Genomic DNA, 72,089 nt, shown 5'->3' with positions numbered 1-72,089 from the left:
CCAGTCCTTCTAAGTCACAGGGGTCTCCAACCCACCGGTCCTTCCTCCGTTTTTACTGTGGTCCTTCTCCTGTCCTTACCAGGCTTAAACTATCATGTCGCGATTACTCCCTTCAGAACCCCTGAAATCCCTTGGCCCTCTTTGTCACACTTGCTTAGCAAAACCACAGCCTTGGCAAAACCCAGCTCTTTGTACCAGAACAGGTGAATATGTTTGGTGAAAAGCAACTGTGCTGGCTGACCTCATTTTGAGTTCATGGTCATTAACCCTTAAGTGGGCCCTTAATGCTGCCTCAGTCCATTTACTGCCCTGTTCTCCTGGAGAACAAGTTCATACTTTCTTCCTCCCCTTCGTCTCAGCTGATGACTTTGCTTCCTATTTCTCTTAAGAAATTTGAGAACCAGATGAAAACTTCCACAACCCCATCTACCACGCTACCAGCACCTCCACCCACATGCACTGTCACTTTGCCTTTTGCCATAGGACCCCCTGTGAGCCCACCTAGAGCCAATCCCCCCAACCTACTCAAGCACACCCCTTTAGCAACTCTTCCTCCTTTCTTCCATCATCAATATTCACTCAACCAGATCATTTGAACAACTGGATAATCAGCACACAAACTGGCTATTATTTCTCCCTTAGTCACCCCTACTCCCCACCCCCCGCACCGCCCACCGAGAGGGCTATCTGGTCAGACAAGCTTCCCGGTTGGTTCACTGCTGGTTCTGACAATAGCCTCAAGGTCCTATACAACCTGTTCTGAGTTACTGCTCCCCTTCTCAGACACACTAGCTTCTTTTGCTCTTTGCTCCTAAACATGCCTGGCGTACTCCTGCCCTCTGGCCTTTGTACTGGCTGTTCCCTTTGCCTAGAACATTCTGTCTCTACATAAGGCTTGCTCCCTCGCCAACTTCAAATCTTTGCTCAAGCGTCACCTTGTCAATGAGGCCTGCACTGTCTATCCTCGTCTACCCTGTAGAAAACTGCAACCCATCCCCCACCCCATACCACCAGACTCTGCCTTTGGAATGCTTACCCTGCACTACTGTTCTCCTGAGCACATGGGACTTCTAACACAGAGAATGCTTAGTTTATTATATTTGTGGGTTTTGCCTGCCTCCCATCCCCCCACCCTTGCTAGACTATAAGCATCATAGACAAGGATCTTTATTCTGTTCGCCGATGTACCCCGAACACGTAGAGCAACACCTGGCACATAGAAGGCTATGTGCTGAATGCATATTTTACTTAAACTTCACAGTAACCTTATCAGTTGGGTTTCACGTTATCCTTGTTTTATATATGAAGAAACGAGGCAGAGAGGGGTTTAAAAATGAGCTCATGGTCGTAACACAGAAAAAAAGGGGGAGCTGGGAACCCAGTCTTTGACTCTCTAGTCTGCTTGCTCAGTGGCCATATCATGTTGAATTATACCATTAAAAAACAAAACAAAACAAAACAATAAATACCATTCAGCGCCAAAGTGTCTTATTCTGTGCCCTCAGGACACACGGCACTTTGGCGGTTTTGATCTAAGATTGCATGCTACGCAATTTACTTCCTTACTCCAGAAGGCGACAGGCCGAAAAGCCAACCAAAGGAATTGGCTTTTATTCATTCATCCACTCATTTATCCAATGTTTGTAAAATTGAGTGCCAATGGACTGAGGCTACACCGGGGACTATTCATTTGGATGTAGTCACTCAGCCAAACTTCTCCCTTACATCACCAGGAAGGGGGAAGTACCTCATCATTTCCGGATCTAAATCAACAGATTAACAATGATCTTTTCTTTGACTTCATCAGATCGAATGGCACTCTCCTCAGCCGAGGAAGAGCCTCACGTCTGGCCCCTGTGCTGGGGCCTCCAACCCCAGTGGAGTGAAGAAGTGAGTCCCAGGGGCCAGGCCCAGTGCGTCTGTTGAGCTGTGCCTGACGGCTTGCTTGCTCTGAAGAGTCTGGCGCTGGAATTTGGAAGGAATGTGTGTAGTGCTCAATACGAAGCTCAGTTTGGCCTCAGGGACCATTTTAATTAAATTAATTATCTCTAGAAGAAACACTTAGAGTTGTTTAAGCCTAAACAATAGGCACTTGTTCTAATTTCTAATAGGAGTCGCATTGTGCAGAGTTCCCTTGGTGAGCTGAGGACAATACCGCCACCAGATATTTAGGGAAGGCCCTCCCCTCCTGCTCCCTCTCCCTCCTCTTTGCACTCTCCTCACACCGGGTGGGGGGTTTTTCAGAGCAGAGGGATGAGGGACCTGGGAGAGATGAGAGGCAAATGTCCAGAATCCGCACAAAAGCTCCCTGTTGCCCCAGTGACTCCTCACTCACTCACTCACTTCCTGCCTTTCGGTGGTGGAGCCGCAGCCGCACGCTCTGGACGGAGGGCATTTCCAGGAGAAGGGGCCCCACCCTTCGTGGCCCTCGCCGTTGCCCTACAAAAATAGGTGACACCACTTGTCCATTAGGTTCCCCCTTCCCCATTTCCTCCCAGTGCTTCCTCATTTTCAAGAACTCTAGGTTGATTTTTTAAAAAATAATTTGATCTGGCTTATTTGTTCCATTCTATCTGTTCTTCTTTAAATTGCAGTGCAAGGAAGTAAAGGAAATCAACACGTCCCCTGCCTGCCAGCCATGCACTACAACCTTGTCACTGGAAAGAGGAGAGTGGCAGCAAGGGGTGTCCCCTGACCCTCAACTTCATTCTTCAGAGTCTGTATTATCTGTCAGGGAGCATCCCTTCTTTGTGGGAAAGTCTTGGGGCTGCCAATATATTTCATCACAAGCTAAGGAGAGAATGTTTAAAGCCTTTCTGTGCTGTGAAAAGCCCTCCTCTCAGAGCCTTCCCCAGTCTGATTTGCCCTCAGCAGAGCCGGAATCGGCCTGTATTCTGGGGTGGTTCTCCCAGGCCCCGTGGGTGTGCTGCACAGCAGAGGGCCCTAGAGGCAGTCACTGTTGCAGACTGATTGACCCCAGGAGTATTAGCTAGCACAGAGGCTGGGCTTGCTGGAACGAGTGCAAAGTAAGGATGAGGGCTCCTCAGGCTAGCTTCACGGAACAATAGGGTGCCACTGGTGCTGGGAGAGAAGGCTAAGGCCCAGGCCACAGGCTAGTCAGGTCCCGTCCGGCTCTGACTATCTCGAGTTTTGAGTTAGCACGTAGGACTTGATTTTCAGTATAAATGGTAACTCCACTATTCTTCAACTAAAGTGATAAGTAATAATGACACTCATGATTATTTTAAATTTACTTTTGGTATAGTTAATTCATCAATAATGTGCAAGTAATAGAGAAAAGGAAAACATGTTTATCTTCCAATTGTTTTAAGAAAAATGTTTTGTTGTAATTAAAATCTCATGACTAGTTGTTAATGTCTCTTTCTTCTTTCTCCTTCCTTCCTTCCTTCCCTTCCTCCCTCTCTCCCTCCCTTCTTCCTTCCTTCCTCTCTCTCTCTCTCTCTCTTTCTTTCTTGGAATGACCTCATTCCCAACCTATTTGCCAGAAAACTGTTTCATTGTTTTGAACACATAATAAAATTCCAATTTTTTCAACATTTGTTTATAGATAACGATTAAATGGGTAACTCAAGTGCAAATGACTATTTTTTTTAAAGTTTCCCTAATCTGCTTGGGTATCATTTTGTTTTGTACCCTAACAATATTGATGAGAACACCATCCCCTTTCACCAAGGAAGCAGCAGAGACCTACGAAAAATTAACAGCAAACTGAGCATGGTAACAGATTAGACAGAGCAGCCCCTAACTCAGGGACTGCTAATCTTTCATCTAGACCATGAGTGACCTGTTTCCTAAGATTAACTATTTTAGGATACAGAAGAGTTTCTACTTTTCAAAACAAATTTTGAGTAAGGGAAAAAAGGTGAGGTAAATGATCTAGTAAGCATACTCTGCTTTCCACTTTTAAATGCTCAGTAAAGTTACTCGGCACACATACACACACTCTTACATTATGAGGTAACTTTGGATTAACTAAGACTGAGTTTCATTGTCGCACTCACGTGGGGAAAAAGCAATTCTGAGAAAGATTGTTCTGTGCTTGGAAAAAAGAGTATTGCCCCCTTGGTCCCATCTTCTAAACTCAGCTTTGGACAAACACAAAAAGGGGAGACATGTTTATGCCGCTGTTCTTTCCCGTGTTTTCCTCCTAAGACAGCTGGTGTGTGGTCTAAAATCGTGACCTATCAGATATTAACACTTTCAAAGCACACTCGGGCCTCTGTCTCAGTTCTCTTCACATCACATAATACTGTACTACTTTCACAAGCCACGTTAGAAAAGTATACTGTTTATTTAAATCAAGGGTCAACCCAAATACTCGAGGGTACAGATTTTTATGACAGTGTTCCTATTTTTTGTTTTGGCGTATATTGATAATTCACTGATGAGCTCCCTCACTGATGTTTATTCAAAATACTGTCATTCTTCTTTTCATTCTGAAGGGGCTTTGGAGACTGTAAATGTTTAACAGTGGCTAGTGCAGGGGGAAGGAGCGGGAAGCTTCTTAGAGTAAGGAATGAGGTAAAACATAAAGCGTGGGCACAGAGGGCATTGGGAAAAGCGAGGCACATTTTCCTAGGGTCGAAGTTGTGGGGTGAGCCAGGGCTATATTAAAGTAAACGTGACTACAAAATTTATCTGCTCAACAGATATGTATTGAGCACTTGTCATAGGTCAGGCAATGGTCACGGGGCTGGGAATACAGGGTTGGGGATTGAAATGGCCAGACAAGGTCCCCAGTTTCATGGGATGGATATTCTAATAGAAGACATGTCAAATGACAAACAGATGAATAAGTGCAGGCAGTAAAAAGTATAATCAAGAAAGTGAAGTCAGGTACCAACTGGTAGAAGGGTTCAGATTGGGTGATTGGGGAAGGTGTCACTGGTAAAGGGACATTTGTGCCGAGACCTGAATGGCAAGGGGAGTCAGTCGTTCTAGCAGAGGCGACAATGAGTGAAAGGCCCCAAAGGAGGACTGAACTTTACCCTTCTCACCAGAAAAGTCCACACAGTCCCCCTGGAGTGGTGGGCACTGGGGGCTGGGGGGCGGGAAACGATGTCCAAAGGAGGCAAGGGCCAGAGTAGTGGGAAGTTGGAAGAACAGCCAAGAGGCGGCAGCGGTGATTCAGGTAGGAACCCACAGAAGGTAACGGGAGCTCAGCCCCAGTGAGAGCAGTGATGTGGACAGAAACTCACGTACTGAGGATGTACTTCTGAGGTGGAGTTCGGGGAGGAGGGGAAAAGACAACTCTTAGTTTTTCATCTTGAATATCTGAGGGAAAGGAGGTGCCCTATACCGAGGTGAGAGAGAATGAGGAAAGAACAGTTTTCACAGGGAGCAAACCAAGAGGCCCGCTTTGGCCATTTAAAGTGTGAAATGCCTATTTGCTATTCAAGTAGAGAGGTGTTAAGTTTGCACCTGGGTATCAAAATGTATAGCTCAGTAAAGAGGTGAGGGCTGACAATATGGACTTGCACATTGATAGTATCCGAACCACGGATTAGACGGAAATGGGGAGGAAAAGAGAAGAGCTGAGTCCAGACCCGAGCCCTGGAACGCTGTAACATTTAAGAGTTAAGGGGAACGAGGGGCGAGAAACTGGAAGAGCATGCCGTCAGAGAAGCCAAGAAAAGACAGGTGTGAAGAAGATGGGATGGTCCACTGACTGAACGCTCCAGGTAACACAGAACAGTGACTGCTGACTTGGCAAAGTGAGGGTGTCTGGCAACCTAGACAAGAGCAGTTTAGGGGGAACGGATAACCAAAACCTAGCAAGGGTCGATAGGGGTGAGCTGGAATGTGAAGAAGAGTGTGAGCAGCTTTCTGGGAGGTGTGAGACGTAGCAGAAGGGCATGTGAAGTCCAGGAGGGTTTTATTTGTTTAAAGATGGAAGGAAAAAGAGAATGTTTGTCTGCTAGTGGAAAGATCCAGTTGTAAGAGAAGGTGCTGGAGATTTGAAGTGAGAAGTAAAGGTGTGACAAAGTAATTTTGGAGAGTGAAAGAACAAACCTATTTGTGAAGTATGTACAGGGTGGGGCAAAAGTAGGTTTACGGTTGTTTGGATGGAAAGGAATACAATAAATAAAAAAAATAATAAGCTGGCTTGCATACTCACAACTGTAAACCTACTTTTGCCCCACGCTGTATAGTAAGATCTTTGGGTAGTACCTATTCGACATGTGCAGTAATAAACTAAAAATGAAGTTAGCCCTGGTTGTAGGTTCTTCCCAGCCCCACTCAGCCGTTAGCACTCTGCAAGCACAGAGCAAGGGGTAGCTGTGTTTAAAACACTTTGAAGCTCCCAGCTATGACTGAGGGAGAGTAGATGGAGCTGAAGAAATGACAAAATAGCAAGTGCTAATTACAGGCTGTGATAAGTTGCATTCCCACTGCCATACAAGATGAGTTGTTATTGAATGTTTGATGAATGACACAGATCTGGAAACGAGTTTTATCATTTCCTAGAAGAGCAAGTTACTTAACTTCAGCCTAAGTCAAGGCTTCCTTTGCAGGACAGGGATACTACCCTTTATGCCCAGGATTTCATTACAACCTTTGTAACAGGCCAAAGAGAGCACTTGGCATTCAGTAACTACTTGCTATGCGTTAGTTTCAGTTCCACTTTCCAAGCACAATTTATTTTCTCTTCCACCTTCAGTTATTCAAGAGCCATCTCTTCATGAGACCTGGTTTTCATGGTATAGCAGCAAGGCATACAGATATTACACAAATAACTTCAATAAGATGAACATTTAAGTTCAGTCATGATAAATACTATAAAGGTTTATCGGTGTTATACTCACCTAAAATGAAGACGTTGGAATAACTAGGTTTTTAAACTTTTAAATGTTTTTGGAAGTGTTAAAAGAATCTGTTGTTACAAGTTTAATATTCTAATTTACCCGTTTTGAGAATGAAGATACTAAAGTCTAAAAGATAAGGAAAATCTCCCATAGAAAAGGAGTGAGAAGATGCTGGCCAGTTAGGTTAGAACAACATTAATCTCAAAAACAGACCAAACTGTCCAATGCCCTAGGGTTAGAATGCACTTAGAATTGGGTTCAGTATTACAATTCCTTGGGAGACACGTTTTAAGTTTTAACATCATGCCAGGCATTGGGCTAAGTAACGAGGAGAAAGGCAGCCCCTGGCGTCCCTGAGCTGGCTTGTCACTACCAGCTCTAGGCCTTGGTGTTCTCCTGTTGAACGTAAAACTGAGATCTCATGGAACAACAGTATCAGGCAATGTCACTCTGAGGCCCTGATGAAATGAGACAGACGAGAACTCTTCATGACTTTGTCTAAGCACAGACACAAACAGTCACGCTGCGAAGTACTAACTGCCAAACACCCCCCTCCCCCACCCAATACCAGTTACTGCTGCCTTCTTTAGCCATTACAGCTTTAAATTGCCTCACTCTTCCCACCTTCTAACAAGCTCCATTAATACCCAACCATAAAGTTACTTCCTGAGAGAATCTAAATCCAGAGCAGACTCTTGCTTCCTTGAAATCTTCCAAGTACCTGATGTGAGCCTAAACCTTCAGTAAGGCCTTTTGCTGATGTAAACACCCCCAGCCATTCCCCCTTGTGTACGCTCTGATTTCAGCAAGCAATAAACTCAATTTTGTTCCACTCCTTCTGTGTTCCTAACAGTCTCCGGTTGTGTGGCCAGAACATACGCATTTCTATTTAACCCACACAGCTATTTCTTGAAACAGATGCTATTGTAACTCTATTTTACAAATGAGGAAACAGGCACAGAGCTGTTAAGTAACATTTCCAAGGTTATACAGGTAGACAACGGCAAAGCCAGATTAGATTCCAGGTCTGACTCCCTTGACAATGTCTCAAATTCAACTATCCAGATTGTTAGAAGGCTAGTCTTACAGTTAAACAAAGGTCAAAACCATTTTTCTACACCTCTATTCCTTCTAGTGTACCTATTATTTGGTCTTATTGCTAAAACAGTGGGTTCTTTAAGGAATTACCTTGTTAGTTTTACAGGTTAAAACAGATTAACATTGGGGTTTGTTTATTTTGGCTTACTTCAAGGTCAGAATAAGCTTTATCAATAGCATATATGATCAGGTCCACTCACTTCTAAAAATACTTTAGCCCTGACTCAGCGGTTTGGGTGTCCCCCTGCAAACCGAAAGGCAGCAGGTTTGATTCCCAGTTGGGGCACGTGCTTGGGTTGTGGGCCAGGTCCCGTGTTGGGGGCTGTGAGAGGCAACCAACTGATGTTTCTCTCACACATCTATATTTCTCTCCCTCTTCTTCTCCCTCCTCCCCTTGCTCTAAAACTAAATAAAAGCTTTAAAAATAAAATCAAAAAAATAAAAATTCTTTAATAGCATCAGGTTAAAATTTCAGTATGATACACATGTCCCTTTCCCCTTTCCTGGCTTTCTATTTTGATGCTTCCTCATAATTCATTCACTTAACAGATACTTACTATGTACCAGATAATCTTTCCCTATCATCAGTCATGAAGAACCCATTTTTGAATGCAATATATTTATAAACTGTTTGCCTTTGCATGTCCATTGCTTCAACTGATCCTTCAAAATTAACTCTTCGTTGACCTTCCCAGTCAATACAAATTTCACTGCTCCTGTGCCGCCTCACCACAGCACAGAATCCCCGATTACTGGCAATTACCAGACCGTGTTACATGCTTATTCCTCCAGTCTCAGCGCTTCAGGAGAGAGGTTACTTCCCTTGATATCCTTTGCACTTCGTACAATGCCTGGGAATGAACCAACCCTAACACACATTCCACGCACCCTTCCTTCACCAAGCCAATTTAAAGTCTGGCTCTATTAAGCAGAACAATTCAAACACCTCCATTTCATCAGTATTGTATTTCTAGCTGTCCCCGGGCACTCAGATCTACATCAGCCACTTGGTAAAGTCGGCATTAGTCATGACGGTGGGCAACTGGTTTTCAGACCAGTTTCCTAAACTCTGTTGTGGGCTGGAAGACAGTTTATTAACTGGATATTTTTCCTCACCCAGGAATGGAAGTTCAACAGGTCTTTGGGCTACAGCTGGCGTTTCTTGGAAGTAAACTATGACATATTTTTTGAGAAAGTCTTCATTTGCTATTCCAGGCTACTGTTTACCTGATTTGGGGACACAGGAACAATAAATCTTCTTGATAACTAGTAGGAAAATAAATACTACTAACAAAAATAAAAAAACTCATGATGGAATGATTACTTTGTGAAAGCAAGCTAAAGAGGTTGGAAACTAGCAACTACTCTTGTGTACCTTCTAGATTTTGAGTTGACATAAAAAAATCAATGAAAGTATTCTTCAAAGCTAAAAATGTACTTACATAGTCATACAACTAGTGTGAGATAATTTAAGAGGCAACTTCTCTTATCTACTTAAATGTAATAGACAATCTTTTGAATAAAAAAGTATATTAACAGGGCAGTTTTTAAAAGATTTAAAAATTTGAGCTGGATTCCTTTTTGGTTCAGGAAAAGGGATTATCTGATCACCTATTTTAAATCTGTTAAGAATGAAATTGGGGTCAAAGAAAACATATGCTTGAAGTGGCATTAAAATAATAATTTTTTAGAATGTTTTCCCCTTTTACTTTTGAGAAAGCTATCTTTGAAAGGCAATTGTGAGTAAACAGATTTACTATTCTATCTTAAATTATATTTGACATTCTCTTTGTTTTTATGGGATGTGTTGTTAAAATTTCAACAATTATATCTAGCTGTTTCAAAAAGTTCAAAGCCTTAAACCTTCTCTTGTTGAAGAAAATAACCACTTTGTCAAAACACCCATAAAAATAAAACCCAAATTCTGAAATCTAAATGTTATTCCAAGACAGGACTACTACTGGCTCTCTGTCTCTTGCCAACACTTTGAATTATTTAATTCCACACCCTGTGGATTCCTTCTCACCATACTGTGGGAAGCTTGTGCCCTGCTGAGGAGTTAGCAGCCCTGACCTAGGTGTAGCGGTCTGGGCAGATTCAGGGGTGTCAGTGACGGAGCTGTGTGGCTTTGGGGGGGGGCACCCTCCCTCCACTTTCCCGTGAACCTGACTGGTGATTCCTTCTCATGGAGATTCACTCCAAGTTCTTAAATAAGAGATTCTGGTAAAACATCTTTCAGCCAGTAAAAACAATTTCAGACATAGCTTTCTGGAACTGAGTAATTAACACACTTTAAGTTCACAGGATACGACTTTACTCCCAGAAAACATTTTTCACTTATGGTCTAAAGCCATAATGCCACTATTACTGATGCCAGTACCCAAAGCTAGGACCTTCCCTGTCATTTCTCAGGCACCTGCTTGTCAATTACCCTCAACTGGCAGCCTGCTGGACGGCCAGCTCTCTTGATCATGGACTTTCAATTCATTACATTAGTCTGCCACTATTTCTTCCACAACCCTTTCAAGTTCATTGCAACTTCACAGACCTTCCCCAAGTATAACGTGTTTGAAAGAATGGCAAGCTGGAGTTGAATAGTTCCATCCTAATTATGAACGTTGATCATCAAATCTCACATTTTTATATTCTCACTCGGTATCAAGATGGTTAACTTCTGTCCATGTGGATGCAGAACTAGAATGGCAAGTCTGTGAAGAACTGGTTCCCTACACAGTGGAGCGATGGTGCTCAGAGCGGCCTTCGTCACCCCAAAGAATGTATTGTATAAGGAAGCATTACACGAAGTGGATGCACAGGGTCTATAAGGTACAGCAGAGTCCACTGGGGTTGTTACTGTATATTACAGCTAGCTTATCCTTTAAAATGAAAAGGGAAATTAACGGCAAGGAAACAGGATATACAACATATATCACTGTTCGCTTGGAAAAATGCAATGAGAAAACACACACACACACACACACACACACACACTGGTATTTGTAGACCTGCCTTTGTAATTTAAAATGTTAATGAAATGTAAATTTTTTCAATACAAAATCATGAATGTTCACCTCTAAGCTGCATTGTGTCCAACCTTGCTGGAATCCTTTAAAAAAATTTTGTTTGTCCCAAGAGTCCCTTGTTTCTCTTGCATCTCACCACTACCAAAGAAAATGCATTTGACAATCACAATCAGATGGTGTCAGTAAGACATAAAATTTTAATTTAGAAAACAACACACCCTTGCATTTTTTGGTAAGAAAATACAGTTTTTGAGTTCCAAGCTATTCATCAGGAAGAGAATGTGTTTAATCTGATGTGAAGTTGGCTACCCCGCAGTCTAGTCAGGCTGCAGAATGTTTAACTCAGGGTCTGGGAGGCTGCCAGCCATTCTAAATGTTTTCACACAGATCGGCAATAAATAATTTAACGTCTAAGTCACAGCTCTCAGGTTTGGCAACAGAGCTAAAATTTCATCGCTTGCGGAGATAACCATGTATTTTTTTTGAGGAGGGGAGGGTTGTAGCAATTTGCCTTTAGGTACTTTAGGCATAAGTGACAGTTACAAAGAGTCAATTTTGATACTGCTTTCTGATTTCAAACAATTACTTTTAGGGTTTAAAAAAACTGGGAAGTGTGCAAAGGAGAAAATTTTATTTATAGTCATGTATTGCAGGAAATGCCCCCGTTTGTGTAGCAGTGGTCACACGCCTCGAGTTCTGAGTCCTAGCACTGTCACTAATAATCTACTGCATGAGCCTAGAAATGCGACAGGCTCCCTAGGTCCTTATAAAAGGTCAGAATGGAAAGGGAAGATGTCTTATCAAAACTGGAAAATTTTTTCAAAATATACATGCTTTCCTTCTCTCTTTCCAAGGCTAATTGGGGGTAGTGGTGGTGGTGGTACAGCCATGTGTATTTGAAAAAACAAAAAACTCCCCAGCTGATTCTAATGCACATCTTCACTGGACACCTCTGGGGTTTCGTCCAGCTCTGAGATTCCCACTTCTTTGAAGCTGATGTGGACCATGGCTGAAGAGCAACACCCAGTGCTGAGAGGGCTGGAAAGGAAGACTGCACTTTTCCATACATGTGCTTTCTTCTAAGCTCTCTTGCCTGATGCAGCCTAATTGTTGATGGTGTTGACAGTTTCAAAGCATGCCATGCATCTTAAGTTACCTAACTCATCTTTGCTTTCAGCAATATATAGACGAAATATTGGTCAGATAACCAGGGCAGAGGGGTTGATTTCTCACACTTATTTGCATTCTTTTACAAAACCACCTTCTAGCACATAGCACTTAGTATGTTACAAACAGAAGACTGAAAAACTGGCTCTTCATAAATATTGCTGATAAATTTTACTTATCTTTAGAAAATAATTTCATAAGGGTGTTACATGTTTGATGCTCAGAATAAAACTATAACGCTTGTTTTATGTACACGAACTTCCCTTCAGATCAGGCTTTCCAAGTGTAAGAATGTTAAAGTAACTTAAAAGCATGTTTCAATAGATCATTTCTAATTTGGGAAAAAAAAAACCTCTTGATACATCCCATAAAGGTACTTTGTTTCTTGTTACCTTTCACCTATAATTAATTCTTAGCCTATTTCTTCATTCGTACAATCCTTAACTTAAGGATTACACCATAAAAGAATGGTATCACGAATACAGAAACCATTGACAAGCAGAGCTGAAGCACCAGACTGAAAATGAAAATTCATCCCTGTACTTTTCAACTTTAGTCTTTAAGCTGGAGATTACACATTTTAAAAGCTTTTAAAATATTACAGGAAAAAAATAACAGAACTACATGTAACCCAGAATTTGGGGACATGAGACAAAAATGCATTTAGTCTGAAAATTGGCATTTTATCCATGAAGCACAGTTGACAAGCATCTTTTAGGGGAAAATATCTACTGAAAAGATACTGTTGTATAATAATAGGAATTAAGGGTTTCCTTTTTAAGTTTTAAAAATAAATTTCCTATTTTCCAGTGATAGCAGAGTGCCTCTGCAATTTATGCTTCTTGCCCAGATCATTCAATATTAAAGAACTGATAATTTAGACTTTTATTTTGCTGAAGTAAATAAATGTTTTAACAGAAATACCCATTTTTCATTTCCAAATAGTGCAGGGCTGTTCATTTAATACTTGAGATTGCCTCCCTTGTGATCAATTTTTGATTTCCTCTGACTTGTGTAGCAATTTTCTTCAGTTTTATATTATTTTTGACATCTTCAATTTGAAATGTCTAAAATTTCTTCAAGGTCCATCAGTGCGGTATTGGTGCTGATTAAAAAAACAGAACAGAACCAAACCGTGCGCATCAACACCAGCACGTCTGAACAATGTGAACCAGTAAAAGGGGCATCAGGGCGCCACAAAGGCACACCTTAGCTCCTCCAGACACTGCAGCCCAGGCAGATCACTGCGCCGGTTCAAGACAGGTCTAGTTGGCATTCTCCTTCCACTCACAGTCCGAGTCTAGAATATGATCTGAAGTCGGGAGCATATAACTAAAACCTCCAGTTTAATCTAGTTAACATCCTTCCTACCTAGAACAACATAGCAACAAAAATATTTCAATATGCTAGTCCTTACAACCGAAGAACTGGTTGATCCACAGGGCTTCTTTAAGGACAACTAGAGGTATAGAGTGTCACGCTCACGAAAAGACACGGAAAGAGCCTTGGGGTTAGAGAGAATCATCTCTGCCCCTCAGAGAGTGTCTCACTTTTTAATGGCCCTCTATTAGTCAATGAGGTAATCTGTGGCGTGCCAGCCTGGGCTCTAAAAAGTGGGTGGTCTTTGCAGAGGGAGGTGCTCACTCACTCTACCTCTGGCCAGAGCCAGTTCCTGCAGCTGGACCAGAGGCAGCCCACAGACTACACTCGCACATTTCTTCATTTCTCACTTGAGTGCCCTTCTTTAGTTCCCTTTCAACTGCCCACTTTATATCGGCTTCATTACACCACCGCTCCATTTGTAATGTAAATTGGGAAACTCGGGGAAGTTTTTCTTTTGGCCTTGTCTACGGAAGAATACGGAGAGGTATTCAAAACGTATTAACACAAATCAATGGCACCAATAAAAGCAAAATCTCCTTAGCAACATAATCTTGATTGCAAAAGGAGAACTGAGAGCATTTAGCAGAACAGTGGCCCACATGGAATACGCATTTGTCTGGAAGAATCCAGCACAAAGCCTAAAAGAGAGATTTTGAAAAAATCCAAAATTAACTCACAGGGAACAGTTACTCTTTTTTTCAAAAGTACACAATTGGCTACATTAAATCTATCGTGTGCTTTTGGCTCAGCAACATTGTATCACACCGCTTTGCAAACTGAAATTACAACACCCTGCATGCTTCACATGAGTTACAGGGTGTTTTTTGTTTGTTTTGTTTTTTGAGTTTTTTCTTCCCTTCCTTGATTTCTTTAGTAAAGCAAACAAAAAAGTCTCAAGAAATATTCATTTCACATACAATGCAAAGAAAATTGAATGGCTATCTAACAATATCTAAGACTGTAGGTACAAAAGGTTAGGCTATCTTGTGGGCTTTCAGTGACAGATTCTAAGTAACTACTGCAAGCAGAAATGACACTTTTGCTTAGGTCTCCATTTGTGAAAAGGGAAACTTAATACACTGCTGAGAACTCTCACATTTGTCTTGGATGAAAAGAAAAGGCAAAAAAAAGATAGAAATTCAGAAAATAAGGAATTAATTATTTTAAAACTACAATATTGAGATGACTAAAGGAAACAATCCACAAACACGAAATTTCCTTCTTAGTTCTTAAATGTTTAAAATAGAATCAATTTCATTTTGCATTTTAACTAAAACAATGCAGGTGATGAAGGTAAAAGCATCTTTACCACCTGCTGAAAAAAAGATGCCTTAGTAAACTGAGTTACAATTCCTTCATCTGATGTGTATGTGTATATAATGCACACACATTTTGTCTCTATGTATATAAACTATTTCTTAAAGGTCTGCTCTAAAATCTGAGTCAATCAAGTAAAATGAAAAAATAGTGTGTATGACAGTCAGTTGATACAATATAACAGACAAAACTTTACTTAAATACGGCTAAATATGTGTATTTACAGGGTGGTAATCAGAATTATTTCTGCCAGGTCTCCTTGGAAGCTTAAACCAATGTTAAACCTAAGTAGAATAATCGAGAATCCTATATAAAAGCTGTATTGGCTTTTAAAATCTAGGGGCAACTTAAAAAAGACCTTAGGAGAAAAATGTTAATTACATAAGTTGTATTTTCCCAACTATAATGCAAGTTTATGAACACATTATATAAAATTTTCTTTAAGTTCATTGCACATAGTTCCTAAACTCACATTCATAATGTCAATTATTTTATTCCCAGATATTTGTACAGGTCATGTCTACAGAAGGAATGTGTGTATTCATTCATATGATCATTTCAACAGACATTAGTTTGGTCCGTTTCATTTTAAGTGATTCGATCTCTAAGTTCCTGCCTAGTTTCCAACTTCACCTAAATTGACTTAAACTTTTATTTAAAGACCAAATGCTGTGAATTAGCCTGTATTTTAGTTCTGAGCATGAAATCATGTGCTGAAGTCATGTGGTCCAACAGACTCACTTAAAAACAACAAAAACTCAACTAGAAGCATATGAACAAAGTTCAAATTAGGTCTCTTTGTTTACTAGAAAAATTCTGTCAGTGAAGACAATTTTATAAGACTAAATACACAACAATCAACATAGGGCCCAAAACCAAGCCACCTTAAATATAACCCATCTACATATTTCTTCACAATTATAAAGGTCAACAAATTTTCATTTAACCAAAAAAAATCTTTTTAACATGAAAAGATTTTTATGTTTGGCAATGGCTTTAATTTTTTAGTAATTCAAAAAAATAGTAACACATACCTTTAAATTTCAAGTGCATATTTTACCAAAGTTATTTTCATTTTTTAAGATGTTACTAGACTTAGCTGAATGTAACTAGAATTACCTGGAAGCATAATAGAGACCCTGGTCTTGGGTCCACATAATTGTTCACCAATCAGAAGTTCCTGAAGAATTATACTTGAAAGTTATTCCATGCTCACTAAGGACATAGCAACAAATTCCTATAATCATTTATTTAGTATTTTTAAATTATCACACAAATTATAAAAGATAAATAGGATACTTTATTCTAGATAGTCTCCCACTATCTCTTCAGAAGACATGATAGTAGAGGAAAACTCTATCTAGAACATTTTTCTTTTTTTAAAAAAATAATTGCCATTGTAATACATAAAGGATACAATAAAAGAAAGTATAAAGCTGTGTGCAATTCCTGGCCACTCGCTAACTTTCCAACTTGTAAACCAAACTACAGGTGGGGTAACAAGGCAGGCATTTCTCTCAGCCAGTAGGTTTCTGCATGTTGCCTTCCAATCCTGTCTACCTTGCTTCCGCTGCCAGTTTCACAACGCTAAACTCTTCTGAGAGGGCAAAGCATCATTAGTTCCAACAAAAGTAAAAATACATGGGGATTTTAACAGGGTTTTGATAACTTCATTTAAAACAAACTCCTGTTTATGAAGACTGGGTGGCAATGCAATGCGACTCGTAACTTCCTAAAATTAAACAAGCTGCTACTAAAAGAGAAAGAGGAGAATGTGGTCTTTTATTTAGTATAATAGTTTCTTGAGGGAGTAGATTACTCACTCTTTTCTTCAAGAACATTTCAAGTCTGTGTAGTGTCCAAGTCGAAAAGAACTGGAACCAGTTTTACTAAATTAAGAACCAGCAAGAAAGATAATAGGAGATAAAAATCTGCAATCTGCAGGTACATTATGGTCTGATAAAGGGGTAGCCAAAACACTGCCTGTTACTTTGTTCTCCTGAAAGCTGGTTGACATTGTTTCTTAAAAAAGAAAAAGGGAGGTTGGGGGAGGAATAGATGGCTAATCTGCCAAAATTAAGAATGCCTGGTATGGTTAATTAATTGAAATATTTCTGAGATAAAGAGCTAGGAAAGTAATATACTACCTGTTTTTCGTAAAAAGAAAAAAAGAAGTCAACTCTCAAATTCAGACAGAGCACCATGTTTATGAAGTAGAGAAATTTTTTGAAAGGCATGATTTTGCTTAAGTATGTGAGATGAAAATGTATTTTAAAAGGTATTACTAGGGAAAAAACCCTTTTCTCAAGTATTATATTTAATGTCTACCTGATTTTTAAACATGCAAAGCATTACTACAGTACATATAAGGAGTACTCATTCTAATGCTTTCATTTTAAATGCAAAATCTGAATAACTCAAGTTTTTGCTGACACTGTAAGTCAAAAAAGCTACTCAGTCCTTAGTAGTAAATATCTAGCTACTTATTTTTACTTTTACAGAGGATGTAATAAATAACAGCAAAATAAATGATTAGAAAATATGAGGTAGTCGTATATCTTCCTTTTGTGGAAATGAAAATAAAAGCAAAAAGGCCAAGTAACTTGATGACGCTGCACAACACAGAAATGAATTAAAAATCAGCGTTAGCATCCTGAATTTCTGTTTTCAGAACTGTCTAGTAAAGATACAAACCACCTCTGCTGGCTGAGTACCGCGGGAGAAACAAGTACGCCGAAATATGACTAATAATGTAAACAATTTGCAGGTTTCTCTTAAATTACTACCTAAAAATCTTTGTAAAATTATAGAACAGGATAAAATTTAAAGACAAATCTCCTTCAAATCTCAACTAATATGAAAAGGTATGGTTCCTAAAAATAACAAAGTTGGCTACTGTATCTATAAAAAATTAAGAGTAACTTGTCTTTTTAAAGGTTACAAACTATTATGAAATAATTAATAGTTTGGTTTAGGACTGGCCTTCAGTCTATTCTTCCCAGCCTAATACTAGACATAAATCAGCTTTATTCACAAATGGTGGTTTGCAAAACCCCCTATGCAATGATCTAATTACTCCCTCCCTGCGGAGTCTGTACAGATAGGACCTGTTGAAAAAGAAATTTCAATTACACCACTGCACCAAATTGGGAAATTAAGTTAAGAAACTTCATTTTCAAAATGTAAGTACCACCTTAGCAGAATTGAAAGTGTCAGCTCTTCATCACTTATTGTAACTGACTCATTTTAACTGGCCTTCTAAACACCTAGCTAAGAATACAAAAGAATTAACATTCTTACTTGGAGCTTTGGAGAGGGAAGCTACAAAGGCAATTTGGAACGATGTCCCTGAGTGAAGACTCTGGACATCAAGAGAACAGCAAAAGGACTCACAGTGCTTCAGTAAGACAGGACAAGCACGGGGAGCCCAGGGCTGGATGCTGGAAGTCAGCTACAGACAGTTTTAAACACATTGTACTTTTGATTTACTACTGACCAACAGTTGAGCCAAAGCAAATATTTACAGTGAAAATCAGGCATGCAGCTAAATGTTATAATTGTGAAGCAGGACACCATAAAATTTGAAACAGTCTATACACAATGTCATGTAAAACCAGAACAGGGGAACTCATGCAACCTGTGGGTCCAACTGTGCATGTTCCTATTTAATATTTTCATAAGCATAACTGGCATGAAATGTCAAAATTTTATACAGTTGGCCTAACATAAAGAAGCAACCAGAAGATCTGTACAATTAACTCTGGAAACACAACCATGGAGAAAGTTGTGGTTTTTCTCGATTTAAAATTATTCAATTACAAACCTACTTTTTATAGTAAGAAAATGAAATCATTGTTTACTATTATTCCAGGTTTGCACACTTCTTGATTTTAGGTCTAAATTACATGTTTATTTTAAATGAATAAAACTGAGTCATTAAAGAGTCTTAATAAAGCATCTAATGACTACTTCATATAGGTAGGTGACCCTCTTGTGCGTGCGGGTCATAAATTAATATAGAATAGAGTTTTTAAAGTACATTATTTGATTTTAAAAAATGTTTCCAAACAGGAATGGTGGACTGATTGTAAAATGCCAATAATGTATAAACAAAGATCCTGAGTTATTCATTTAGCCTATACAAAATCTATACATTAGATTTGCTGCCAGTAACACCTTTCCTTGGTCAGTTTTAAAGTACCTATGGTTCATGTTTCACAAACTTTAAGTCAGAAAGCAGGAACAGGAGAACAACCATCGTTTTAAATATTTCTAATTTCCAGTAACTTGGGCCCTTAGATTCATGACTCAAGAAAGGCTAAGCCAGCGGGGCTACACTGGGAGCGACAAATGGCAACTCAAGCACAGAAGTCTAACTGCGCGTCACATGCCTGCTTGCAATGCCCGTGGGAAGCGCTGATGGTCCCTTTCTGTTTGTACATTAGAGATATAAGAGCGCACATTTCCAGGGAATCTTTAAGCAACTGACACACCTCTCAACAGAATTAGAAAAGCTTTTTAAAATCCTATACTTAATACTGTCAACTATGAAATTATTTTACTGTTAAAATATTCTTAAGGAAATTATTAAAAATTGTAATTTACAGGAAACTAGTAACAGGAGAAAAAAATTATGTCTAAAAAGGAACGGTTTATAAAAAGCTAATCAGTATGATGCTCTACAAATTTATAAAACTTTAGATACGGACCACTGTGTTGCAGAGTCTACACAGTCACACTTTCCTGCTCTTTCTGAACACTGAGGCAGACTTAGCACTGTCCATACAACTTTCCACACGGGAGCAGAGGAGTACTAGATTTCGGGGAGTGTCACCTTTTAATCGCACCACTTCCTGGCGGCCGGCCACAGCCTAGCAGTGTCTGGATTCTGTGTACTCTGAGCTCTTCAGAGGAAGAGTGTTTTACAAATTCAAGCTGTTAGGTGCTTTAGGGGACAATGAAAACAAATAACTCATCAAAAAATCTAGTTTTTAAGATAGTTCCTAATGTCCAATATGGGATATAGGATATAAAATACTGGCATTCAACTATTCAAATTTATACAGAATTACAATACTTTGGAGAAGTACAAAGAAACACTTTTTTAAAAATACAGGTATATAAATTAATGAAACTGGTATTTAAAAGATTTAATACAAGGGAAAAGGTATTGTATATAGTGGTACCAATTCTTAATACAAATTATTAAGCATAGTTTATATAATTTCAAAAGTTATTCACATTATTGCTTGATACCACAGCTGTATGGAACAAGTTCTTGACACATTAAAATTTGTATAATTTCAGGTTTATAAAAACAAAAATTTACACATAAGCCTTACAGGAAGTTTTAAAATGCACGGACAAATGTACAACCAAAAGGAGAAAGAAAATATGTATTTTTGTATGTATTTAAAAGAAACAAGCTGATCTGGTTCGACTTTAAATGTCACACTCTCAATCAAAACACTACACAAAACTGGACCAAAAGCAAACTAGTAGATAGAAGCAGTACTGAATATGTCTGCCATTTCTTACCAATAATCTGTTCTAAATACAAACGGGGTATTAAATACCAGCTTACTTTGAATTCTAGAATTTTTGCTTTCTTTCAAAAACTTTTTAGAGAAGTTTTCTACAACTGTATTAGATTGGGACAAACATTTTCCTTAGAAATTTTTTTAAAGGAGTATTTCCATACTTTTGTATATAAGATTTGACAAACAATAAAAAATAACCCAAATAAGGCCATTATCATCATCTTGATAGAAAATATACAGATCGTAATGCTACTGTATTTTATGATCCTGGGCTCTGGTAACATTAGATGCGCGCATACCATTCACTGAGTCGTCTGTTCTAACAAAAGTAATTTAATCCTGCCTTGCTGCTTTTGAAGACAGAAATCCTTTCAAAACTTTTTTATAGGTCTTCGTAATGTTACAGATAATTCTGCTGTAAACAAAGCATTAGAGACTGTATGAGAAAGGACATGTTAATCCAAAAAGCTATTAAAGAATATTTACTAATTTAAAATAACTATGTTAAATTTAAAAAGGAAGAAAAATAATACAAAGAGTGTGCTTTCTAGAATAGATAAGTATAGTTTTACAAAGGTGTTTTTCTACATTAAGGAATTAATAAATAAAGAACTGTGTGTACCTTGATGATAAATAAAAGGCTGGCCACTTTTTACGCTAAGTTCAAATGTATTTTTTTGATAATACAAAAAAGTAATCCTTGAAAATCAGAATACATAACAGAAAAGAGCACAATAACTTAAGTATTAAACATCTGTATGAAATAACTGTTGCAAAGTTTGACAAAAATGCACACTTAGAACATGCGATTATTTAAAAAAAAAAAAAAAACAGAAAAAAACACCACACGATTCTGTAGAACCAATGTTATGTCACCACCAGAAGAGCACCAAGCAAGGCACCATTGGAAAGACAACATACTTGGAAAGTCTATAAATAAAGTAAATGCTAATCTGGTCGAAAAATCGGTGTCTTTGGTAAAAATTCTATCAGGATGACCTGTAGAAAGAGAAAAAAAAAGTTTTTAAAAGACTTAAACAAATTTTTATCTGAACAAAACATCAGTTACATCCCATCCCTTGAAATAACTTGGACTGTGCCTCTGACACACAGGGGAACATGGGCATGAGTATGTGAGAAAACAACTTATGAAGAAACAACTACAAGTATTTCATACTCTATGTATCGATTTAATCCCAAAAGCTTTTCTATGAGGCAAGTGTTACCATCCTCACTCGACAGATGAGGAAGCTGATGGTCTGAGGAGGGTGACCCCATGGACTGCAGAGTCACTGTTTGAACAAGGTCTGTCTGAACTGCAAAGCCTTCCTTTTTCTGCTGCACTACGTGGCTGCAGCCAACCCAACGTTGATTTCTTCAGGTTGCCACCCATTTAACTAACCAAAATGAGAGCTAGAGTTGCTCTCATTTTACTGTATCAGGATATGTGATTTCTAGATAAAGGGAACTGATCCTTTATCTCTTAATTTTTTTAAAGTCCTTTTCTTCTTAAGTTAGCAAAATTAAAACTTAAAATTTGTTTCAAAGGACATCTTACAAAAAAAGTTAAGGAAAACCAACAAAGACAAAACACAGTAACACAGAAAGACACAGGTTGGCCAGAGCTCATTTTTATTCCAAACTTGAACTGTGTTAATTCCAGTCAATTCTTCCCTTGTCCCAAGTCTGTACAGAATAGGTGCTAAACAAAAAAAATTATCTGACTTGAACATTTCCAAGTTTGAGGAACTCATCTTTTTTCCAGAAACTCTATCTAAAACTTGATGACTGAATGTTTAACCAACTCACGAGTCAACATTCAATGTATACTTCTGTATTTCAAGCATGTCCTCAACGAAGCAGTCTGCACAGTTTCAGATCCTCAGCGCAGGCATTACCAGTACACTGTACAGTGCATACCACATAATGAAAACTAAAGGCTATCTTTGGCCATATTTGCATTATTATTTTTTAAAGAATACATCCTATGAACTCTTTTCCTTCAGAAGAAATGCACAGAAATTGGCTGCTTGTCTCATTCCTTCTAGATCATACTGCTCTACCACATTTGAATAAAAGAAAAGTTGATGTCAAAGGTATTTTTCTCGATCATCTCCAATATTCAAAATATAATCAAAGGGAATTACTTTCTTTCCTTTAACTAACAAATAAAACATCTGTAAGTTAAATAAAAGTTCAGGTCAAAGAGAAATACATGGTAAAAATGCCCCAATTCATTAGATAAGGAAGCTATACATACTGAGAAAAATTTTTTTAAATACATTTTTTTATGAATTTTAAAAAGTTTTTTACTACCCTTCTGAACATCTTCTATGATGGTAAAAAAATATAATGGCTTTAGTAGTAGAGTTTAATTATCTCAAAATTCACAATAAATGAAAGGAAACTATTTTACAAACACAGCACAGAGCTTACGATGTTTTAAAAGGTTAGCAAATTATTTTATTTTTAGTTAAAAAAAAATTTCACCTATATATGATGAGTATATGGTATGAATGAATATGAATTCCCATAGCTCTATCTGAAAATAATAGCACTGGGAATAACTTATGTTTTCCTTTCACATGTGAATTTAGAAATGTTCAAAAATAAATAAATCCTGAGTTTTAAGCTTAGTGTTTTGGTTTACAAATAAAGTAATTATTTTTTTCACAAAATGTGTTGAATCTCCTACATATCCATTCCTCCTGCCAAAATACAATACATAAACTTTCTAACCATCTATGATGAAAATACAAGACTAGCATTTTCATAGGTCACTCTCAAAACAAATTATTTGAATATGCCTTTTTATTAGCATTATAAAGTATCAAGTGCCTTTCTCATCGTCACAAAGCAATATGTTTGATATGTAAGATAATGATATACTTCACATGATTTGGTTCATTGAATACAGACCTAGTCTATGAAAAAAAAAGACAGTTTTAAGACATCTTTTATGTTCAAGGCTAGCAATGGTCGATTTGACTGTATGATAATGAAAAAAAGAGGAAATACTACGAAGCAACATGATTTCATGACAATTTCCAACTATTTACGCACTGTTTAAATCAATCTTTTATACATACACACACACACACACACACACACACACACTCTATCTATGATGGTCAAATTGTTCCAAAGAACAGCATCTGACAGAAATGATGTGCCAGGTACTTCACAAAGGCTATGACTTTAATTTCAATTAATTCTTCCTTAGATTTTTTCATTTAATATAATAACCTTTCTATATTTAAAATAAAACACCCAAGCTCAAGACAAAATAAATAAAAATTCATAATTTTCTATAGTATTTTGAATTTTTCAGGAGAAAAATTGTTCAAATAAATTAAGGAGTCAGTAAATTAAATACCACACTGAGTAAGATCTAAAATTCATTGTATATATGTGACAACTCAGATATCTTTTAAGGAATGAACACAGAATAGGCAAAAATCTCATCTCCTACTTACTTTAAAGATAATTTTTATAAAACAATATTCTAATAACACTTTAAAAGATTCTTTAAAGGCCACTGAGGTATGGATAGTTGAAATTTATAAAGGCTAAAGGTTTCTTAAGCTCCAATGACTTGGCTGAAAGGTTTTCTTCCACACTTGGAAACTTGATTAGCATTATATAAAAAAGCCATATCTGACTTGCTGCGTAACCAAAGTTGTGGTTATTCTTTATACAGCATCTAAAATTTCACACTCCATCAACACATGTTCAGGCTATTTTATCTTGGCAATTAATTTATTATTTTTCAGAACACAGTGAAGCCTTGTTTTCAAGTCATTCATAACTTTATAAATCAGTCTTGCACATGAAACCATGCATCTGTGAACCGTAGAAAATCTTTGCACTCAGGAGATTAAGCTCCTGACACCTTTGCTGATTAATAATCATGGAAAGAATAAGATCAGAAGCAAAATAAATGATCATTTAATAGAGAAACTCACAAAACAGCCCTTTAACTTACATATTCCATCATGTTATTCGTTTCACATTTCCTTTTGCTCAGTCTCCAGTGCAAGCACAGCTAGACAAGGAGGAGAGTAAAAGAAGAAAAATGAGCTCTATTTTATTGCAGCACACAGACTAACCCATTTGTCCACCTTTCATATTTTTAGTTCAACAAAAGCATCTGTTTCCATACTGTGCAATTCAGACCCCAACAGTACGAAGCTGCTCCCTGTGGTACTCACCTTGTGGTATAACCTATTGTTTTCCCATTCTAGTAACTTCTCAATCGATCTTCGTGTCTGGAAGACAAATGAGAAAAAAGTTTACTCTTGACTGGTTTAGAAAAACTCGGTTTTGCAGCTGCTTTTTGTGTGAAAAGGAGAGAGGTATGAGACGCTGACTGAATATAAGGTGGCCTAGAACACTGTCAACAGTCCAGCACTAATCAGTCCCCTGAATACAAATAGTACTCTAGTTTAATAAAGATACGGTTGGGGGTTTTTTAGCACTGTGTCCTTTTTTCACTGACTCAGACTTACTAGCCTCTGAGTTAAAACTATCAAAGTCTAAAAAGCTAATGTTATCTACCAAATAATATAAATTTAAATCCCCATTCATTTCAAAAATATTTGCAATACTTAAATAACATGTAAGTATTAAAGCAGGGCAAAACTGTATTTAAACCAACAAGAGGAACAGTAAAATCAAACTCTTAATTCAACACTGTTAAAGTAATCAACTGAGAAATTTATGTTTAAGAACACTTGATTTTGCAATACATACTATGCAGCAAGCATGAAATGGTTTTTGCTTGGGACTATGAATAGAGGAGAAGATAATTCATGATGCCAGGTGTTAGGATGATACTGACACAGCTGCAGGTGCAAAAAAGACAGTGCTGCCACAAGAATCAAATGCAACTTGGTGCAGCTGCAGCTTCCTCACAAGGGAAGGAAAACGGCATCCGGCACCGTTAACGTGGCACAACCAAGTACTAATAAGCAAAAGTGAAAAACTGCGTATCGAGCAAGGATGAGCTAGGTGAGAAATTGTTAGGATCAAGCTGCTTTTAAATAGTTCAATGTTACATAATAAAATAGCATCTACCATTATCTACTTACCATATTACCTTTCAGCATGCTGAACACGCTAACGACACACCCCAGTCTCATAGGTGCCAACTATAATTCATAACTACCAGTGAATTACCACCACTGCCTTACATTTTCCAAGCTTATGTCATAAAAATCAGAAAACCAACTAACTCTCTGGATAATAATATGCCGGTGACTAATTTAGTACATTATGTTTTTGAACAGGTTTTTGGGCAAGAATTTTAAAGGAAAAAAATGTGCCCTTGTTAACAATGATCAGCAGACCTCACTTGTTTCTTTGTAAAGATAGCCTTTTAGAGGCAGCTCTCCTTTTAAATGAAAATAGGGCAGCAGTTATGGTCACACTTTTTGTTAATTTAGTTGCCAGTCAGCTCCAAATCAAAAGAAAATAAGGCTGCAGAGTATAATTAACATTCAGTTCAGTCGTTTTGTCCCTTGTCTAGCCCCCAAGCTTTGTTAAAATTGCCATCTGAATGCTGAAGGCTGTAGGGAAATCGATTTGATTCTAATCGCACCATGAAAAGAACATGATCTAACTGCTTTCAGCCCTCCGTAAATCTGTACTAGGTCTTTAGCACAATGCAACTTCCAATTTAAAAAGCACTGAATGTCTCGTCAATGACTTTGTGAAGAAAAAAGAACAAGGAGCAGACATAAAAATTCCAATAGTTGTTTAAGCATTAAAGTTCATTTGCATCACAGCGAACCTGAAAAGGGCTGACCTCTCAAACCGCCTCTCAGGTCTATGAAGTTGTAGCCTTGACAAGCTCACATTGACAGAGCTCATTGACTCTGAAAGGCTACTCTATCAATGGTGAAAAATGGCAATAGGTTCTACTCTGAGCAGGCATCTGCCTGCCCACCCGCTGCTAAACCAATGGCAAAACCGATTCAAAACCTGAATCTACCTTGTAATCTTCCTTTCTAGGACCTTTTAATAATAGATTAAGATTACTATACAATTTGAGGTTTTACTCGTATTGATGGTTTAAGAGTTGAGGGGTTTGGGAGTAAAAGAACTAGGGTGGAAAGAACAAGCTTTCCAAGTCTTGTTTTATATTAAAGTATAAAAATAAAAAGGTTAACATTACATTCTGCAAAACTTCATTACTCAAAGAAAAAAGTGTAGTTACCACTATCATCACTTCACACAAATTTAAACCCATTCTATATTATAATGAGAATGACTCTCACTACAAATGGATCTCCCGGTGTACATGATACCACGTGCACACACACAAAATTTAAAAACTTAAAAATATTTACTCTAAGTAACTTAAATCAACTATCAGCATTTGAATAAAAGGTAATTATAAAGTATGAACCTTAAATTCCAAAATATTTATGTAGGAACTCTGAGTTTACTGTGCCTCTAATTAGCAGTTTAATGATAGGGTATGGTAAAATAATTGTATCTTAGAATATTTAAGAATCAAAACCAAACAAACTCTGGTATGCCATATTCTGAATAAGTATCTAAATATAAAATATTTCTACCCACTGACAGTCTGAAGTAAAAGCTGTGAATTAACACCATCTAATCTTGCTATAAAACCTCTTTCCTGCTTGACAGGTGAAAAAAAAACACTTGCACGTGCAGCTTAATTAATCATTACACTTGACATTTCAATGATTTACAGTGAGGAGCAGGTGAGAACATACAAAACCAGAAAGAAATCCTTGATCTGAGTGGAACATTTCTAGCACACTAAGGTGACAAGTATATAGATTCTAGCAGTCATTAAGAAAGAGAGAGAGAGAAAGGAAAAAAGGAAAAAAGAAAGGAAGAAAGAAAGAGAAACTGCCACAAATTATTTGTTAGTAACAACAAAAGCTCAAATTAAATGGAAAAAAAGTTTTAACTACTAAGAATGTTTAATATTCTGCAATTACTTTTAGTTCACAAAAATCAAAATATACTTTCAAGATTAAATACAATACCAATTTGGCAGATACTGAAAAAGATATGACACTTCAGCATATATAAAAGGTATTTAAAAGCCTGTAGACATGAAAAAAAAGCACCTTATAATTGCAGTATTCTAGAAATAAAAATTAAGAGTTTATGTCCACAGGGTTGTCAGATACTATTTCTAATAAAATGTAAGATTCAATGCTGCCCAAGTCTGTAATTACTACTGGGTAAGCAAACCTAAGCATATAAAAACCTGCCCTTGATTTTTAAAAGTTTACATCGACCACTAAATTCAGCCTAAATTTAAGCAAACTAATATTCATCAGAAAAAAATATGTATTGCATCTGTCAACACGACATAGCAAAACAATCATCTCTAGGCCAGTGGATTTCTAAAAATAAGCAACCTTAACTTTTTAAAAAGAATTTGGTTCTTGTGAAAAGCACCAGATTCATAGTCATGGGAACTAAAAATCTTCTATTTAACTGAAAGAACAGAGGAAAGGGCAGTGTGAGCTTCCCTACAGTGGGCCTTAATCCTTTCAGTGCTCACACCCTGGGGGTGAGGGGACAGGTTACTGGTTCTTAACCAATTCTTACTCCTTCTGCATACAATGATCAATACGAAATCTCATTTCATCATGACTTATTATCCTTAACTTAAAGGACAGAGACCACCAACTCACACCATGTAAGCAAAACAAGTTTTTTTATGAGAATGACATCGCACCACCAACCTGGTCTAGAAGAGTGGGGCCCCACCCGTCTTACTCATCTCAGAGCTCACTTTAATTGTTTTCCACCCATTTCTTCATTTCAGCACCTTGCTAATTATAGTTGTCTCCCTGGTGAACTAGTTCTAATAGAGCAGAAGGACAGTGATTTTGGCTTCAATTTCTATTGGCTCTGGTTCTTATTAAATTTTTGGTAGAACTGTGAAAAATAAGTCAAAACATGAAAACTGCAAGAGAAGTAAATGGCCTGGGTAATTCACAAAGTATTAAATAAATAATGATTAATCAACAATTAATATTAGGTATAGCATACCCCATAAAATATATATGAATCACTTAGAATAGTAAGTTACAACTGAAAATTAGTTTCCTAAAAATACAAATTTGACTTACTATGAAGAAACATTTTTATAATTTTTCCTAAATCTCTTAACTTTCTAAAAAATATATATTATTCCCTAGAAACAAATTATGTGCAATTAGATACAAATAGGTCTTATAGGGAAGTAAGGAGTCCTTTAAAAAATCTTGAAATGTATTACTCCCCCCTTGATGACCACTGGCACTTACAGTATAGTCGTTACCAATACTTCACTTATTCACAGTCAATTGTTTGATAAAGTGGTTTTCCAAAGATGTGGTATTTTAAAGTTGCTAATAAAATCAATGAGAATTTCATGGATTTTAAAGTACATAAAGCCAAAGGGAAAAAAAAAATGTGGATGCTGTAACAAAATTTCTCTGAAATTTCCCCCCAAAATAGCATTCTCATCAGTTTTTAGAACATAAAGATGCTAAGATATGTTAACAATATATATAAATAAAATATCTCAATAAACTACAAAAGTTAAGCTATTTAAACTTAAAACTTATTTGAATAGGTTTTATTCATAACATCATAGAATGTCAAAGTACAATTTCAAATGTTCAATTTCTTATTTAAAACAGGTTTTAAATTTAAACTCCCAAATTATAATGCATTAAACTTTAACAAGAATAATCCTTTGAATGTATTTGTAATCTTATTTTTTTTTAAGTATTTTTCAAATAGGAACTACACTTATCTTTGGACATCTGTACAAATTCAAATTACTAACATAAGTGAAACAAAAATGTTCTTTGTTATAAGTCATTAGAAGGAAACCATACAAAATTTTTAATGAATTATTTTAAGAGAAAATGACTTGATGCACTGTTTATTCTGGATTATTATGTCTTATATTTGAGTGATGTGCAGAAAATTAAATGGTGTATCTCAGTCTTAGTATTATGATATATAAAAAAATCTGGACTCAAAAAGATAAACTAGAATATGATCAGATTACTCAAAAGGATTTCTAAACAAATTTCCTTGTATTTAAAGGCTCCTTTTAGGAGCCAAAACACACAATGGAGAAAAGAATGCCTCTTCAATAAATGGTGCTGGGGAAATTGGAAAGCCACATGCAAAAGGATGAAACCAGATTATAGTTTGTCCCCATATACAAAAATTAATTCAAAATGGATCAAAGACCTAAATGTAAGATCTGAGATAATAAATTACATAGGAAAACAAGGCACCAAGCTTATAAACCTTGGTTGTAAAGAATATTTTATGAATTTGACCCCAAAGGCAAAGGAAGTAAAGACAAAAGAAGTAAAGGCAAAAACAAATAAATGAGACTATATAAAACTAAAAAGCTTCTGCACAGCAAAAGAAACCAACAACAAAACAAAAAGGCAACCAACTGAATGGGAGATGATACTTGCAAACAACAGTCCAACAAGGGGTTAATATCCAAAACATATATAACTCAACACCAAACAACCCAATTAAAAAATGGGCAGAGGTCCTGAACAGACACTTTTCCCAAGAAAGACATACAAACATCCAACAGATATATAAAAAGATGCTCAACTTCACTGCTATTAGGGAAATGCAAATCAAAACTACAATGAGGCGAGTGACACCTCATACCAGTTAGAATGGCTATTATCAACAAGACAGGTAATAACAAGTGTTGGAAAGGCTGTGGAGAAAAAGGAACCCACATTCACTGCTGGTGGGAATGTAAACAATGTAAACTGGTACAGCCACTATGGAAACAGTATGGCAGTTCCTCAAAAAATTAAGAATAGCCTCGACTGGTGTGGCTCAGTGGATTGGACACCGTTCTGCAAACCAGAAGATCACCAGTTCTACTTCCAGTCAGGGCACATGCCTGGGTTGTGCGCCCAGTCCCGGACTGGAGGCCTGTGAGAGGTAACCAATGTTTCTCTCGCACATCGATGTTTCTCTCCCTCTCTTTCTCCCTTCCTATCCTTCTAAAAATAAATAAGTAAAATCTTAAAAAAAAAAAAAAAAGAATAGAGTTACTGTGTAACCCAGCAATTCCTCTTCTGGGTATCTACCCGAAAAAACTCAAAAAGATTTAGTCACAGAGATAAATTTATTCACAAAGATATATGAGGTCTGTCCAAAGAGTATCCAGGCACATAACATGAAAAATAGAGACAATTGTTTAAGATACAAGAAACACTGTATATAGGACAATGACACCTCAATCCACTTCAAAGTAGGCACTTTGGGAATTCACACAGTTCTCCCAATTGCCATCAGCTGTCCCAATTGTATCTTCCTGAATCTCACCAGTGGTCTGAAATCTCTTCCCTTTCAAAAGTGATTTTAGTTTGGGAAAAGCCAGAAATTGCAGAGTGCCAAATCTGGGCCATAGTGGGGCTGAGTCACCTGGGTGATTTGATGTTTTGCAAAAACTCTACACAAGACGTAATGCATGAGCGGGCATGTTGTTGTGATGAAGCTGCCAATCACCAGTTGCCCATGGCTGTAGCTGTTTTCATCATATTGAATCTCCCCACTGATGAAGAACATTGAAGTAGTACTCTTTATTAATTGTTTGGCCTGGAGGGGCACACACATGATGTACAACATCTTCCCAATCAAAAAATGCAATTAACATGGTCTTGATCTTGCTGCAACTTCGCCGCTCTTCTTCAGTCATGGAAAACCAGGTGACTTCCTTTGGACAACTGGGCCTTCATTTCCAGATCATACCTGCAGACCCACCATTCATCTCCAGTTATGACCTTCTAGAGGAAATATGGTTCATTGGTAGAGGTTTGAATCAAGTCATTAGCAACTGCAGCACGATATTCCTTCTGCTCTGGGAGCAGAAGCTGTGGAATGAATTTTGCAACAACACGTTTCATGCCAAGATCCTGTGTCAATGTCTCAGACACAGTAGTTTTTGGAATCCCCTCATCAGCTTTTAGTTCTTGCACTGCCAATCTTTGTTGACTGCAGCCCATACACATTCCACATTCTCAGGTGTTCTGCTTGTTGCAGGCCTTCCAAAATGTGAATCACTTTCAACAGATTCTCAACCATCTTTGAAGAATCTGTGCCACATTTTCATCTGCACCACACTCATTGCATTATCCCCAAAAGCCTTCTGAACCATCCACATAGCTTCTGCGGGGGGAAGTTCAAGCTTAATGCAAAATTTGAGGCAGATTTGTTGCTCTACTTTCTCAGTCATTTTGAATGCGATGGCCACACAGTACACATGCTCACACCACGGGTCTACAGGCCCCACTGACTAGTACAGTGAAGTTGTCATTGTTCATGCATGTGCATTCCTGCCCACTCTCCTTGGCTGCCAAGTTACATCCATCTCACACAAACTGTTCTTGTTATATTAACAATAGATAGACTTTTTCTGGACAGACCTGGTCATATGCATCCCTATGTCCATTGCAGCATTATTCCCAGTGGCCAAGACATGGAAACAACTAAAGTGTCCTTTTGATCAATGACTGGATGAAGACGACGTGGTACGTATATACAATGGAATATGACTCAGCCATAAGAAAAGATGAAATACTCCCATTTGTGACAGCAATCATGGACCTTGAGAATATTATGCTAAGTGAAACAAGTCAGAAAAAGTTAAGAACCATATGATTTCACTCATATGTGGGACATAAAACTGAAACTCATAGACTCAGACAACAGTATGGTGGTTCCCAGAGGGAAGGGGGTTGGAGGGTAGTAAAGGTTAAGGGGGCCAAATATATGGTGATGGAAAATGATTTGACTTGGGTGGTGGGCACACAAAGCAATATAAAGATCATGTGTCACAGAAATGTACACTTGAAACCTATATGATCACCTCAATGTCACCCCAATAAATTTAACTAAAAATAAATGAAAATAAACATAGTAATTAACACTTAAAAATTTTATGTGAACATTAACTTTTAGTAACCTAGAGAAACTAAAACATTCACCAAAGTATCATTAGAATAACCCTTTTAGTAGTTTGTTATGAGTGATAGTTTCAGATGAATATAAGCTACACATTATGTGTGTCAAAAAAACCTCTTAGTACTAAGCAGTGATTTATAGGTAGGAATCTTAAATAAAGTTTGCTTAAATACAATTTCATAAAAAGTTTATGACCTGGGCTACTGGTTCTTAACTTTTTTAGGTTACTCTGTACTTTATGAATGATGAAAAAGCCACACTGCACAAATAAAAAATGTTGCACACAATTTTTAAGGGTGTTATCCACTAATCTCTGATAAAATTTCAGAAAATACTGGTAACATCTCAAAAAACTAAAACTGAATTTCAATTAACAGCAGCAAATCAGAAAAACTGTTCATAAGACAAACAAATTTCAGCTAACACAATCAAAAGTGTTACTATCAGGGATTTTGAAGAACTATTAATACATAGTTACACAAGGAAGAATCACTGGTTTGGATAAACAGTGATTTATCCAGGTAGGGGGGAGGAATTACCTACCGGTTGATTATAACAGACAACTGGAAAAACAAAAAGGGGTACAGGAACAGTATCTGTTGATCCTCACTTTTGGTCTGACCCCCCCTGCTAGATGTCTTTCCTTCGTTACCTTATTTAATCTTCACAAGAAACCTGTGAGGCAACTTGTTATTACTTTCCTTTTACATATGATAACTACAGCTTGGAGTGGTTAAGAGACTTAAAGCTACACTTCCAAATGATGGCGCTAGGATTTAAAGCCAGGATTCCATTATACTACAGAGCTATGAATTTGTAAATGATTTGTAACCTGTTGAAGAACATGTGTATGTGTAGAACATGCAAAGTACCAACTAAGCTGTCGTCCCTGAACGACCAAATTTACTCTAAAATTTGAAAAGCAAAATGTATCCTAAAACTAAATTTTTTCCAGCTCTAATTTTCTGTGGTTCTAAGTTCTAGAAAGAACCATTCTACTCTATTCTGCAGCCTCAATGAGATTTATCCAAAATGCATTTTATTTGGTTATACCTTGCCTCACACAATAACATGACTTGAGGTGTATTTCTGTTTTAGAGATTAAGTACACAGGCTTCCAGAAGTTAAACGGTTTGCCCGATGTCATAAAAGCAGGGAGGGCAATGCAAGGATTCAAACTCAACTCTCCAAACTTTAAACCCAATGCTTTTCTAACTCTCATTCAGCAATTACATTATTTTTATTTCCATCTTCATTGAATGATATCAATTTATAAATCCTTCCATTTGAAGCACAAACATAAAATGAATAAAATATCCTTACAAAATGTACCAACAATACAATTTTATTTTTTAAGAAGATTTTATTTATTTATTTTTAGAGAGAGGAGGAGGGGAGAAAGAGAGGGAGAGAGACATCAATGTGTGGTTGCCTCTCGCACGCCCCCCAACTTGGCATCTGGCACGCAACCCAAGCGTGTTCCCTAGACTGGGAATTGAACCCGCAACCCTTTGGTTTGCAGGCCTGCATTCAATACACTGAGTCATACCAGCCAGGGCAACAATACAATTTTAAATGCGAAGTTTCAAACACAACTTTAAAAAACAAAATGGAAAAAATCACATCATTCCTTCCCTCCAAACATGCAAAAAAACAGCCTAATTCTTCACATAAACTGGAGACATATACTTCTACGTACAATGTAGTAGCTAGTGTCAGGCCAACATTCCCACTACAAATAGAAATGGATAAAGTAAAGGAAAAGAAAAACCACATTATTTTTAAAGAACATCAGAAAATTCCAGAAGCAACAAGGACCAAATGAAATAAAATTCAAAGAAGGAAAGAGCCCTTCCTAAATCATTTGATGATTACTGGCCATTTTCCTTCTTTGTTGACAGCTGGTGTAGGAAGAAAAGGGAAATTGATACTTTCCGCAGGTTGTGCAGGCTGGCTCAATGGACTGAAAATTAGTCCCGCCCTAAAATGCAAAGTCGGTTTCTCTAAAGACATTACTGAGTTCTGTAGCAGCATGGAAGGGTGGAGGACCAAGCCAGAAAGGCAGAGGAAAATTAGTCACAGTCTATTACTGCTTAGGAGGCAAAATTCTGCTAGGGGAGGCGGATCTCCATCAAAGACATTCGAGCCTACACAGAATGAAGGCTAAAAAGCCAAACTCAACATATGCTAAAGGTACAACTTTCAGGGTAGAGGAGACAAAGACCAGATGAACTGAATCTTTCTAAACACGCAACCCAACCCAACCCAACTCAATCTCATATTACACTGAAGTGACCATTCCCCTCATGCTATCTCCCTTAATAGAGAAAAGATGAGACCCTTGATTGTGGTAGATTTCATCTGGAGCTTCCACTTCATTTTGCGGGTAATATCTCGCATAAAATTTTTTTTAAAGTTTAAGGGGCAGGAAAATATGACCAATAACCAATGACCAAAAAACCTCACAGACACAGACCCACAGATAATCCAGGTATCACTGTTAACTGACAGGGTGTTAAATTAACTATGATTAATATGTTCAATAAAATAGAGAAAAAAGATAAACAAAATGGGTGAAAAAATTTCAGAAGAAAACTGGAGTCTATAAATTGGATTCTAAAATATAAAATATCATATGGATATTCTAGAACTCAAAAATGTAGTATCTTAAATTAAGAACTCATTGTATTAACAGCAGCATGAACACTGAGGAAGCTAGGCAAATCTTTCTACAAACCAACACAATACTATCTTCTAAATATTCAGAGACACTGAATTTCAGCTAGTTTAAGGCACATCATAATTACATTACCCAAGATTAAAGATAAGGAGAGAATCTTAAAAGCAGCAAGAAAAAAGGAGACAGTTACCTACAAAGGAGTTCCCATAAGACTACCAGCTGATTTCTCAAAAAAAAAAACTTTGCAGGCAAGACGGGGCTGGAAAGAAATATTCAAAGTGATGAAAGGCAAGGACCTACATCCAAGATGACTCTATCCAGCAAAGCTATCATTTAGAATGGAAGGGCAGATAAAGTGCTTCCCAGATAAGGTCAAGGTAAAGGTAAAGGAGTTCATCCTCACCAAGCCCTTATTATATGAAATGTTAAAGGGACTTATCTAAGAAAAAGAAGATGATCAAAACTATGAACAGTAAAATGACAACAAACTCACAACTATCAACAACTGAACCTAAATAAAAAAACAAACTCGGCAAACAACTAGACCAGGAACAGATTCACAGAAATGGAGATCACATGGAGGGTTATCAGCGGGGACAGAAGGGGGAGAATGGGGGAAAAGGTACAGGGAATAAGAAGCATAAATGGTAGGTACAAAATAGATAGGAAGAGGTTAAGAATAGTATAGGAAATGTAGAAGCCAAAGAACTTACATGTATGACCCATGGATATTAATTAAGGGTGGGGGGGGAATGCTACCGGGAAGGGGGATGCAGGATGGAGGAGAATAAAGGGGAGAAAAATGGAACAACTGTAATAGCATAATCAATAAAATAATTTTTAAAAAAAGATTAAGTTTACATTTTATTTTCTAAATGCTATACCAGGCACACATTGCAATATCTTACTTAATCATTTAAAAAGTAAAAAACAGGAGGATCTCAGATGGTGAGTGGATAAAAAAGCTCTGGTACATTTATACCATGTAATACCACTTGGCCATAAAAAGGAAGGAAATCTTACCTTTTGTGACAGCATGGATGGACCTCGAGAGTATTATGCTAAGTGAAATAAGTCAGTCAGAGAAAGACAAATACCATATGATCTCACTTACATGTGGAATCTAATGAACAAAATAAACTAACAAACAAAATAGAAACAGACTCATAGATACAGAGAACAGACTGACAGCTGGGGGCAGGGACACTGGGAGCTGGGTGAAAAAGGTACCGTGATTAAGCAAAAAACAAACAAATAAAATAGAACTTACAAATAGAGAAAACAGTATGGTGATTACCAGAAGGAAAGGGAGGTGGGGGGAGGTAGAAGAGGGCAAAGGGGGCATAAATGGTGACGGAAGGAGACTTGACTTTGGGTGGGTGGTGAACATACATTATAATATATAGATGATGTTTTATAGAATTGTACAATTGAAACCTATAATTTTATTAACCAATGTCATCCCAATATATTCAATAAAAAATTGTTTTAAAAAGTAGCAGAGGATCTCAAGTGATTCCTTGTGTTTATCTGACAGAAAATTACTAACCAAGTGCGATATAGTAGTCATTTAAACAAACAGAAACAGCCAAACAGTTGGAAGAAGTGAGGGGATCTATACTTAAGAACTGCAAATTCCAGGATGGAGTGGAGTGGGGGGGGGGGGGGAATGGGACAACTGTAATAGCATAATCAATAAATATATTTAAAAAAAAAAAAAGAATAGTATGGGAAATGGAGAAGCCAGAGAACTTATATGTACGACCCATGGACATGAACTAAGGTGGGAGGGGAGGGATGCTGGTGGGAGGGGGGTTGCAGGGCAGAGGGGAATAAAGGGGGGGAATGGGACAACTGTAATTGCATAATCAATAAAATATACTTAAAAGATTTTACTCAAATTTTACCCATTTCCCAAGGGAAAAAAAAAAAAAGAACTGCAAATTCAACTATAAATTCAGTAAAAACCAGAAATCAAAAAAAAAAAATTCTCCAGTCTGAAGATTATCTGGTGAGAAATACTGGGGGGAGAAGGGGCACAGGCATTTATCTCTTTCCTAACACTACAAAGTACTAGTTTAAAATACTTTCGCAGAAACACCTTACTTTACAACAAAAATTGAGGAGCAAACAGAATTTGCTTTTCTGTACGTCCCATCAACACCTGATGACAAAATGAAATGTAGCCACACAATACCATTCATTCAATTTCAACGTAACAGTAGTCCATTTTTATACATATAATAACCTCAATTTTTAAAACTTTAACAAAAATGTAATATATTCAATCTATACTAATTTTTCATATCTCTATCAACATCTTGGAAATTTTAATTATAAGCACTGAAAATGACAACTCTTTATAGACAATTTTTTCTGATGACCGAATCACTATGTACTCATCACAGAAAACTTGTAAAATACAAAAGGAAAAAAACAGAATTACCCATAATCTTACCAATTATAAACAATAATTGTAACCATTTAATTTATTCTATGGGTATTATCTTACATATTCGTAATAATGCTATTAATCAATATTTATTAAACACTTACTTTGAGCTATTTAGCTAGGAGCTTTACAAATACTATTTCATTTTACTCTTACAACAATTCTATTTAAGGACATAGGCGAACATTGCCTTTTACAGATATATCACGAGAGTTTAGGAGGTTAAGAAACATGCCTAAGGTCACAGAGACGAGCGGCAGAGCCAAACCCGGCATTCTAGATCACTACCCTACGCCACCATCAATGTGCTCGTATGTGTATAGCGAGTGCTGTATTCTACCCACTCTCCAGTATGACGTGAAAATTTTAATTTTTAGATGGCTATTTAACATAAACAGCATGTAAACATAGCATAATGTAATTAATCTTCTACTGGATCAGATTATTTATGTACAGTGCTCAGGATACTGTGACTCATTCAACACAAAAAATAGAAATAGATAAATGCAAGACTTGCTTGTCAACTTCTAAATTTAAATTAAAATATATAAGTCAACTTACTCTTTTACTGAGACAAATAACTGGCCACATACTGCAACCTAATGTGCAGCAGCAACAAAGGCAGCCACAAAGGAGCCAACGTACATTAACAGGAAGGTTCTTCTTAAGACAACTGTTAACTCTGTTGATGCTGGCTTTAAATTCTTCAGGAGCTACCTAAAGAAAAAATTTAAGAAAAAACAACACCATAATATTAATGTCAATAAACATGTATCATCAGCATAATTTTTTTCCTATATTTGTTAGAAAAAGACTTTGGTTTTGAGGTGTATAAATAGTAGCCAAATAATTAACAGACACTCACTTTTCCAGTTAATGAAGAAGGGAATTCTGATTCAAACTTGTTGCTTAGTCCAAATCTATTTTAAGAAGGAGAAAAATATGTTACTGCATGTCATTGCTGCACAAAATAAACCATTTAACTTAATCCAGGGTCGAGTAAATAGACAGCAACTTCATATACAGAATAACAAAGGAAGTCTGAGACACAAAAATACTGTAGTCAGCAATTTATGCAATGCAACAAGCAGTTTTAGAAAATGAATCAAAACTTTTGTATAACAGGCTGAGAATGACTTCTTTGGTATTCTCTTTGGGAGTCAAACATTAACGTAATGAAAAACAACACATGGTTCAATTTTGTCAAAATTAAGGTTCTTCCAACTAAGTTACAGAAAGCTAAAATATCTATCGATTACTCTCTAGGTCAACAGCATTTGTTAACACTCTATAGCAGTAACAAGTCTAAAAATGCAAATTGGTTAGTTAGCATTTTCTGAGATCTACACTGCTATCACAGCCAGAGAATGCTGAAAACACCTGAAACAATGGGTAGCTGACCTAGCTCCTAAAACTTCCAAATTTTAAGAATTTCACTATATACACACCCAAAGAAATGAAACCAAGGTAGTACATCTTAATATCTTTAAGGGTTTAAATGTCTGCTAAGATCATGAGAATTGATTGGGCACATGACTACTTTTTTGTTTGTTTTCTAATTTTTTTATTGTTGTTCAAATACAGTTGTCCCCCTTCTTCCCTCATTACTCTCCCCTGTCCTCCCCTCCCCCCACATTCAATCCTCCACCCCACCCCCCATTGTCTTTACATAAGTTATTAGGAAAGAATAACATACTTAGTCATATTGGTAATAGCAGGTCACCCTGGAAATAAAAATTGAGATTCTTAAGTATGATGACTTTTTGTTGGATCCTGGAGACACCAGATACAGCTGATTACTGTCAAGCTAGAATGCAGACCCCCTTTTGACAGATTGTGTAATTTCCTTTTTCCAAGAGGAGCTGGAAAACCAGATTTTTATGCAGTATTTTCTATCTTTAAAACACTGCAAAAGTCAGCCCTGGCTGGTGTGGCTCAGTAACTGAGTGCTGACCTGAGAACCAAAGGTTTGCTGGTTGATTCCCAGTCAGGGCACGTGCCTGGGTTGTGGGCCAGGTCCCTGGTGGGGGGCACTCGAGATGAAACCACACATTGATGTTTCCCTCCCTTTTTTTCTCCCTCCTTTCTCCTCTCTCTAAAAGTAAAAAAAATAAAACATTTAAGAAAATTAAACACTGCAAAAGTCAAATAAAACTCTTCCGTGGGTCAGGTGGTCGTTTTTATCATGATGTAGACTTCCCTACATGTAGATGATGGCATCCGAGCCCATTTCATCATCGTCCTAAGTACTTTCATAACAATCTATCCTTAAAAACAATGAGTACTATTTACAGAAAAGATTACGATACAACTACCTAGGTCCAAGTCCAAGTTCTTTTCAAACTAAACACACTTGTAAACTGGCAATCATTATTGTTTAATGTAATTCCGGCATTAATGCCATTCTCTTTCTAAGATAGAAAAACTGAGCTAAATCTATTTTCTGTCTATGTGGGGGCCTCAGAGCATGTGGTTCTGCTTGAAGAAGCCCCTACAGATAAACTCACCTCCAACCTTAAAGGTCTTCTCATGAACAAGAGGTGTGAATTGCTTGCTGATAGCTTAGATAATGTGTTTCCTTTTTATCCATTTCCCTTAGGGAAGATGACATTCAACAACTGTGTGGGTATTCAGCCATCTCAATTATAAATTTCCTTTTCTTCGGTTATCTCCCTTGGTATGGAGTTTTCTCCTTCAATCAATAGTTTCCACTTCAACCAGGTTTTTTATTGCAATTAACCATCTCCTTCCAACTTTAAATTTTTTTAGAAAAGCAACAATCAGATACCTCCAGGTATCCCAGAGAGAAATGTCTTCTTTACACCCCCAGTGAGCAAATATTGAAAACAGATTAAATTATTTTATCAACTAGCTATGTTTGCTGGTAATATGCTAAGGTGAAAAGAGCAGTCCAGTATGAGTTTAAACCCTAATTTCCTTTCTTTTCAGAGCGGGGATACTTCCTTACTGGCTGAGCGGCTGAGTGATGATGCTGTGCCCAGGGAGCACTACAAGCTAACTGACCTATTGTTCCCGTAGGCAGAGCTTTTAAGTCAGGCCAGCAGTTACTTTCCAAATAAAGAACTGGTAGTTCCAAGGACATTCTTTTGACACTCAGTTCCTCCTCAGTAACACATTTCGTTAAACTGTATCTTAGGAACAGAGAGTAATTCTTCCTTTTCCTTCATCTCACCCGCAAAATAATGTCCCAGGAAAGATTACCAGTAACATGATTTACACTAGATGGGAGTGCTCAGCTTTTCCAGCAACTTGGTTTGGTGCTGATGTTTCCATTCCCCCCTGCTTGTTCCCCACCAGCTACACAAGAATACCTGGAAGAAGGGTCAACAAGACTGCCTTGAAGGCCTTGGAGTCTGCCCAGTCCACAGGAGTGAACTCCAACAGCAATTTTGCTTTCCCTTTTAAAAATCTCTAAAGACTTAATATTCAAATGAAGTACTTCATGACTACAGGCAGAATGAGCAATGATGATCAGGCACCCTTTCCCCATCTCCAGTTGGAATACAGCACCCTGCTACAGAGGTGTCTAAACACAGGGTGTCAGGACCTCCTACTCTTTTAAATCCTTAAGGACCTCAAAGACCTCTTAAGTTTATGTGGCTTACATTAATTGATATTTTAGATTAGACATTAGAACTAAGACATCAAAACATTTAAAAATTTATTCATAAATGAGCCCGTTATATGCTAACAAACACAACATTTTTATGCAAAACATCTATTTTTCAACAAACAACTTTAGTGAGAAAAGTATTTTACATTTTCATATATATTTTTAATGTCTAACAATGGAACACAGGTGGATTCTCACATCTCTTCCTACATTCAATCTGTGATATGGTCTTGTTGGTTGATATTTATGAAGAAAATTGGGCCTTGCCAAATATATAGTTGAAAAATTGTCTCTATTTTTCTTTGATACTATACCCAAACTTGCCAAGTGGTAGTCTCTGATGGTTCTTTGCAAGGAAGAAACTGAAACTCTACCAATGAACTTTTAATACTCTGCTAAATTAAAATTCATTGACACATCTTTATTTTGAATGAATTTTACCCAGACCTGACTTTGTAACTTCATACATTGGTCAAATGCTGACACACTTCATTTTATGATAAGGAATCATTCATTAATATGATCACTGGTCTCATCAGAAAGGTCTTTTAAGTTTTGGAAGCTGTCAAGCTCACAGTAGCAGATACAAATTTTCTAAAACTCTAATTTTCCTCTGAGAGCTGGAATTATATTACTGACAACAAATGCTGTAAGTTGTTTTCCTTGAAATGACAGCCTTACTTCATTATAAATACATAAATAAATAAATAAGGCTGAATGTTAACTAGCACTACATAAACAAAATAAAAAATGGCTCATTTAATTTGAGCTACCACCTACACCTTAAAAACTAACCTCAAAGCACATTATTTTAATAGATAATTTTTTCTAGCTTTGAGTGTTACTGGTGGACCTAAGCAATGGTTATGAATTATAGTAGGTATCCTTGGCATATAAAACCAATAAAGGCGGAAGAAGGAAAAATACATGGGAAAGTGGGGGAAGGGAAGTAGAAGAGGGAGATAAAAAAGAAAGTTTGGATTGGCAAAGTGCTACCGACAACTGTTTTATTTATCATTCAGTATCTATTAATTGCCAATCCATTACATGGTAGAAAAGAAAATGTAGGTGTGGTATATCTACATCTATTTCTATTACCTAAAAGAGCTTTTCTTGAATCATGGTTAAAGTACTCATGGCTTCATAATTGATAAAATACATAAACTATTCTCAAAGAATGGCGAACATGACGAAAGGATAAAATACATTAAACTTAACCTATTTGTTCTTACCTATTATTAATACAAGTTTACAAATCTACTAGTATTTGCAGAAAAGAGAAGTCTTCCACATCCTAACTATTAAGCACCTTCTATGTAACACTTCATGATCACAAGCTACTACAAAAAAGTCTTAGATCACCTTTAAAAAACTTTTTTAAAGAAAGCACGTACAAGGCGAATTTTTACTTTCATATAACTTGAGGTAATTCTGAAAGTTCACGCAGGGGGAAGGATCAGGCAAAAAGGAAAAAGGACTCATGGACATGGACAACAGTGTGGTGACTGCAGGGGAGCATTGGGGGATAAATAGTAATGGAAAAAGTGCAATTAAAAGAAAAGTAAGTGAATGTACCTGGTAGAGCTCCGCAGAGGAACTGTAACTTTACACCTAAATCTAAGCGGCATCTTGCAAGTAGGCTTGTTTTACTCATATCCTCCTACCCATTGACAGTTCCCTGCCTCCTCATTCCAACAATCCACACCCATAACCCAAGGCCTAAACCACTCTAATCTGCTGCCCTGCACTCTCATCTTCACCCAATGCAGAATCCCCCTTTCCTAACAGATCCTTCCCCTCCCCACCTCCTTTTAGCGTTTAACTTTAGACCCCTTCATCTGTTTATCTGCTACCTAGATACCTTCTTTAAAAATCTCTCAAATTTTTTTTTCACTTTAGCCAAAACATATGTTGAAATGACACTCTTTCCTTATACATTCTCAATTATAGCTCATTCCATGGAGTCCAGCTTCCAGACTCCATCTCCCATGTTCCCACAATACTTGATTATATTCACTCTCGTACAGTCTTTATCACATCTTATTATAATTATGTTAACAAGTCTAACTTCCTACCCTGATAAACAATGACTTGTTTGTGGGTAGGTATAATATCATAATTATCTTTATGCCTCAAATATCTGGCACACTGCCAGACATACTCAGTAAATATTTGCTGAATTAATCAATTTCCACTGAAAAAAATGTTTAATTTCACTAATTCCTCATTGCAGCCTTCCACACCACTGTTCTCTCTTCCTCTAATGCCCGTGAATTCTGATTACACCACATTTTTCCAAGTCCCAACTGTTATTTTTAGCCTTCCAGGTCACTCTCTCTGTGTTGGGGGCCCACGAAACCAACCTCAGGTTCGATGACTGCCTAGGAGGACTTACAGGATTTAGCATACAGTTTTACTCACCGCCAGCTTTATTAAAGCAAAAGGAGCAAAAGAAAAAGACACATGGGGCAAAGTCCAGAGGGGAAGCAAGCTTTCAAGGGTCTCTTCTCAGTGAAGACACACAAAATGTGACTTAATTTCTCCAGTAATTAGTTTTAACAACACATATACAATGCTGTCTACCCAGAAAGTTCATTATTCAGTGCCCAAGGCTTTGGTCACACAGGCGCCCTCTACTTAGCATGTACCAAAATCCCAGACCCCCAGAGGGAAAGCAGTGTTCAGCATAAACCACCTTGTACAGTTTAGGCACAGAGAGTCATTCTTATCAATTCTGGGAATACTGAGAACCCTCCCAAATTCCAAGTTCCCAGACACCAGCCAACAGCCAACACTGCAAGCAAGCCTTTCTAAGAATAGACATCTCAAGCCTGCTGTTAACTCTTTTCTGCACACTTTCACACTCTCTAAAGACAGACATGTCAGTTTTTCTCTCTACCATGACTTGTCTTCATCCCAGTTAGTTCAATATTCAGCTCCAGAACCTAAGTGATCACTTTACCTCATCTATTCTGAGGAAATACACCTCTATTTAATTCAACAATCCATCCACATGAAATAGTCGGGATACTGTCATCACCTGGAACTGTACCACCTCTAAGATTCTAAACTGTAAAATTCCCCTCTTTCCACTACCATCAACCATATCTCCTACCCTTACCAAATTTTGTTTTTTCACCTCTGGTTGTTTCCTACCACTTACCACTACTCCTTGCTTTTCCACTCTGCATCAGCTCCCTAAGACACTCTTCCTTCCTATCCGCCAGAACTCACAGTCAATCATTTTGACCATACTCCAACACACAACCTTTGTTTTCTGTATCTCTGGAGTGTCTCTTGTTAGTCCAATTCAATTGAAATGTTTACTTTCTTCAATGCCCACTGCCTGGAGTTACAAGAGAAAAATCACCTAACTATTCTAAATATATTATCTAACCTCAGTTAGATTGACATTATAACAGTCTTTTCTCATTCCTAGTCAGCTCCATTTCCATACTCCACAGTTGTTGCACCTTTATGTGTTCGACCTTACTCTCACAACCCACATTTTCTGCAGATAACTATAGTCTTTCATTACAACCGGAGGGAGGAAATAAAACATTGAATATAAACCTCTTGGCCTTTTCTCACTTTCATTTTTAGATTTACCTATGTCTTCAGTACCTTTACCATCTTTCTCAATGAAGGCAAGCTTTCCAAAGCTAGCCAGTTACTCCTGGTGGCAAATCCTCCAGTTTCCTCTGCAATCCACTGTACTCTCCCTCTCTTCTGGCTCCTTAACATAGCCTACAAACCTGCATAAGTCTGCCAAGCCTGAGAATCTGAACACCTATTTTCTTTTCCCTCAAATATATGATGGTATCCATCTCTTTTCCTTCCTCATCCAATGTCTTGAAAGAGTCTTCTACATTCACTATCTTTAATCTCATCTCCCATTCATTATTCAAACTACTACAATCCAGGCTTTAATCAACATTTCTTTACTGATGAGACTGCTCTCAACAATGGAAAACAGTTCTTTTCAGCGTGTTCACCTCCATATACCATGCTTTTTCCTAGCAGAGAGCTTAAGTATCAGAGTGGTGAATGACTTATAAACAGCAAAAAGTTCCTTTGCTGTATGTCTTTCAGTTCTGATAAAGCCTTTTAAAAAAAATTCTAGGTCAACCAAAGCAATACTGTCAGATAAATTTTTATAAGACCATCTTATTTTATTAAGTGGATGAGAAAAACCACATTTCATGTTTGTTAGTATTAACTATAAAATGTTACCTTTAATCATTTTAATGTGATATTAGTTACTTAGTTCTGATACTACTTAGTTCCCTTTGGGAGGGTTTTTTTCTTTTTCTTAAGTTTAGCAGGAGGTGGGGTTTGTTAGCAATGAAAATGAGATACACGGTATGTTTCAGCTTAACTTGAGAGCATCATAAGGTACTCTTTTTATACACTATGAACCTTTAAGTTTAGTTTTAAAATCGGGTAAAAATAATTTACATTTTTCTAAGCCGAAGTACAATTAGCCCTGGACAGTAGTGGAAAGGCCAAGTTTCATCTTATAAATGATGATTTGATATGCTTGAAAGAAGAGCAGCGGAGCAGGAAGGTGAACTCCCCTCAAACCTAATAGCCTAACTTTATTAATACACAAGACTGGAAGTAGCACTTAATTCCAAAAGGTATGATTTGAGGTGGGTGACATTGTAATTCAGTTATCTACAAAGACTAATAAGTAAAATAAAACAAATATTTTATGTTGATAAGAAAATCTTAAGATGGAAAATATTATGTACTGTCAGTGAAACCATAAATTATTACAACTATTCCAAAAATCAATTTGACATTAACAATATTTATACCTTCTCGGTAATTTCCTTTTGGAAATCTAGCCTAAAAATAATCTCAAATGTGCCCTGGCTGCTGTGGCTCAGGGGACTGAGAACTGGCCTGCAAACTGAAGGGTCACCGGTTTGATTCCCAGTCTAGGGAACACGCCTGGGTTGCGGACTGGTCCCTGGGGCGTGGTGGTTCTGGAGGCAACCACACATTGATGTTTCTCTCCCTCTCTTTCTCCCTCCCTTCCCCTCTCTAAAAATAAATATTTTTTAAAAATCTCAAATGTAAATAAAAAATATGCATAAACAAGTTCTCCCAAATGATACAGAAATAAAATGACATTATGTGACTATTAAGTAAATTACAGTATCTCAGTATAACGGAATATTATACAATTATTAAAAATGAAATTTGCAAACAACATGGAAAGTATATATAATATATTGTTAAGTAACAAATAATACAGAAGAGTACATATACCATTATCTTAACTGTAAAGGAAAAAAGCTTACAAAATAATATTCAAGGACATGTAGTCTTTAAAAAAATATTCATACCCTTTGGTAATTTTACTTCTAGAAATGCATCCACAGAAAATAATTATAGTGGCACAGATATGTTAATGAAGAACTAAGTATTCTGCAGTGCAATTCTGGCAAGAGAGCATTAAGATATTTCGTTTCATTTGTTGTTTCTTAAAATGGGATCTTGTTTCAGCAGATGTAAATAGTTGCTAAGTAAATACTTTAAATGCATTTTTATAATACACATTATCATAATTTTTTCCTATTTGAATCTTTTATTTGGTATTAACTAGGTATTTTATCATAAGTAAACAGAGAGTTTTAGATTCACCGATCAATAGTTTTCCTGAATGCATTTCAACCTTTTCTATAGTTCAAGCCCAGTCCTTTTTTACTTCCATTTTTATTTCTTCTGTGTTCCTTGTATGCCTCATATATTAATGTCTCTTAGAATTCACTACAGCATTGTTATTTTAAATTAAAATATATTTGGAGCTCATGGTGAATTTTGCCCTTTAAACCCCGACCTGCAAGAATCTTGACTATTTCAACGTGGTTTGCTCTGTGATTATTTTCTTTGCTGCTAGGTTTCGATACTATTTTTAACACTGAAAGTTTTAAAATGTCCTGCACTTGTATTAAATTAATCACAATACATCAATCTAAAAGGATACTACACAGCTCAAAACAATGTGTAGTATAGAATAATCTGTTACTCTGAGTGCCCAACTACCAGCTCCCTGTGCTCTGGCAAATTAGAACACAAATGGGCTTCTGCTTGAAGAACAGCAGCATATGGCATGGCAGGGGCCAAAAGCCCTACCCAACTTGGACATTAATTCTACCTGATACTCCTCTTGAAGTATAAAATAAAAGACCGCAGATGCTTACATGAAGTTTAGCTGAAGCCAAGATACAATAAAGCTATAAATAAGTAGCAATCAAGACTAAGTTGAAGCCAATAATAGGCAGAAACTATGAGGTAGAGGGAAAAAGCAGTCCGCCGGTTCACATTGCAACAGCAGCAGCTATAACTAAAAGTAGGTAAGTCACTGTGACAAGCTACTAGACCAGGGGGCAAAGGACACATACTGCTGAGAAAAATGACTGAGTAAGTTCATCATCAGTCTCCTTGAAGCCAGCTGTACAATGGCAAAGCTTCCTGTCTTCCTTAGTATCCACACATTGTTACAATAAATTTCCACTGCTTAAGGCTCCACTGGTGGTTCTGTTGTTTGAAATCTAATAGAGCCTAATATATAACACTTTTTAAGAACCCATAATGATATGGGCATATATTCCCAATATGATAAATGAAAAGGGTAGAATATAAAACACTGTGTAAGTATATTCTCGATCATTTTAATAAAAATATTTACATACACAGAAAAAAAACCAAAAAGTTAATCCATCAAATTGTTAACCCTAGCCAATACACATATGGGTGATACCTCATTCTTTACATTTTCATATTTTCTAAAATTTCTACAATAACATATCTTACTATATCTTACAATTACATATCTTACTATTGTAAACTAAAGATTTCTAGAAAAAAATTTTAATAAGGACTAGGAATAAAAATATTAAATGACCATTGCCTCTTGGTGATTACAGATGGTTTATTTTCTGCTTCACTGGAAAGTACTACTTCCAAATTTTTTTAAAGATTTTATTTATTTATTTTTAGAGAGAGGAGACCGAAAGGAGAAAGAGGGAGAGGATCATCGATGTGTGAGAGTGCATCGATCAGCTGCCTCTCACACACCCCCACTGAGGACCTGGCCTGCAACCCAGGCATGTGCCCTGACCAGGAATCAAACCTAAGACCTTCTGGTTCGCAGGTTGGCACTCAATCCACTGAGCCACACCAGCCAGAGCTACTTCCAAATTTTTAAATAATCTTTATGTACTTCATTATAATTAGGAAAAAGATTAAGCCTGAAGAAAAAAAACAGATAATTAAAGGGGTTTTCTTTTTATTTGTAGGTCAGATCAAGGAAATTATAGGAATAATTTATAGGTGAGATAAAGGAAATAATAACCGGCAATGTTAACATGTCTAGGTTTCAAGATAATTCTACTAGTTTTAGAGTATATCTGAGAGTACTTTTAAGGATTTTTGAAGTTTGTTTAAATATATATTACGTATAATATAAAGAATTTAGAAACTAAAGAGAAAAGCCCTGACCGGTGTGGCTCAGTTGGCTGGGTGTCGTCCCGCAAGCAAAAGGTCTCGGGTTCAATGCCCAGTCAGGGCATATGCCTGGGTTGAGGGTTCAGTACCAGGTTGAGGTGCACAAAAGGAGCAACCAATTTATGTTTCTCACATCGATGTTTCTCTCCCTCCCCCTGCTCTAAAAATTAATAAATGAAATATTTTCTAAAAGAAAATTAAAGAGGAAAAAATTCTAATCCCACAACATTAGAATCTCCAAATCTGAGAGCTACAAAGGTCTTTGGTCCAAACATTTCGTTTTACAGATGAAGAAACTGATGCGTAAGAGGCAGGTAACGTGGGTCTCAAAGCTAATGCACATGCAGGGTCAATCAAGGCTACGGCCTTACTCCGTTTGAGTCCAAGCCCAGGGTAATTTCTACTACAGAACAATGCCTCTAACAACTTTCTCTGTAAGCATAGGAAATGTTTATCTTCTTGAACTAGAAACTTCATAAATTGAAAAAATATTTGAGAAATGAAGAGAAAAATTTTTCCATCAAACAAATTATAAAATTAAAACTAATACATAACAAATGTTAACATTCCCATATGGATCTAGAAAAAAATGTTTTTGACCTTTCACATTTGTACCTAAAATCCCAAAATACAAAGGATTTTTGTGTTGATGAATGAAAAAGAGCACATAAGTTTGCTGCTTTTGGTTCTTGTATTTTCAAAAGAAGCAATTAAGCAACGATATTCTGGAGCTAGACTTCCTGGAATGTAATCTTGTCACTGCCATCTACTAGACATGTCACTTTGAGCAAGTCAGTTAGCTTTTCTGAGCCTCAGTTTCCCCATTTATACACCAGGGATAATTGGCACAACTCATTAAATGAGCTGATATACATAAAACACCCTCAGTGCATGGTATAAACCCTGTATGTTGTAACTGCTTTTATTATTATAAAACAACATAAATGTTTGCTGTGTTTTTATTATGGTTATTATCCTTCTAATAAAGTGGGCAATATTATCAATTAATATCCAATATGGATAACTTGGCAAATTAGAGAAAGTCTAGATTTCAATGACTTCATAAATACCATCTTCAAACAGCTTAGCAAATATAACAGCCAACGATCAAATCGGTTAATGATAACTGGCAAGAGTTTTCCAACTCTCTGCCAAACTCTTCAAGGGGGTGGTATTAAGGAAACAAGTACACAAAGAGGTGCTGGGTTCAGAAAAGCCAGGCAATATTAAAGAGTTTGTGGCTCATACGGGCAAGCACTTTGGGTCAGGAATCCAGGCAGCTGAGTCAAAGGTTAAAAAGCACAAGGCAGTTACTGAGGTACAGATGGAAGGGCAGCACAAGGGGGAAACAGAATGCCCGATTTCCAATCCTGGTTCAGTATCAACTAAGTCCGTTATCTTAGGAAAGCAAAACTCCCTTCTGGTTTTATGTGCCTCAGAGAAGACAACTGGCCTCTCAGGGTCTTATATGACCCAGGGGCCAAGTACCATCCCGAAGTTTTTAAGAAAAAAAAAATTAGCAAGGGTTCGCTGGGTTCACATTTTATAGGTAGGACAACTGCTATAACACAGGAGAAAAAATTTTAAACTTTATTCTTGTCAAAAAAAGTATCCGTTTTTCTCTTTGCAAGAAAAGGTTCTCAAAAGTTTGAGCCCTCTATCAAGTCTGGCACATCTCACGTGCTGACAGAGGAAGCACTATGAAAAAAAGTTAGCACAGAATAAGGAGTAGGTAAATGAATTTTAATTTTAAATAGCGAGAAGGGTAGGACTCATTAAGAACGATACCGTAATTTGCCGGGTATAATGTGCACCCATGTTTTCTTACTAATTCCCATGTATAATGTGCATCCTTATTTTTCCCTCACAAATTTGGACAAAAAAAGAAGTGTGCATTATACATGGCAAAATATGGTAATTGTGAAAGATCTGTAGTAGGTGAAAAAGCTAGCCATCTGGATATCTGGTGGGAATATTCCAGAAAGTACAACCAGCCAGTGCAAAACCCCGAAGCTAGAAGTGTGCCTGGAATAATTCGGGGAATAGAAAGAAGGCTAGTGTGGCTACAGTTTGGTGAACAAATGATGGGATAGCAGAAAAGAAGTCAGAGGAGTAATGACGGGCCAGATCAGTTAGGCTCTTCCAGGCAGCTAAAAGGAACTTTAACTCTGAAGAGGGGGAGCTTTGGGAAGACATGATCTGATTTATATTTTAAAAGGATCACTGTGGCAGATGTACTATAAAGACTGAGGAAAAGTAGAAGCAGGGAGAAGAAAAGTATTAAGTGTGAGGGCCAAAATAGCCAATGACAACTCACACCAGCAGTGGAGATGGTAAAATGTGGTTGGATTTTGAATATATTTTCAAGATGGAGCCAACAGATTAATTTCTTGACAGATGAATGCAGTGAAGAGAAAGGGGACATAAAGGATGCGTTAAATATTTTTTAATCTAAGCAAGCAGGATGCCAGATCTGCCATAAACTGAGAATGGGAAGGCTACATTTGAAGCTGATTTGGAGGAAGATTATGAATTCAGTTGTGGATATTTTGGATTCTGAGACATTCAACCTGCACAATTCCAGAGACTCACAAAATTTTATCTTCGGTTTTACAGGTGGTACCAGCCCTTATTTCCTAATGCTGAACTATGAGCTCAATGGAATCAGCTGCTTAGCTATTGTAGGAGATGATGCTACAACTACAGAATTAATCATTTTAATGCATAAAAATCATGCTTTCAATAAACTTGGCTGCCTTAATTTGAATATCAATGTAGCTCAAGGAGGAAAGGCTGGAACTGAAAGTACATTATGTTTACCCAAAGTATACAGAACCCCTGGAGTTAAGGACATATTTATATTAGTCTCAGAACAAGCTTAAAAATTTTAACTGTGTGAACAAATTCTCAAACGTTTGAGTTCATCTGGCTCTGTGAAAGTACAATCTCATTCATAAACTAGTGAAATCAAAGACTTAAATTATTTAAATCATGTATTATATTCACACTATCATAAACCTCATCACTATACACAGTTCTAAATATAATATACTAGCATTGGGTTTATTAATATCATAAGATTATATTTTCAAGTATTAATAGATGATTACATATATTGTTAAACAGTGAAGTTATATAACCATATACTGATTAAACTTCATAGTATTTACTTCTGATGATATGGGGATTCAACTAATCCAACTCAACTACTTTGTTTTATTTTATTTTTCAATTACAGTTGACATTTAATATTTTAGTTTAGGTGTACAGCATAAAATGGCTAGACAATGATGTAATTTACAAAGTGATCCCCTTGATATTTCAAGTACCCACCAGACAACATACATATTTATTACAGTACTATTGACTTGATTCCCTATGCTAGGGGTATCAAACTCATTTTCACTGGGGGCCACATTAGCCTTGGGGTTGCCTTCAAAGGGCCGAATGTAATTTTAGGACTGTATAAATGTAACTACTCCTTAACAGTTCAGTGAGAGCTCGGCACTGCCACCGGGTAGAAACAAGGTGCCAGGCCGGATAAAACAAGGTGGAGCGCCCATGGGCCTTGTGTTTGCCACCTGTGCCCTCTGCTGTACTTTGTATCAGTGTGATGACTTTGTAACTACCAATCTTTACTTCTTAACCCTTTCACCTTTTTCATCCAGGCCCCCACCACCTTCCCTCTAGCAAATATCAGCTTGTTTTCTACATCTATGAGTCTGTTTCTATTTCGTTCACTTATTTTGTTCTTTAGATTTCACATATAAGTGAAATCTATGGTATTTGTCTTTCTCTGACTTACTTCACTTAGTATAATACCCTACAGGTCCATCCATGTTGTCACAAATAGAAAGATTTCATTCTTTTTTATGGCCGAGTAATATTCTGTTGTATATACATACAACTTTTTTATCCACTAGTCTATTGATGGGCACTTGGGCCAAGTCAACTACTTTAAATTTATCTGTACAGACTAAAACAAAATATTTGTACATCTACTTTATATATATTTTAGAATATTCCTCAAATTCATATCTCATGAGCAATACAATGATGATAAATTATATTCATTTAAGGAATAACATATAGTTGAACTGATTTATAGTATAGACTACCAAAAACATCAATGTCAAGTAACATTTATAATTGAATAGTTGAGAAAGGGCAGAGAAGGAAGGCTGGGTACATAGGAACTCCTTCACTGGACTAAACAAGGACTCCTGTAACCACGATGCAGGATCAAAGAGAATAAACAAGGAGTTCTCGCAGGACACACTGCACACACATTCACCTACCAATCGAAAAACAATGATAGGTTACCTTCTTTGCTTTCTATCGAATTCATCACCAAAGTCCAACCAACTCTACTAAACTTCATATGGTAGGACGAAAAAAAGCTTAAGGAAAAAAATCAGTTCTTCCAGGACTTTGTGAGGAAACTTTAGCCCTAGTGCACACAATTCAGTTTTAAGTGTAAAGATGTAAAAAAAAAAAAAAAAGAAAGAAAGAAACCCACAACCTTTTCCTGGAATCTGATGAACAGGTCACTGTCAAACAACACACATCTTGTAGCTAACAGATACCACTTTACAAAGGTCCCAAATCTCTGACGTGTGGGAAAGCCCCTCTCCACGTCTGACACATGCGTGGGCCCCTCTCCCCCCCCCCCGCCCCCGCATGCTAGCTGCCCTGTGGCAGCAGAACAGGAAATGCAGGTGTGTCATCAAGACAGTCTTCAGTCAACAGTAAGGGCTGCCACAGTTCTTTGACCTCACCCTCCACACAGCCAACACAAAAACAAAAATAAACAAACACCCCACAACTAAGGAATGAGATGGCAAAAGTAGCCACTGCTGTGTTTCCCACACCTCATAGAGAAGTTGTGAAACGTCATGGCTTCACAGCCCAAACCGTCCCACCTCCTTCACATAAAGACCATCACCCTAGACCCGGTCACTCCCACGTCTCATCTAGACTGTTCCAACAGCCTCCGAACGACTCTCCCCAGTTTCGGTCTCAACCCCCTACAACCTTTTCCGACTGCTACCGAGCTACCCGACCTCATCTCAAGGCACTATCTATCCCCTTTGCTCACTATACCCCAGCCGCAATACAGAGACAGCCTTTTCAGCCGCTCAGGCAAGCCAGCCTTATTTTGCTGTTCTCCAGGAGTCTTTCATCCTTTCTAAAAGTTACCTCCTCAGAGCTCTCCCTCCTCACATGTTTTTCAATCACAGCACTCTCTTGGCCTCCTTCACAGTAACTTTCTGACACAGTTTATCTGTTAGGGGTAAGTCCCACAAGGGTAGAGAAACTATGTGTGTTTCATCCGTAATTATATACCCAGAGCCTCACATGATACCTACCATAAAATTTAATGATTATTTGTTAAACTACTTATCTGAAAACATCAACAAGACAGCTGATAACGAAGGATTAAGTAAAAAAGTACTCTGAGGAAACAAATACCTTAAAACCCAAGTATTAAAATTCAAACATCTAAATCCAGCACTCAGAACCAACTTCTCTTTCCTTATATATAGTTCCAATAAGGTCAGTTGTCTCATTTCCAACCTAAAGCTGATGAATTAGATAGAAAGAAAAGAAGGTAAACAGAAAGCAAAACCCACACATGAAAAACTCAAAAAAAAGTAACATTTAGAGATCCTCAAACCCCAAAATACCTTAAGAATATCACTGTGTACCAACCTGATAATATCTGCTTTTGATTGAATGTTTCCTACACTCAATCAGTTAATTCTGATTTATGCTCAAAATCTTATTTTAAAGCAGGAAATATATGTCATATTTTGTACTGATTTCCAAGAAAACAGTAAAAATTAACCAAAAAATATGCATGAAGGGATAAACATCAAAATTAAGTGACAATAATTTGCTCAATGCCTACTATATGGGTCCAGATCATTGTATAAATTCTGACTTTCACACCTGATTTCTGAGGTAGGCATTCCCCTTTTGCAGATGAAAAAAATGAAGTTCAGCAAAGCTAATTACAGTTAGGTTCCAGTTAAGAAGTAGCTGAGCACTGAAACCAATCTGCTGGGCATCAGGTACCACACTCTTCCCACAGGACCACCCATTGCTTTCCCAATGTGTCTGATGTGAGAATCACCTAAGCTCTTAGTAACAATAAAAATTCCTAGGCTCTTTGCCTGAAGATTCTGACTGAGGATGTCTGGGATAAGAACCTAAAAGCCGTATTTTTTAAAATGCCCTAGTGATTGATCATTAGGCTAATTTCAGAAATCTTGTACTGGGATTAAGCTATACTGCATGAACATGAAAACACTGGTGTAAGATCTGATTTTATAAATTGATTCTAAAACAAATAACGAAAAGCCGCCAAAAAATCTTATACAGAACATACTAGAGTAAGGATGTCTAAGGGCATCTGTTACTACAATTCAAGTTTAATTTTACTGAGAGTCAAATCTTAGTTTTATAGATTAGAAAGCTAAACCAAACATAGATACCACAGAGTCTTAAGATACCCTTCTGGATATATAATTGATTTAATATCCTGGCCTTTAACCTGTTGGGAATATAAACTCAAGTTGGAATTCAAGAGCAGCTTTCAAATTAAAAATATTATTCTTTGGAGTAATATTATGTACAGTAGTATTTTCTTTTTAGACTAATAGCAGCATTTGATTATTTACTATCATAATTGATCATGTAATTTACCATTTAGTCCCTGGATTTCACTTAGCTAGGCACATCAGATTTTAAGTACTGGTCAAGTTCACATCCACTGGGAGCCAGGAGTCCAACCCTGAACAGATTCCACTGAACACCATGCAAATTTCAAATTCAAATATTAAGGGCAAAATTTGGAAACTACAATTTACTACTATATTTCTCATTTCTTCAAGAGAGTTTACCCATTGACAAATTTTAGTAGTTTGTCCAATAAAATGTTTAGCACTTTTTTCTTTGTATTATCGAAGGTATTTTCAATACTATATTATAAATCAAACTAATTACCTTTCAAATTGTAAGAACTAAGAAATATTCTAAGAAAATAAAGTCTTATCTTAATTTGACAATTTCCTCACAAATATCAATTTTTTAAAAAGAGGAGCCATTTATCTTTGAATGTGATTTTATAAGAGTTCCAATGTAAAACATTGTTTCCCTTCATTAGGAGGCACAGAAAGGGAAGAAACAGTTACTCCTTTGGCAATTCTGACAAGATGCAAAGATGTATGGAATCACCTCATTTATTCAGAGAACATTTCAGGACCTATAATATTCAAGACAGCATATTAAGTAGTGGAGAAATAAAGACCAGTAAGTACAATCCCTGACCTCAAACAACTTCACAGCCTTGTAGAGAAAAATAAATAAGGTCTTCAAAAATCTCAAAACAAAAGGTTATTATTTAAAAATGGAGTAAGCCTTACATATTATGCTGGCTGGGGAAAAAAGAAGGTGGGAGTTATGAAGCTAAAATTGTTTAATCGAAGTGGTTCTGTTATTTAGGGCAATCTTGTTCAGGTCTCTTGTCACTTCCCACAGCATCTAGTGGCAGTCTTGAAATACTGATACACTTTAAGACGTACAATTTTTTATTGACTCTACCATTATAAAGTTCAATAAATACTAAGGTGTTCTTGTGATATCTCCTATGCAAAGATCCTATTGTACTCCAAATCAGTTTCCAAATTTTTTTAATTTCAAGTCACATTTCTAAACCTTCCGATTTTCCACAGCATGCCTGAGATGAAGGCAAGCAAAGAGAGTGATGTCCCTCGGCCATTGATAAAAAACTGATGAAGGGTGAGGAATGATTTGTGGCAATGGCAGGAAGATTACACCTCAGAAGTGAGAACATGATAATTTAGTGAAATTAGAAAAGAATAACATTAGAAACAATCCTCCGCAAAATAACATGGCTCTATAAAGGGCTTAGGCCCAGGACTAATGTCTAGAAATCAAACATCAGAGAAGCTCCAAGTCTGATTCTAATATAGAAGGTCATGAAGCAAAAAGGAACAAATAGTGTCATGTACAACTGTAGATTAGCTAGGAAATTCTGGTCCAAAACTAGTTTTAAATTCTAATTTTTAGGTTAACACATCCTTTATCATTGTGAAAAATCAACGTCTTCAACAAATGATTACTGCATTTTGTACAACTTTAAGGGGTAAAGAACTCCATCATTCTAAAATATTAACCCTCTGCCAATATTACTTAGTAAGTTAATTGCTTTTTTCCTCATCTTCATTACATGAGAAATGTGACCCCCACCACACACACACACAAACACACAAACAGGAAACCTACTTTAGGTGAAGTGTGTAATTACATGTACATGTAATTTTAAAGCAAACCTTTTAAATTACATGTACATAAATATTTTAATATAATAGGAACATCATTTCCCTCTCTTCCTTCAAATATGATTTTGTCACAACATGTTTCTGCACAAAATTTCTTCCTATTTGAGCTGCCATATTGCTTCATATTACTACATGCAACTCTAACAAGAAAATTATAATACTCATCCAAAGAATGTTGAGAAAGAATACTGATCCTGATGTAATTACAAAGTATGATTTGGGGTCAATATGAAAATATTTAGCCCTGGGTGGTGTGGAATGAGTGCCGGCCTGAGAACCAAAGGGGACGCCAGATCGATTCCCAGTCAGGGCACATGCCTGGGTTGTGGGCTAGGTTCTCAGTAGGGGGTGCTCAAGAGGCAACCACACAGTGATGTTTCTCTCCTTCTCTTTCTCCTTCCCTTCCCTTCCCCTCTCTCTAAAAATAAATTTAAAAATCTTAGAAAAAAAGAAAATATTTATAGTAAAAACCACATTAAAGTAGACTCTGTTTAGGCAAATTATACTTTTTATATCCTTATGTCCCAAAAATCTGATTATATTCCAAGATTAACCAAGACCTGCCTGTGTAGTACAGAATGGAAAGTAATTTAGTTTTTCACATCACTATAATAACATACCAAATCATTTATTTTGAGGATACAGTGACTTCTAAAATAAAATGTTATAATATGATGTGTTAAAGTAGAGGGGAAAGATTAGAAATCTTCAGCTATAAAGGTTTACACAAAAGTGAGATATGTGAAAAACACATATGGATTTTCCAACTGATCAGGATTACACAAAATTCAGTAAACACTATCATTTACTTTCAAATTGGTAAGAAAAGATTGCTCCTTAGTTTTACGGAAGCGGGTAGGAGCAGTAGCAGTTATTAAGTTTAACCAGTCTTACTATAACTGTTTTAATAGCTCTTCCCTTTTATATTTAAAGGCAGAAAAAACGGAACATGCTCCACAGTTATAGTAACCCTTAAGCAGGTACCCTCTGGGCTACCCACTGGCATAGTGGGCTTGTGGATTATGCAAGACAGAGTCAGGTAAAAAAAAGTTTTGTATTACTATTACTATACTTACCTAGGTCACCACAAAACAGGCTTAGGTTCTCAGTGCAGAGATATTCTTAATAATGCTCATCAGAATACTTCACATAATTTAACCTCATGCAAATTTTTAGAAATGGAAAACTAAGACTAAAGTGAATCACTGTTGGGTCTGAAAACTGCAGTTCAGATTTCTCAGTACTGTGCTTTACACTTTTGCTTCTCAAAGTGGATCACTGTACGTGTGGAGAATAATTAATAAAGGTTAATATTTATTGAGCACATAATATTTATTGACCATACAACGTGATGAATTATTTGCAAGTACTGACTCCTTTAATCCTTAATAATCTTAGAAGTTAGGGTCTGTAACTACCCCTAGCGTAACTGAAGAGGCATAGATAGTTTACCCAAGAGCTGGCCAACTGCAGATTTCAACCAAGAACTTAAAACCATGGTAACAGGAGAGAAAGGGAAGTGGTTGAGGGAAATCACAGAAATACCAACTCTCAAGGTGGAAAGGAATACTGTTTACCGGTGGCATGTAGTCCCTCCTTATACTGCCCTGAAATAGTGGTTTGCAATTCTACACATAAAAATCATTGGTGGAACTTTAAAAAGACAAAAGCAAAAACAAAAACTATCCATGCCTGGGGCCCTCACTCTGATACCTGGCTTTCAATGGGCCTGGCGTGGGGAAAAAGCGGGGTTTAAGTCTCCCTAGGTGACTCCAATGGGCAGCTAAGATTGAGAACCCCTAGTAGTTCTCCCTCGCCTAGTTCACCTCTCTAAGTGACCAACTACAGTCAAATTAACTCACCACCTATTTGATTCCGAACACTTTGCCTACTATATTTTCCACTTACCCAACAAAGTGCTTAGCTTTTTTTTTCCTTAAAAAGAGAAAGCAGCTCCAGCTGGGTGGCTTAGTTAGAGAACTGTCTCAATACACCAAGGTTGTATTGCATACATAAGCGGAACAACAAATCTTTGTCTGTCTGTTTCTCTCCCCCCCCCCCAACTAAAATCAGTAAATAAAAAAAAAAAATTTTAAAGAGAAATATGACAACTACAGCTGCACCTTTTTAAATAACAAAATTCTGCCAGGTTTTTTTTTTTTGACATGAGTAATGTAGGGGGAAGATGGGCAGATAGCATAAAAAAGTTTGAAAATCCCTTCTTTAAGCAGCCACATTCTCCTTAGGTGTAAAACAATGTAAAAGTATCAAGCCAAAAATTAAATGGCTAGTTATGAGACTAAAAAAGTTTTGTGAAATATATTCAAGAGAGATTTAATATCCATGATAGTTGGTTATAATTCTTAATTTTGCTGGTGATGACAGTTAAAACACTAAGTAACTGCTATTGTGGTGATAAATTCCATTGTCTTTTCATGGCGCTGTGAGAGATTATGCAGTGTTTTTACCCTATTAAATCACCTGAATATCAACTAACAAGGGCTAAAGAAATGAAAGCACTATATAAGCATACCCAAACAGCAATACGGCTGGTCACACCATGTACTAACAAATGCAAGGATTTTGCTGACAATCTCATATAAGAAGTCTTACTGTTTCACTGAAAGTTATTCATTGCACATTCCAGTCACCCTATCCCAACGTACAATGAAAGCTGTTAGTCTCAGATTTGCTAGCCCTTTTAATTTACTACAAATGTGAAGGGTGGAAATATCTGACAAGCACAGAAATCTGATGTACAATTTGTACGACAGATCTAAAATGAAAAAAAGAGTAAAAACAGTTCAAGTTGTATAAAACTCTGGACTTCTCAGTGAAACATTACAAAACTTCCTGCTTCCGGACAGCTCATTTATTTGGTTCAAGTCCTCACATTCCTTTATTAGTCATGACCATTCGGAAAGCTCTCATTTCTTACTGTCTGAATAATATCAGACTTTTAAGGGTTGCTAATCAGACTTACAAGAACCCTTATCAAGGAAGAAACCATCTCAGAGTTCATGCCCAAAAGAGGGACTTACATTACAGAGAACGCTCAGTAACCTCAGCAGCAGGGCCATCACACAGATTTTTTAAAATTATTTGCACACATATATCCTGTGTATCTTAAATATTCGTTCATCTGTACATTTTCACTATACACACTTACGGGAACTTGCATCAGTTCTGCAGAAACTGACTCTGCAAGAAACTGGGAAGACCTGTGCATCTGTGAACTACACAGACACAACGACAGTGAGCCACTCGCTACCGATTGCCACTGGGGTCTCACGCGGCCCAGAACTAGCCTCTAAGCCATGTCACTAGGCTCAAAGGCCCAGACGCGGAGAGAACCACAGGGTAACTGGATGAGAAAACCAGGGGGAGGGACCTCATAAATGTGTACTTCCACCCCGAAGCTCAAGGGGTGTCCCGAAGGACTGACCCTAAAGAAAAACCTTCCCTTCGGGATCCGTCACATCGCCCCAGGCCTGTAGGGCCTGGTACAAGGGGTGCTGGGGAGGAAGGTCCCCACTTCGGAGGACGAAACAAGCGAAAATAAAGCAAGTTCTCACTTCCTGGTCGTCTCCTTTCCCTTAGGCCCCGGACGTAAGACGGGCACCGGGAAAATGGGACTCCCGAGGAGTAAAGCGCCCCTCGGCCCCCAGCCCGGCACCTCCCGTCCTCGCCCTCGCCCTCGCCCTCCCCCGGGCCTTACACGGTGACGTGACCGGAGCCGCGGACCACCACCGGGTCCGGCGAGTACTTGAGCAGCTGCTCCTCCAGGGCCCGCTCCTCGTCCTCCTCCTCCTCGTAGATCTCGTCGAAATCCGCCATCCTGAACCTCCGAGACCCCTGCCCAAAGGGCCCTCGCTCCGGGGACTGCGGCCGGGAGACGGGCGGCGAGGCGGCGGAGGCTGAGCGGATTCGCTGCCGCGGGCTCGGAGGCCCCGGAGTTGGCTCTCGGCTGCCTCAACACAGGCTACAGAGGCGATGGGATCCCGGCCCTCGCCGACGCCGCCATTACCGTCAGCAGTAACAACAACACAATGTCAACATCCGCCCAAGGGCCGGCACCTCCAGCAGCCCCGCCGCCGCCGCCGCCGCCGCAGCAACTCGGGCAACCACAGCAACAGCCAGAGCCACTCGCAGCGGGAGCAGCCGGCTACGGCATCGCGAGACTTCCCGGGAGTGCGGGCGGGTGGGTGGGTGCGTGGGCGCGCGGCCGTGAGGCCTCGCGCGCTCCCGGGCCGCCTTCTTCCTCCTCTTCACCCGCCTCGGAGGTCGCGGGGGCGCGCTCCCGCGGCGCGGCCCTGCGCCCGGCAAACGGGCCGCCGACCTACTTGGGGACTGCCGTGACTCCGCGAACGGGGCTCGGAGCGGCCAGTGGGGCACCAAAGTAATCTCTAACCAAGACAACTGGAAATGAAAATCCGGGGGGCAATAGAGAACGTATTGTGCGTCTGTTTGGCAGCTCAACAATCGAATCCCGCTTTTTGTCAGTTTTTTAGTCTGCGATGAGCGCCAGGGTCTGACTTACCCAATTTGAGGAGTCCGACAGACACTCTGCACACGTTTTTGTCCACTATAATACAGAATTTTTCAAAACATGTCCACATTCAAGCATCTTGTCCCACCATCCCCTTAAATATAGTCCGATATGTGAGGCTAACGATGCTGATACTTTTTGCTTCTTACAAGAAAACTCACTGTAAAAAAGTGAAAGGACTAAGCCAAAAAGCAAAACAAAACAAAAATCAATAAACTTCATAGACACAGACAACAGTAGGGTGATTAGCAAAGGGGAAGGGGGCACAGGCAGGTAGAAGAGGGTAAAGGGATAAATGGTGATGGAAGGAGGCTTGACTTTAGGCGGTGAACACGCAAAAGAAAGAAAACTCACTGAAGGCGTGCCATCAAACAACATTGATAAATTCTCTGGTTTACAGATGGAAAGATCCAGTTTCCTGCATCAACTCCCTCATCAACCATAACCTGTTTTCTTCCTTGAAGACCCTACGTAATTAATCCCTTTCCTTCGCCCACAAAAGAAGGGGAGGCAAGGCAAGAAGGAAAAAGTTTAAGGGATGCCTCTTAACCTGGCTAGACCACTAGTAAAGGCCTAAGATTCACCTTGGATCTTGGTTTGATAGTCAAGAACCTGCCCAGGCACCCCCCGCCCCCCCAAAAAACAGTTCAGCGGCAGGAGTGGGCTGCTAAAAGAGTCTTGGATATTGAGCACATACGTGGGCGCAGGAGAAGTTAACCATCCTGGACCCAGCACTAGTCAGACTGTCCTCCAAGTTCCCTCCCTAGCGCTTCACTTCAGATGGGTTGAAGTTGAAAAAGTGCAAAGGAGAGCAATGAGGATAGTGAGAAATGCCAAACAATCTCCTATTGGAAGTGGTTGAAGGAAATGAGCGTAGATAGCCAAGGAAAGATGAAGAAAAAACACAGATGTGTCAGACTTGCTGTGTACCTCCCCAGAGGCCATTTATTCATTTAATCATTCGACAAATATTTGTTGAGCTCCGATGACGTGGCAGGCACTGTGCAAGGTATGTTTGTGTGCACATGGGTCTGCATGTGTGTGGATGAGATACAGTCCTTGCCTCCCCGTAGCTTATTTATCACAAAGGAAAGCAATTGCAATTCTGTTTAGTGGTCCCAGAAAAGTATACAGAAGGTGCTAATGAGGCACACAGGAAGCAGCTTGGTTTGTTGGTTAACAAGGGACTCTGGAGCCTGACTGCCTGCCTTCATTCTCAGCTCTGCCACTTACCATGTGACCCTGAACAAGTCATTTAGCCTCTCTGCTCCTCATATGTAAAATAAGGATGTAATAGTATCCACTGAACTGTTTAGAAAAGGCCCGGCACACAGTGAATATGGAGTGGTGACAAGGGATCGCTAACACCCCATCCAGCCAATCAACTCTATGAGGATCGGTACAGTTTTTTATATGATGTAATGTTTTATTGTTTATTAAGTACATATATATCATTTAATATTCCCCAAGAACCCTGTGAAGTAACTAAGGAGGATATGATTTACTTCTTAGTTTCAGAGATGCTATGTGACTTTATCATGGCCAAATGGCTATTTAATAGTCAAACTCAGGGCTTCAATTCCAGTGCATTGGATAAGCCAAAGCCTCCTAAATTTTCTTCTTCGCAGGAACCGGGAGGCCAGTGGCTGCACTTAGCTGAAGGAGCCACTATAAGTGGGAGGTTGAGAAAAGGGAACAAGAGGAAGGATGGTCAGTCTTGCCAGGCATGGTTACATACCTTTTGTGGTAGTAGTGGCCAAGGTAAGGAGCTGGTGCCCCAAAATATCTAATTATCACACAATTGACAATTTCCCAGGGGCAGAGGAAACTCACAGCTCCTTAAACCTCCAGCACCTTCAGCAGTTCCTGCTCCAGACAAGGATCTCAAAAATGTTAACTGCATTGGGGTATAGTGTTACTAGTGCTATTTCCAGAACATCACGAGTTAATTCGGCTCTGAGAACTGCACGAACTTTACCCTTATCTTAACACAGGTTCTGTACGGGAGAAATGTTCAATCTAACATCTATTCATCTGAGAGACCCTAGTGTCTCCCAAGGCGGGGGTCTGCCTTATTTTTGTTCTTCCTATTTTGCTTTTTACTGCTCTTACATACACACACACACAAAAGCTGTCAGCCAGCAAAAAGGCGTGGGACCTGGGAACAAGGCCCAGTGGGTGAGGGAAGATGTTGACATCAGAATTCAACCTCCACTCCCAAACCTCCAGTCTCCAGTTTCCTGTCAAACTCCTTCCCCCAGTCTCTTCCTGGGGATGAATCCCACTCGCAGCATTTCTCCCTCAGTGTCCACGTGTTCTCCTGTCCTCTGCTGGATGGACTCCTCTGTCAGTTCCCCTTCACATTCCTGCTTCACACACTTTCACCTTTATCACCAGTCCAAATGGCTCCAAACCATAAAGGTGGCTCCAAACCCCAGGGGCCTCATGAAGCAACAAATCTTCAGTTGTTTTTAAGACAAATATTCCTAGGTTTGAAAACTTCCGAGTTCTGTCACTACCTAGCTGAGTGGCTCTGGGCAGATTTAATTTTCTAAGCTTCCTTCTCTTTATCCCAAATCGAAACCTATGTCTCATGGGGTTATCAAGGGTCAAATGAAGTAAGGCATTGCTATGGCCTGAACTGGGTCTTCCCACAATTCATATGTGGAAGCCCTACCCCGCAATGTGATAGTATTTGGATATAGGGCTTTGAGGAAGTACTTAGGTTCAGATAAAACCATGAGGGTGGGGTCCTCTGGATGGGGTTAGTACTCTTATAAGAAGAGAGCAGAGAGTTTGCTCTCCTTACCACGCTTCCCTTGGTTTGAAGACGCAGGAAGAAGACTGCCACCAGCAAGCCAGAAGCTGGCTCCCACCAGGAACCAAGTGAGATGGCATTTTCATCTTGGACTTCCAGTCTCCAGAACTACGAGAAATAAATTTCTGTTGTTTAAGCCACCCAGTCCATGGCCGTCACAGCTGACTAAGACAGCACGTAAACCCTCATTTTTTCAGTCACTCATTCATTAAACAGGCATATGTTGAATTATTCCCAGGTGCCATATTCTGTGCCAGAAACTGGGGTTTAGTAATAAGGCAGTAAACAAAACAGGGCCCCTGCCTTCATGAAGCATAAAGTCCTTTAGGGAGGGCTAACAGAACTATAAACATTATTAACTATTGGAATTATGATCAGTCCTGTGGAGAAGTGCAGGGGACCATGATATCAGTTAACCTAACTCATTCTGAGAAATCAGGAATTCTTTTCTGGAGAAATACCATTTAAGTTGATGGACTGGGCAAAAGCATGAGGGAGGCGAAATAGAAGGCATAACAAAGCTTCAGGCACTGGGGGGGGGTGGGGGAGAACAGAATGTTTGTCTTACTTGTTTGGGGCTGTTATAACAGAATTCCATAGACTGGGTGGCTTATAAACAACAGAAATTTTTTTCTCTGCTTTCATGACCTAATCAAATACTACCCTCCTAATACTATCACATTGGAGGTTAAGATTTCAACATGTGAATTCTGAATGAACATAAACATTCGGTCTATAGCAGTGTTTAAAGACCCTGAGGGACACCCTGACCAGTGTGGCTCAGTTGGTGGGATGTTGTCCTGCAAAGCGAAAGGTCGCCAGTTTGACTCCGGGTCAGAGCACATGCCTGTGTTGTGGGTTCAGTCCTCAGCCAGGTGTATGTGGAAGACAACCGTCGATGTTTCTCTCCCTCTTTTCCTCCCTCTCTTTCCTTCTCTAAAAATAAATAAATAAAATCTTTAAAAAAAATAATAAAGACCCCGGAGGGAAAAAGAACATGGCCTAAATCAGTTGAAACCAAAGCCAAACTGAGATGGGGTCAAAGACGTTGGTAAAAGTTGACAGCCTGGGTGAGGAGTCTATAGTTCATCGAAAAGTAAGGGAGATACACTGAGGATGTGAAACCAGGTGATGACAGTATCAAATGTGCATTTTATTTTTTAAACATTTTATTTATTTACATTTAGAGGAGGGGAAGGGAGGGAGAAAGAGATGGAGAGAACCATCTGTGTGGGAGAGATTGGTCGCCTCTCGCACACCCCCAGACGGGGACCTGGCCCACAACCCAGGCATGTGTCCTGCCTGGGAATCGAACCAGAGAACTTTCAGTTCACAGGCCAGCGCTCAATCCACTGAGCCACACTATCCAGGACCAGATACGTATTTAAAACTCCCAAATGGGAGACCAATAGTGCAACCTCCCCAGCATGCATCCTCTACTTCTTCTGAAAGCAGCACATATGCACTCTCCCCAGATGATTTGTAAATCACATCTCCTCCACTCTCAGTACATGTGATTGGGTTAAGCTGATCACATCCCCAATTCCAAGAGCAGGCAAAAAACCAAGGGCTGGAAATGAGGGAGCACGGGGTACCCTGGGACACAGTGATTGGTTTGAATGGATACACAATTCAGATACAGCCAATGAGATTCAATACCAGGACTTTTAATAGAACTACTGGGAAAAGAGGGAAAATCTGTTTTTCTATGAATGGACTGGGAACAATGTTGCCCTTGTAATGGTAGAAACTGCTTGAGAATGATGCCAGCACTGAGGAGGCAGGCCCAAGGATAAAGCAAACATGACTCTGTCCTAATGAGCATGCTGAGTCCCCTGAGTTCAGCCACATCTGAAGATCTCCCAGGTGTTTAGGAGAGATAGTGGGTTCAGTTTGTGGAATGTGAGACACCCACTGGAGGTGTCCAATAGGACATAGGTAGATAGACCCAGATATTAGGTAGATAGAAGGGTAGATGTGAGGGTGGGTGGCTAGATAGATAAATAGGACAGAGAGGGAGAAGGGGGTGGATTCAAAAGAGAAGTCTTGGTGGGAAGTAAGTACCTTTGGGATCCATCAGCTCATAGATGGTAAAGGTAGCCATAGAAGTGACGAAGATGGCTCAGAAGCCAAGAGGAGAGAGAATCTAGGGAGAAAGTGAGAGATAAATGCATCTAGGATGAAGGGATTTCAGTGATTAGAGAGGAGGAGAGGAGAAGGGAATGACAAATGAAACTGAGAGGGAGTAGCCAAAGAGATGAGAGTGCGGTATCAACATGTAAAAGGAGGAGGTAGTCATTGTCCATGCGAGATGCTGCAGAGATGACATAAGATAGGAACCAATAGCGTCCACTGTATTTAGGAGAATAGCAAATCCTGGGGAAGGACTCAATTTATACAATCAGCAATTCAGCAGAGTCAACAGAACCCCTTAACTCTAGAAACACATAGAAATCCTAGGTCAAATATAACCATTTTAAAAACAGAAATAAAGGGAGCATAATTCCTCACTTCTTAAGTGTGAACTATGCAGAGAGACTTCCTTCCAAGAGTACAATATGGAGAAGGGGGAAGACTAACCTTACCGTGGCAACACCTGACAAACAGTACTGCAGCCAGGTCATCAAGGTCAACATCGATAGTCAAAAATCATGTTAGCAGTGTCTACCTTTGTTATGATGATGAAAATGGCACTTAACCTTTCTGATCTTCCTCCTCAAAACCCAAAACCCCACTCTAATCATGAGGAAAACATTAGAAGAGTTCCAACAGTGAGGCACCCTACAAAATATCTGAGTACGGGCTTCTGAAGACTGTCGAGGCCATCAAAAACAGGGAAAGTGAAAGACAGTCACAGCCCAGAGGAGCCTAAGGAGACATAACCGAAGCAATGTGGTATCCTGGATGGGATTCTGGAACAGTAAAAGGAAATTGAGTAAAACACCAAGGAACTCTGACTAAACTATCAACTCTAGTTAATACTAACATATCACTATTGGTCCATTAGTTTTAGCAAACATAGTGTAAATGTTAATAAAGAAAAGTGTGTGCAGGAGTATAGGCAACTCTGTACAATCTCAATTTTTATTAAAGCCTGAAACTGCTCTGAAAAATAAAGTCTCTTAAAAAATAGTAATACAGTAAATAATGAACTCAAAAGAGAAGAGACATTTTTTAGCGCCAGAAGCAAAGACAAAGCTCAAAGCTTGGATAGACTCGTAGACTACACCGTGGGGCTGGGGGGTGGGAGGACTACTGCACCAGAAGGCAGTCCCAGCAGCTAAAGGAAGGAGTTTTGACGCTTCTGCTGTGATAGAAAACTTGGCCATGGCTAGGTTCAAGGCAGGACCACAGCAACCAACCAGGATGGGCTGCAAGAGAGAAACCAGGAAAGCTCTGCCCATGGGCTCAAGGGAACTATGTGGAAATGTTTTTTCCTGGCACTCTGGGTTGGGGAAATTAAGGTCTCTGGTGAAAAATCAAAGCTCCAGACATGCACCTGCTAGAATGTCTTGTCTAAATTAACACCAAACCTATGATACAGGAATGGCCAACCTAAGAAATTAGTTGAGAGAGGGATCATGTCTAGCATATAATTCCTGAAAAAAGAGGCACATGGAATGGGATCTAGAATACAGTACCTGAAATCTGGTGATCATACAGAATGTGTTAGCTATTTCTCTTTATATTACACTATTCTATTAATATCCAACAAGAGTGATGGGGACAATACTACTAATGATAATGTATGATGTTTAATGTTCTTGAACCTAAGTTGTACAGATAGATGTACAGGTAGATGTGGCTTTAGGAAACACGGCCTCAGGAGTATTCAGTGGCAGCTGTGAGAACCACCTTCCTAAGTACGCAGAAGAATTTTAAATTGCATCAGGAGAGGGTTCAATTGTCCTGAGAAATTCAAACTTCTTAGTCCTCTGGGAAAACAAATAAAATGGCTTACTTGGTCTTTCCTCCTAGGTACAACTCCCCAAAAGAAATGAATCCTCTCAACCCACAGTGATCATTTGAAAATCTTTTTTAAACCTAAAATTTGCACAATGTGTCCCAACCTAAGAGTCTGTGGTGCTCAGCACCCAAGGGTGGGGTTTACAGCTGTTTGTGTGGAAAATACTACAATAATTAATACATAACAATGCGAGAATAAACTGCGTTTCACGGATTCACAACGTAAGCCTACTTTGGCCCACCCTGAATAAGTAATGGAGAACAGCGCTGCTGCTCCCGTGCCCTGGGGCTAAGGAAAGGCTGAGTGCAAGCAAGGTGTGAAGGGCCTTTGGGGAGCAGCAGAGGTCCTCTTCTGCTTTCAGAGTCACCTCAGCCACTGTGGTGACTGCAGGAGAGGGAAAGAAGGTGGTCCAAACTGACTCAGATCTCCCCAAGGGTGGAATGCATTTTGTTAGAGAGAGAAAAGTGGTTATGTAGAAAAGATAGTATCCCAGGCACTGTTCTAAGCACTTCACACATATCAACCCATTCAGCTTCACAAACATCCTTATCACAGAGATACCCTTCTTCTCAACTCTATTTCACGTATATGCAAACAGAGGTGAAAGGAAATTAGGTAACTTGGCCCAAAGCCACACAACTAGGAAGTGGTGGAACCAGAATTTGAGCCTAAATGGTATGTTTCATCACCCATGATCTTACCATTATGTTCTACAGTCTTAAACACCAGTGGGGTAATAGATTACCTCCCTCTGTCTTCCCGATACCCTACAACAGTGCCTGGCATACAGCAAGAGCTTTATAAATATTATATACATGGCCTCATCTATGAAATCATCTTGTTTTCATTTTTTCCTTGATTATTTCTTACTGTATATACAGATTTAGTTTAAGGTCTGTCTCCAAATATTTTTATAATAAATTTGTAAAATCCCAGCGGATTCTCTCACATTACCCTAGAATAATAGCTAAGGCAGCTCACCTGATTTAAACCAATGCTGCCAATAGGACATAAAGTTGGACTAGCTTTTCCTCACTGCTATCTTTTAAATTCACAAAAATCTGGAGACCACTCCTAAAATCAAGGGCTCATAACACCAGAATGGAGCACAGGAGTCATCTCGTCCACACTGGCTTCCCAAATGGTGCTTCAGTCTAAACCATGTGGAGCTTCCTCCTCCACTGAACATCTCCAGTAATTATATTAGTTATCTGCAGCATATTGAGCACATGCACACATACTTTATTATGATCTTCTACCATCCCCAAAAACTAGATTCATTAAGGTCTGGGACTATGTTTTGACTGTTTTCTTTTTATTCCAAGCTGTTGAATATTACCTGGAATGCAGGAGTTATCCAATACATCTTCATCTGTTCATTCTCATTCCAATCTCTGGGAAAACACAGGACAAGTTTACTCTTTTTTAAAAATATTTTTTATTTGCTTATTTTTAGAGAGAGGGGAATGGAGAGAGGAAGAGAGGGAGAGAAACATCAATGCATCAATGTGTGGTTGCCTCTCGCGCACCCCAACCAGGGACCTGGCCTGCAATCCAGGCATGTGCCCTGACTGAGAATCGAACCAGCAACCCTTTGGTTTGCAGGCCGGTGCATCATCCACTGAGCCACACCTGCCAGGGCAGATTTACTCTTTCTTCTGTGTAACAGTCCTTCAAATAAGTGAAGATATCTTCACCTGAAATTTTTTTTTTGAGCCAACATGATCATTTACATCAATTGTTTTTCCTGAAAGAAGGTAGTTTCAGGTTTCTGACCTTACACAGGCTATATCTGACTCCTAATAGCTTTGGTTGGTCAATAGCCTTTGTTTGGTTTATTATTAGAGGCTCAGAACCAGACTTAGTGTGATTTGACCAGTGTGATAGCCAACAAGCTGATCCCTAACAAAGCCTCCTCATTGGTATTCACGCTCTGCTCTAGTCCTCTCCCACACTGAACAGAGCTGACCTGTGTGACCAATAAGATTTGTGAAAGTAACAGCATGTGACTTCTGAAGCTCAGTTATAAAGGACTGGACAGCAGCCACCTTACTCTCTGGAATCACTCACTGGTGGAGTCCAGCTGCCATGTCGGAAGGGTGTCCAAACAGCCTATGAGGGGGCTCACATGGAGAGGCTCTGAGGCCTCCTGCCACTCGCATGAGTGAGCCATTCTAAAAGCAGGTTCTCCAGCCCCAGTCAGTCCTCCAGGTGACTGCGGCCCCAACTAATATCTTGATAGTATTTGGGGACACCCCGTGCCAGCCCACCCAACTAAGCCCTTCATCAATTTCTAATCCACAGAAATGGCTAGAAATGACAAATGTCTATGGTTGTTTTGTACCCCCAAGTTTTGGGGTAATCAGTTATGTAGCAATAGGTGATTATTATAGCCAGTTCAGAAGAAAAAGACTAGTACTTCCTTCCTGACCCAGGGTATCATAAGAAACAGTAGATCAATCAAAAGATTAATTTTTAAAGTTTCGTGCGGGGTGTGTGTGTCTATATGTAAACATTTCTTTGGTATATTTTGTAGTTTGGGGTTTTTTTTAATTACTTTATTGTTGTTCAATTACAGTTGTCTGCATTCTCCCCCCACCACTCCCTCCCACCCCAGCCAAACCCATTTCCTTCCCTTGCTTCCACCCTCCCCATTGGTTTTGTCCATATGTCCTTTATAGGAGTTCCTGAAAATCCCTCTCCCCACTGTCCCCTCCCCCCTCCCCTCTGGCTATTGTTAGATTGTTCTTAATTTCAATGTCTCTGGGTATATTTTGTTTGCTTTTTTCTTTTGTTGATTATGTTCCAGTTAAAGGTGAGATCATATGGTATTTGTCCCTCACTGCCTGGTTTATTTCACTTAGCATAATGCTCTCTAGTTCCATCCATGCTGTCACAAAAGGTAGGAGGTCCTTCTTTCTCTCTGCTGCATGGTATTCCATTATGTAAATGTGCCATAGTTGTTTGATCCACTCATTTGCTGATGGGCACTCAGGTTGCTTCCAGTACTTGGCTATTGTAAATTGTGCTGCTGTGAACACTGGGATGCATAGGTTCTTTTGGATTGGTGTTTCGGGGCTCTTAGGATATAATCCCCACAGTGGAATTGCTGGGTCAAAAAGCAATTCCATTTTAGTTTTCTGAGGAAATTCCATACTGTTTTCCACAGTGGCTGCACCAGTCTGCATTCCCACCAACAGTGCAGTAGGGTTCCCTTTTCTCTGCATCCTCTCCAACATTTGTTTGTTGATTTGTTTATGATGGCCATTCTGACCCTACCTGACCTAATAAATGAATTTGGCAAAACAGCATGATTCACCTTTAAGTCTTGAAGGGCACAACCAATTTTTGCTCCCTAATGGTTGTGATGAAAATCTGTTTTTTACTCTTTGGAACTCTCACTGGGAGCCAGTGGCCTTTTTACTCAGCAATGTTAACATTTTCCTATACTTCTTTGAACATGGTACAGGGAAGAGTTGGGTTGGACGGTTACAGTCACGCTGGGCTTCTCACGTGATGGAACTGAGGCAGTGCCCAGCATCTGGGGGAATTTAGACGTGGACTTGTCCTGGAGCTCTTTCTCTCCCTCTTACTGCGCACCCCATCCCCGACACAGATGCGCTGGCCTTGCTGTGGTGTGTTTTTTTCCTCATATCTAGTTTATTCTTAGAATATTTTCTTTCTGAATGTCTGTGTTTTATACTCATACTTTTGAAATTTCTTTTCTACCTTCCTTGGCCGGTATGTTTC

The 72,089-nt window shown here is 38.4% G+C and overlaps 1 protein-coding gene across 2 annotated transcripts; it reads right to left on the bottom strand.

Annotated features, from left to right (window-relative positions):
* Positions 1-21,011: 21,011 nt before the first annotated feature.
* On the bottom strand, positions 21,012-61,199 carry CHIC2 (cysteine rich hydrophobic domain 2). Of its 2 annotated transcripts, none has more exons than XM_024573922.4 (6): positions 60,724-61,199; positions 38,353-38,407; positions 38,049-38,204; positions 24,567-24,623; positions 24,341-24,400; positions 21,012-21,354 (listed from the first exon to the last, which is right to left on the bottom strand). In XM_024573922.4, exons 1-6 carry the CDS (start codon positions 60,840-60,842, stop codon positions 21,304-21,306), a joined length of 498 nt encoding a protein of 165 aa, XP_024429690.1. In that variant the 5' UTR covers positions 60,843-61,199; the 3' UTR covers positions 21,012-21,303. The 2 variants fall into 2 exon arrangements, with proteins under 2 accessions (XP_024429690.1, XP_024429692.1); XM_024573924.4 differs by having other exon boundaries at positions 38,133-38,204.
* Positions 61,200-72,089: the final 10,890 nt, after the last annotated feature.

Source organism: Desmodus rotundus, chromosome 4, assembly GCF_022682495.2.
Source record: "Desmodus rotundus isolate HL8 chromosome 4, HLdesRot8A.1, whole genome shotgun sequence".
In the NCBI taxonomy this organism is placed as follows: Eukaryota; Metazoa; Chordata; class Mammalia; order Chiroptera; family Phyllostomidae; genus Desmodus; species Desmodus rotundus.
The sequence above is the reverse complement of the archived record's forward strand: the minus strand, read 5'-3'. Positions and strand labels throughout refer to the sequence as shown.

Excerpts from the sequence above, each read along its gene's own strand:
- CHIC2 (XM_024573922.4), bottom strand. The coding sequence starts at position 60,842 with ATGGCGGATTTCGACGAGATCTACGAGGAGGAGGAGGACGAGGAGCGG. Across the intron at positions 24,401-24,566 it reads ACAATAGGTTATACCACAAG|CTGTGCTTGCACTGGAGACT; the intron begins GTGAGTACCACA and ends CTCCTTGTCTAG. Across the intron at positions 21,355-24,340 it reads CGAATAACATGATGGAATAT|GTCATCCTGATAGAATTTTT; the intron begins GTAAGTTAAAGG and ends CTCTTTCTACAG.